At 37.9% G+C, this 56,527-nt stretch overlaps 2 protein-coding genes across 4 annotated transcripts; one reads left to right on the top strand and one right to left on the bottom strand.

Moving 5' to 3' along the window:
- Window positions 1-36,909: 36,909 nt before the first annotated feature.
- Window positions 36,910-45,866, top strand: LOC135605250 (nucleolin 2-like). 3 transcript variants are annotated; one of them, XM_065095120.1, is made up of 22 exons: window positions 36,910-37,065; window positions 37,592-37,646; window positions 37,726-37,774; window positions 37,868-38,058; window positions 38,290-38,409; window positions 38,649-38,723; window positions 38,815-38,934; window positions 39,131-39,268; window positions 39,411-39,536; window positions 39,982-40,050; window positions 40,967-41,041; window positions 41,121-41,252; window positions 42,372-42,485; window positions 42,598-42,687; window positions 43,754-43,810; window positions 43,898-43,989; window positions 44,280-44,397; window positions 44,638-44,726; window positions 44,843-44,933; window positions 45,020-45,111; window positions 45,241-45,542; window positions 45,634-45,866. In XM_065095120.1, the coding sequence occupies exons 2-22, from the start codon at window positions 37,617-37,619 to the stop codon at window positions 45,660-45,662; spliced, it is 2,199 nt and encodes a 732-aa protein (XP_064951192.1). In that variant the 5' UTR covers window positions 36,910-37,065; window positions 37,592-37,616; the 3' UTR covers window positions 45,663-45,866. The 3 variants fall into 3 exon arrangements, with proteins under 3 accessions (XP_064951192.1, XP_064951193.1, XP_064951191.1); XM_065095121.1 differs by having other exon boundaries at window positions 40,964-41,041; window positions 45,241-45,527; XM_065095119.1 differs by having other exon boundaries at window positions 36,911-37,065; window positions 40,964-41,041.
- Window positions 45,867-46,753: 887 nt separating this feature from the next.
- On the bottom strand, window positions 46,754-55,951 carry LOC135605249 (heat shock 70 kDa protein 16-like). The gene is made up of 9 exons (XM_065095118.1): window positions 54,481-55,951; window positions 52,551-52,763; window positions 51,770-51,865; window positions 51,528-51,683; window positions 50,057-50,257; window positions 49,809-49,955; window positions 47,690-47,818; window positions 47,472-47,602; window positions 46,754-47,303 (listed from the first exon to the last, which is right to left on the bottom strand). The coding sequence occupies exons 1-9, from the start codon at window positions 55,651-55,653 to the stop codon at window positions 47,204-47,206; spliced, it is 2,346 nt and encodes a 781-aa protein (XP_064951190.1). The 5' UTR covers window positions 55,654-55,951; the 3' UTR covers window positions 46,754-47,203.
- Window positions 55,952-56,527: the final 576 nt, after the last annotated feature.

Here is a 56,527-nt window from a genome sequence, read left to right as displayed (position 1 = left end):
TTATACCAAATTTAACATAACATACATGATACTAAAGCATTTTTTAACCACTTCATGCATGATACCATATTCAACATCATTTTGGCATAATACTATTGGGAAATCTAGGGGCGATATCACATAAGCAGTGGAAGATCATAAAACAAAAACCCTAAATTTTCCAATACATTTTCGTCGTCGTGCATAGATTGGTGCATAAAAACCTGTGATACAGAAAACCACGTGTGTGAGATAGATATTTGTGTTACCTATGGAGGTCGTATATTCCTAAATCCCTACAGATCTGTAAGAGTGGATGAAGGAGGTCAAACGTCCTCCTCTCTAGTGGTGATCCACATAGCAGGGCTGCAACGACTCTCTTCAAATCTCTTGGCCTACTATCTGAGGATGAGAAGTGGAGAGGAGAATAGGAGATGGCTACTAAGAAGCCTCAACCTATTGGCCTTTAGTTCCTTCCTATTTATAGAGGCCCATAGTTAGCCTTAATAGATCCTACCATATTGGGTACTGGATCTCCATCCAATTACTCAAGCCTCTTAGATTAGTGGGTCTCTATCCAATAATCTCTTATTAGCTCTTATTGGATCTCATTCATGGGATTCAATAATTCAAGGGCTTATTGGATATCTAATAAGATAGGGGCTCTAATGGATATCTCATATTCGAACCTCTTCTCATCACAACACCTACCATATATGTGTGACCCTCTAGGCCCAATATCGAGCTGGTCGTGAGTCATACCTGTCAGAACTTCTTCTGACTTAGTGAATTATTATCTCTATAATAATTCACTTGACTCATCGAGTACGGATATATATGCTACTACACTGCAATCCCCAGACGATATAGGGGAATCTAATCCTTTAGATCTATCTGTCCTCAATTACCGTTTACCTATAGTCTCTCATCTATATAATATCCCAGAGACCATATATCAGGCATGGTGCTATCAGGCCTATACAATATCTCCTCGAGTCTTACTCTAATCGGATTCTCCCGGAGAACTCTTTCTCTCTCAATCCGAATGACCTTGGCTAAGGATTTGTTTGAATAAGAACACAGGGGATATTCCTCTCATGATATAGAGAGCGGATGATCCTCTATCAACACTCAATAGACCTTGTAAGGTTGGCTGCCACTTCCAATAACCGGTTGTACTAGATTTGGAACTTCTAAACCTATAAGTCCAGTATCAAAGAGTAAAGTACTCATACAGGACATCCGTGGTGTCTCAAGTCTAAGGACCAGAGGACATGGTATGCTTGGTCGAGTCCCTCGAGGGCATATCATCGAATCAAACAATCTTGTAACGATGGCAATGACTTAACTGAGTACCATGGTTGGTCGAGTCCCTCAAGACCATGGTGGTTCGAAGGCTGAACAGGATAAGAATCACAAAGAGTTATGATTAACAAGAATTTTCTACCTTTATAGGCTTAGCGTGATTGGTTAAGTCCCTTGAGGTTACGTTAAGATGTTGATTGGATTCTGATCCCCACTAAAGATCTACCGAGAGTCTCCGATTCATATACCGGAGGGAATTGTGTGTTTCACGAGAAAATAATGGGAGTAGATTAAGTTAGAAGTCCTTTATCTTAATTATTTTTTTTTATGAAATCTGCATGTTATTTATTTCTGTTGCATCTTTATTTTCAGAAAAAATATTGCTTTTAAATCTCTTACATGACATACTTGATGTCAAATGCCTCATTGGTCCAAATTATATGGATTGGCTCTGCAACTTGAGAATTGTTCTCACGATGGAGAAAATTACATACGTCCTTAATACAGTGATGATGCCTACGCTCGAGGAAGGGGCAAGTGAGGATGAAATTGCTCATTACGTGAAGTATATAGATGACTCTGCTCTTATTCAGTGTTGCATGTTGGGCTCCATGACTCCTAAGTTACAGAGACAGCATGAAAAGATGGATGCTTGATCCATTCTCTAACATGTCCGTAAATTATTTGAGGAATAAGGAAGGACTTAACGATATGAGATATTTAAGAGTCTCTTCCATGCCAGGATGATTGGGGGGACACCGATTTAGAACCATGTCCTTAAGATTATTGAGTGGATCGAGAAACTCACAGGTCTAGGAATGGTCCCCAATAGCTTCAAGCCCTCAATGAAGGTCCTCAATAGCTATTTTTTAGACCAATCACGAGTTTGATTAGATAACCTTTCAAACCTGGTTTGGTACTCCTGAATAATGGAGATTTATCACTTTGCTAATTGTCCGTCAATGTTCTCATAATCGGTTGGTCCGAAGCGGATCAGTAGTCCTTTGAATTATTGCCATGAGAGGACTCCATGAGTGTATTCAAACTAATCAAACTAGTGTATGACATCCCCTTCAAGATGTATAGTCGTAATTTTCACCATAGATGCGTCCACGATTTTGTGGTACCAAAAATATCGTTCCGCATGCGAGATCCAACCAATCGGGTCTCCTTCCCATCTAGGGAAGTCCACCCTTATGTATGAATAGTAGGGATCGGTTACAGAGCCCTCCTCTCTCCTGGAAGTCATCTCTTCAGTCAGAGTTCTCTCCTTGTTGTGATTTCTTCGGGCTCAGTGGTCAGCCCAAACTGAGTTCGGTAAAAAGAGTCTGAATTTTATACTTCATTCGCCTCTCGAAGGCTTCGAATTTAGCATTGATTGCCTCCTCAGATGCCATAGTATATGTCTCCAAATCTTAAATGTTAAGATCTATCTTTTTGTTATCAAGTTAAAGGCATATATTAGTTTAGAAAAGTAGTTGCGGTTCAGGCTTGTTTTGTGGTTGTTTTGTAAGAGCAGAATTGTCGTCGAAGAAATAACGGTTTCACGACAAAATTTCTAGCACAAATTGAGAGATTTGAGGTGGTATTTTGATAAAAAAAAATCTTGATTTAGATAATAGCAATGATGACAAATTTGATCAAGAAGATTTCGGTAGAATAATAGTAAGAAAATCAGTGTAAGTTGCGATAGCAGAATTCTCATCGAAAAATTCAGTTTCACGACGAAATTTCTAACAAAAATCGAGATATTTGAGGAGAAAATTTGATAGAAAAATCTCGATTTAGATAATAACAATAATGACAAATTTGATCAAGAAGATTTCGATAGTATAACAGCAAGAAAATCAATGCAAGTTGCGATAGCAGAATTCTCGTCGAAAAATTCCAATGGTTTACAACAATAATTTGCAATAACATAAGAAAGTTTTAAAGATGAATTCCTCAATAGATCAATCTCAAATGGAAGCCAATATGATCTATAAAGTGTATAAGAAATTTCGTTCAAAAAGGATAGCAAATAGATCGGTTTAAAGACAATAATATGCAGTTGAAATTTTCTACAGCAAACCCTCGTTCACAAAGATAATAAATTTTTCGACGAAAGGAATTCGTAGTATGAGATGTATAAAAAGACTTCTTGATATTTTGAATGGAAAATTACAGCAGCAAAAGATATTGGTGATAGGAGAATACCATATCTCTGATGTAATTGGAGGTGACGGTAGTAGATTGATTTGATCTATGATAGAGGATGACGGTGTAGATAATGACGTTAAGAGCAATTGTGGGAATTGCTTGGTTAGTGGTGGGCGGCAAGGGTGGCAGCAAAAGCAGCAAGATCATTGCTCTGATACCAGATGATAGAACCCCAGAGGAATTCTATATAGATTGATCTTTGAGGGGGATCTACCCTTAGAATACTATAAGGGTTTCTCCCTCCTAGAAGTAGGTCAAATGGTTACAATTGTAGATAGATCTTATTCTCAAAGAGATGGAGGCTACATGCTTATATAGGGCTCCAAATCCTAGTCTTATGGGCTGCTTCCTAAGTTAGTTACCCCTTTTGCCCTCAACCCTAACCAACCAGCCCAATAAAAGAGGGCGATGGCTAGGAAGCCCAAAGGCCCAAATATAAACCCTAGTTACTCTTTTTTATAGGATAGAGACGGCTAGGTGGGGTTTATTATAATATCATAGGGTTTTATTAGCTGCTTCTTGGTTGAGTAGGATCCAACCCTGCTAGGATCCTATCACTTGCCCACATTAAGAGATACAACCCCAACAAATTGGAATTCGGGATGAAGTGATGTAAGTTTGTGGGATACCCCAAGGAAACTTGTGGGTATTATTTTTATCACTACGAGGACCAAAAGGATTTTGTAACAAAGATAATAGTATTCCTTGAGAAGAAACACATTATTAGTGGAGACATTGAGAGCGTGATAGAGTTAAGTGAAGTTGGAGAACCTAACTCAAGTACCACTCTACAGTCTGAGTCTATTCAGGTATCTAGCACATAAGTTCCGACTTTACATAGGTCCGGTAGAGTGCCCCATCCTCTTGAGAGATATGTGGGACATATCAAAGGAGAGAATCGAGGATATTGATCTTCAGACCTACGAGGAGGCTATTACGAGTATAGACTCTAGGAAATGGCAAGAAGTCATGAATTTTGAGATGGATTTCATGTACTTCAACAAAGTTTGGAACCTAGTTGATGTACCCGAGAGTATTGTACCCATTGGTTATAAATGGATCTTCAAGAAGAAGAACGGAGTAGATGGAAAGGTAGAGACCTATAAAGCAAGACTAGTAGCTAAGGGGTATCGTCAAAGGTAAGGTGTTGACTATGATGTAACCTTCTCACCCGTAGCCATGCTAAAATCCATCCAAATTATATTGGCTATTACAGCACACTAATCTAGCAGATGGACGTGAAAATCGTGTTCCTCAATTGTAACCTCGATGAGGAGGTGAATATGATACAACTAAGGGATTCATATCCAAGGATAGTCCAGATAAGGTGTGTAGGTTGCTTAGGTTCATCTATGGACTGAAGTAAGCTTTTCAAAGTTGGAACATAAGATTTGATAAGGCGATTAGATCTTATAATTTCGTTAAGAATGAAGATGAGTTATATCTATAGGAAGGTAAGTGAGAGCACTATCACCTTCTTGGTGTTATATGTAGATGACATCCTAATCATTGGAAATGATGTAGGAACGCTCTACATGGTAAAGACTTGGTTATCGAGACATTTCTCCATGAAGGACTTAGGGGAAGTATGTAGGGAAATCTATGGGTGATATCACATACGTAGTGAAAGAACAAAAAATAAAAAATCCCTAAATTTTTCAAAAATGTGTTTGTCATCATACGGAGATTGGTGCGCAAAACCCACGAAACTTAAAAATGTAGGAAAATCTAGATGTGACATCACGTACGCAGCGAAAGAATAAAAAATAAAAAACATCAAATTTCCCAAAAAGGTGTGCGTTGTCGTGCGAAGATTAGTATACAAAAATCATGAAGCTAAAAATCACATGTGAAATAGTTATATTACTTAGGGAGATCGTATATCCCTGAAGCCCTACAAATCTATAGGAGAGGATGAAGGAGGTCAAGCGTCCTCTCTAATGGTGATCCACATAGTAGGGCTACAATAATGCTTCTCAAATCACTACCTAAATCTCCACACCTGCTATCTGATGAGGAGAATGGGAGAAGAGAAAAGGAGGTGGCAACTAAGAAAACTCAAGCCCATGGGTGTTTGGTTCCCTCCTATTTATAGAGGCCTCATATCAACTTAACCCTAATGGATCCTATCGTATTGGGTATTGGATCTCCATCCAACTACCCAAGCATCTTAGATTAGTGGTTCTTTATCCAATAATCTCTTATTAGCTCTTATTGGATCTCATCTATAGGATCCAATAATTTAGTGCTTATTGGATATTCAATAAGATAGAGGCTCTAACGGATATCTCATATCTAAACCTCTACTCGTCGCAATGCCTACCATATGTGTGTGACTCTCTAGACCCAATATCAAGCCAGTCGTGAGTCATATATATCAGAACTCTTTCTGGCTCAGTGAATTATTATCTTCATAATAAATCACTCGACTCATCGACTGCGGATGTACTAGGCCACTACGCTAGAGTCCCCAGACGATACAGGGGAATCAAATCCTTTGGATATATTTATCCTTAGTTACCATGTATATATAGTCTCTCATCCATCTAATACCCCAAAAATTATATACCTGATATGGTACTATCAAGCTCATACAATTTCTACTCGAGTCTCGCTCTAATCGGATTCTCCCGGAGAACTCTTTCTATATCAATCCGAATGACCCTAGCTAGGGATTTATCTGAATAAGAATAAATGAGATATTTTTCTTATGACACTAAGAGCGGATGATCCCTCTATCGACACTCAATAGCCCTCGTAAGGTTGGCTACCACTCTCGATGATTGGTTGCGCTAGATTTGGAACCTTCAGACATATAAGTTTAGTATCAAAGAGTGAAGTACTTATACAAGACATCCTTGGTATCTCAAGTCTAAGGACTAGATACACCACTAGGATGACAGAATTGCTATTAAACAATAATGCATCATCAACCATCCAGTATTCTATGAGCGGATCAATCGATGAACTCATTCTCCAATGAGCACTTGCACTGTATCCCTAGTGTCCCAACGCGAGTAGCTATGAGACCAACTACATCTATCATATGGATGGGTATACAGCACATTACTCTGTCTAGTTATCTCTATGTCCCTCTCGAGTAACATATGACCGAAATTATTTATGATATGTGTTTAAAGGCGAATCAGTTTTATTATTATGATCTCATCACGATCCCATTCCCAATGCACAAATCCATTGACATCATAATATATCATGCAAAAAAGCAATATAAAGTGATAAAATATCAAATAATAATAATAAGAAAAAAAGACAATGTGTCAAGTCACACGTGCCATCACTCACGTGATTAGTTTGTAGGGCTCCTATGACTAGTAGAACATATGAGATATTCCTCTCATAACACCAAGAGTGGATAATCCTCTATCGACACTTAATAGTCCTCGAAAGGTTGACAGCCACTCCCGATGATCAGTTGTGCTAGATCTAGAACCTCCAAGCCTATAAGTCTGGTATCAAAGAATAGAGTACTCAAACAGGATATCCTTAGTGTCTCAAGTCTAAGGACCAGGTACATCATTAGGACAACGAAATCTTAATTTGACAACGAGGTATCATTAACCATCCAACATTCCATGAGAAGATCATCAATGAACTCATTCTCTAATGAGCACGTATACAGTAGCCCTAATGTCCCCACACGAGCAGCTATGAGACCAGCTACCTCCATTATATGGATGGATATACAGCATAATAGTCAGTCTGGTTATCTCGATGTTCCTCTCGAGTAACCTATGACTACGATTATTTAGGGTTTGTGTTTAAAGGTAAATTGATCATATTATCATGATCTCTTGAATGATCTCAACTCTTAGAAAGGGAGGAAGAGGACTCTTGCACTTTTACAACACTTTAACACCCCAAGAATTCAAGATTATGTTAACACTTTCGTGTCTTTTCATGTAGAAAAGGGTGGGGTATTTATAGGCCCCAATGGCTTCTGAATTGGAGCCAAAAAGTGTAATATCCCCGGATTTCGGGGTATTGGTGGTACCACTGTCATTATTGGGCGGTTCTACCATTTGTAGACTGACACTAGGTGGTACCACCGCTCAGTCTGGGCGGTACGACTACCTAACAAAGCTCGGAGACTGAGCTCTAGCGTTACCATCGCTTGACAGCATTAACTATCAGTGGTACCACCGCTAGAGCACTTGGGAGACTAAGTCCCAAGTAGTGCCACTGTCAGCCGTGACTTCAGGTGTTGAATGGGTTGTTCAACCGGCCCAATTCAGCCTAATTAAGGGCCCAGTTAGTCCTTAACTGAGTTTGTGAGATCACCTCCCAATCCTAACTCAACTTAAGGTCTAACTACGATTAAGGCAAGCAATCTCTGGTTGGTATGTAGATTTTTCTCTTGACGAACCTCCAGCGAGTCTTCCAGCGAACTCCCGACGAACCCTTAACGAACTCCCGACGAACTCTCGGTGATCTTCCGACGAACTCTTGATGATCTTCCAATGAATTTTCGATGAGCTCCCGACACACTTCCAGTACATCGTCATAATCTTTAACTTCGGCTCATCATCTGTTTTATGCCTTACCAGTATCATAGTTAATTCTTTACACTTATCTCAACACATAAATTAAATCAAACAATTTTATCAATTGACTTCATCATTAAAATATGAGATTCAACAATCTCTCCCTTTTTGACGATGATAACCAAATGGTAATAGAGTTAACCTTAACTCCCCCTATCTATATGTCATACTTAAGAGAATACAAACTTGAATTCACAACCTTGAATTCAAGCTTTAATCGATTTTAATTAGAAATCATATGCATTGTACATCATCATAGTTTTAAGTCATCAAGACATTAAATACACAATTTCATCACTTCATTCATGATAAAATGCTTCGGGCATAGCCTTACATGAAATGTCATCATGATATAATTTGTATGATAGTATTCAAAAGTTTACAATATTAAGAATTCTGATATTGTATAATTGTATGATAACATTAAAAATTCTCAGCATTAAAGAGATCATAACATCAAAGTAAACACAACATCAAAAGTTCACAACATTAAAGGTTTTCGAAGAGATCACAATATCAAAGTGAATACAATATCAAAAGTTCACAACATTAAAGTGTGAGATTCCATCAACTTCTCTCCCTTTGTCATCAGCAAAAAGACATACATAGTTATTCAGGTGGTGGCAAGTCAAAATAGCAAAACAAAGTATTAAGTTGTCGATGAATCTACTACAACTCGGTTAAAATTTGATCTTGACGTTGTTTAAATCGATCCATTCGAATCCCTATGTCATCGGCAGATGAGGAGGGTGCTTGCTTTATTGGAGGTGTTGTCTTAAAGGGGCCAGTAGGAGGAGACTAATGTTCCCTAAATATTGATGTTTCAGGCTCTGTATCAGGTGAGAGGGATCAGTCCTTCTAGGTAATATGGTCTAAGTCCCATTTCTGACTATACATCTTAACCTTCTTAGCATATTTCTATTTATGATATTAAATCTATCTAGTTTTAAGATTTCTTCGTCAGGTGGAATGACTATGTCATATGCATGGATTAGTCTAGTGATCAAGCCACCATATGGAAGTATCATATACTTTTTTCATAGTTCGATCATGTTTTGTTGTATTAGGTAACCAAAACAATTGTCATGTCTCTTTATAATCCAATACATCGTACCTAATTCCATTTGGCTAACTTCATCATGATGATATTATTTTGGGAGTATAATACTAATCAAGATTTGATGAAACAATTTGGTGTTGAAGGGTGATAATTGTTCACAACTTTTTGGAAGAATAGACAAGTTTCGATTACCAAAAATTATACCTAAGGCATCGGAATAAGTGGTCCCAACTGATTTTTCGTCTCATTGTCCTCTAAAGTAACAACCTCTCATTTTCTTAGCAATTCCTATGAAGTTGCAAATTAAACTATCCGTAATGGGTATATGATATCCTAAGAGATAAGTGGAGACCCTATCATGTTCATCCATATGCAAGTTGTTGTAAAACAACCTAAGAAGTCTAGGAAAGATAGGTTCACTTATTGGAAGGATTGAGAGGATATCTAGGTTAGCAAACCATTGAATTTGTTCCAAATTGCTCAATTCCTCTAAATCTACGTATTTCCCCTTATGAATATTTCTAGTCTCTATGATTGGAAATTTAAGGACTTATTGAGGAGAATCAAAAAATAGGGAGTCATAGGTTTCATCTAATCTCCTCTTCCCTTTATCCCTTGAGGATCTTCTAGAAGTCATGGAAACTACATTTATTAAGAACAAATGAGAGGCAAGAACAAGTAATGCAAAGAAGGAAACGATTTGATTTAGGGATTACCTTAGTAGTTTAACCTTCTTGAGATTGATCCTTGATTTAGTAGAGGATGAGGATTCTTTTGAGTTACTAGAGGGAGAATAAGAGGAATTAGGGATTTGGAGCTCTTTGGAGAGGAGTAGAGTGAGTTGGGGTCGGTTCTACCGTCGGCTCTAACTTTAGTTTTTATAGTGCTGAGTTACGAGCGGTGCCACCACCTACAACCAGTGAGCACTAGCGGTGCTACCGCCAGCTGGACGGTGCCACCGCCTACAGCAGGCAGTGAGTGCTTGCTGCATTGTGGTGTGGTGCAAATTTGTGTGGTGCCGATATTGTGTGGTTCCAGCGCTCAAGATCTTTATCATTATGTGATGCACACACTTATTTACACAAACATCATATAAGATTTTTGAAGTTCTACTTTTGTAAGAGGAGAAAATTTGTATAGAAAAATTCATATGACTCATATCATAAATTCATACTTCAAATCTTAAAATCTTATCTCAAGTGAAGAAATAATAGTGAATGATCTCGAAAAATATAACTCAATTAAGAAAGTCTGGAGAAAAATTTAAAGAGGAACTCATGTATCAGAGAAATTTAGCATACCTAATTCTCTTCTTATAAAATCAAATTGTTCCTCAATCAAGGGTTTTGTAAAAATGTCAGCTAATTGATGTTTTGTATCAATAAATTCTAGAGATATGTCATGGTTATTAACATGATCTCATATAAAGTGATGGAGAATATTCTTAAGATAAATTTCATAATCTTCTAATGTATTTTTTATCCATACGACTTGTGTACAACATGCACTAGCCGCTATGTATTTAGCTTCGGTCGTAGATAGTGCAACCGAGTTTTGTTTCTTGGAAGACCAAGAGACAAGTGCATGACCTAAAAATTAACATGTTCCGGATATGTTTTTTCTATCTAATCTACATCCAGCAAATTCCGTATCAGCATAAACAATCAATTCAAAGTTTTCAAATTTTGGATACCTAATCCTAGATTAATGGTTCCTTTAAGATATCTAAGAATTTTTTTAACTACTTTAAGATGAGATAGCTTAGGATTAGATTGAAACCTAGCACAAAGTTCTATGCTAAACATAATGTCCGATCTAGTTATAGTGAGGTATAGTAAACTACCTATCATACCCATATAAGCATTTTGATCAAAACTTTCTCTATTTTCGTCAATGTCAAATTTAGTGGAGGTGCTTATAGGAGTATTGATAGTCTTTGAACCATCTATATCAAACCATTTTAGCAAGTCTAATGCATATTTTGTTTGACTAAGAAAAATATCATTACTAGATTATTTGATTTGTAAGCCTAAAACGAATGTTAGTTCACCCATTAAGCTCATTTTAAACTCTTGGTTCATACTCTTGGCAAACGATTCACATAGAGATTCATTTGTAGAACCAAAAATAATATCATCAATGTAAATTTGAACAACAAAAAAATTATTTTTAAAATTTTTAATAAACAATGTAGTATCGACTTTGCCTTTAGAGAAATTATTTTGGATAAGAAATGGGTTAAGTCTCTCATACCAAGCCCTTGGGGCTTGTTTCAATCCATAGAGATCTTTAGTCAATTTAAACACATGATTAGGAAAATTATCATTCTCAAAACCGAGAGATTGTTTAACATAAACTTCTTTGGAAATAAAGCTATTAAGAAAAGTACTTTTAACATCCATTTGAAATAACTTAAAATTATTACTACTAGCATAGGCAAGGAGCATTCTTATAGCTTCTAATCATGCCACAAGAGTGAAAGTTTCTTCATAATCGATACATTCTTCTTGGTTGAAACCCTTGGCCACTAATCTAGTCTTATTTCTAATCATGATACCAAATTCATCTTGCTTGTTTCTAAAAACCCATTTAGTACCAATAACTAAATAGTCATTTGGCCTCGAAACAAGCTTCCACATCTCATTTCTCTCAAATTGGTTCAATTCTTCTTACATTGCGATAACCCATGAATCATCTTTCAAGACCTCATCAATGCATTTAGGTTCAATTTTATAAAGAAAATCGGCATTAGCACAAAAATTCTTAATATTAGCTCTTTAGGATGAGCATCTACGTACTTTCATTCCTTGGGTAAGGATGTTTCGGAAGAAGATGCATCCAAGTTGCTAGTTGAAGAAGAAGGTTCATTTAAATTCAAAGCATCAAAATTAAGATCATCATCAATCTCATTTTTCTTAAATTCGAAAACTTCATTAAATAGAACATGAATAGACTTTTCTATAACCAAAGTTCTTTTGTTAAAGATATAAAAGGCTTTAGAAATAGAAGAATAGTCAAGAAAAATCCTTTCATCGGATTTTGCATCAAACTTTCTTAAGGCATCTTTTTCATTCAAAATAAAATATTTACAACCGAAAACTTTAAAATATAAAACGTTGGGTTTTTTATTGTTCCATAATTCATAAGAAGTTTTAGAAAGTAATGATCTTACTAGAACCTTATTCATGACATAGCATGTCATATTAATGGCTTCGGCCCAAAAATATTTGGGTAGGCTATGTTCGTTCAATATGGTTCTTATCATTTCTTGTAAGTTTCTATTTTTTTCTTTCTACTATTTCATTTTGTTGAGGATTTCTCGGAATAGAGAAATTATGGTTGTATCCATTAGATTCATAAAAAATTTGAAAATCACGATTTTAAAATTCACCACCATGACCACTCTAAATTGATGAAATTATAAAGCCTTTTTCATTTTAAACAAGTTTACAAAACTTTGAAAAATACCTAAAACAATCACTTTTGTGTGTCAAGAAGTATGTCCATGTGTATCTACTATAATCGTCTACAATTACAAAGGCGTATTTTCTACCTCCTAGGCTTGATGTATTAATTGGTCCAAACAAATCCATATGGATCAATTGTAATGGTTTCGAGGTGCTTATTTGATTCTTTGGTTTAAAACTATCTTTTATTTGTTTTTCTAGTTGACATGCATCACACACATTGTCTTTAACGAACTTAATGTGAGGAATACCTCTTACAAGTTCTTTCGATGAGATTTGAGATATTAGTTTCATGCTAGCATGACCTAATCTCCTATGTCAAAGCTAAGCATTGTCATTCACAACCGAAAAACATATTTCATTGCAAAGATCATTAATATCAATAGTGTACACATTATTTTATTTTAGGGCAATCATAGAAGAGTTTTTGTGTGGTTGTTCAATAATTCAAGCATTGGATTCAAATTTAATGGCATATCCTTTATCACATAATTGACTAATGCTCAAGAGATTGTGCTTTAAGCCATCGACCAACAATACATCTTTAATCAACAAGTTAGATTTGTTACCTATGGTTCCTTTGCCAATGATTTTACCATTGTTGTTGTCTTCGAAGGTAACATACCCTTCGTTTAGGCTAGTGAACTTAGAGAATTGAGATGGATCTCCGGTCATGTGCCTTGAGTATCTACTATCAAGGTACTATCTCTTGCTCCTAACTTAGAGAATTGAGATGGATCTCCGGTGATAGTGAACGTTTCTAAAAAAAGGATGATTTTTATGTACCTATTTAACCTTGGGTACCTCAAAAATTGATCAACTTAACTTATCATTTTGCATGGAGTTCTTTACGATTCCTGTAGGAAACCAAATCAATTTGTGTGGGCTACATCTCTTAAACGGGCATTGATAAGCAACATGCCCAAATTTGCAACAAAAGTTGCCCAAATTTGTAACAAAAGTTGTATTTGTTTTGGGGTGAAACATGTAAAGTTGGGGCTTTAACAAAGATGGTTGGATTTTTATAAGTGTTACTCACAAAGCTGATTCCATCTCTTCTATGAACATGATTCTTACTTGCAAGAATCATATTTAAGGATTTGCTACCTATTTTAAATTTTTCTAAGGTTTCATGTAGTTACAAATTTTCCTTTTTAAGTGTTTCTAATTCATCACATTTTGTGCAAGGAGCTAAACTATCATCATGCTCAATTTTTAGTCTATCAAAATTACTAACAAGAGAAGCATGCTCCTTTTTCAATAATTTATATATTTTACTAACTAATTTACGTTCATCAAATAAATCATGAAAAGCACTTAGTAGTTTATCAAAAGATAAATTTGCATCCAATGAACTGCTTACCTTATCTTCGATAGCCATTAGTGCATAGTGAGCAACTTGCTCGGTGTTAGTTGGCTCCTCTTCTTCGGATGCACTTGAATCGTCTCAAGTTGCTTTAAGAGTCTTCTTCTTTGGTTGCTTCTTCTTTGCTTGGGGACATTCCCTTTTAATGTCCCGGCTTCTTGCATTCGTAGCATATAACTTGTTCTTTTTTTAGTTTAATTTTATTTTTAGTATTATTTTTAAATTTATTCTTTTTTATGAATTTTTTTTAACTTTCTTATCAAGAGTGTCAAGTCATCATCATAGTCCTCATCACTTGAATTTTCTTTCAAGTGGTCTTTATGAGTTCTTAGTGTCATATCCTTCTTGTTCTTTGGAAGGTTGTTCTCAAGCTCTTCATGAACGTTACAAGTCATCTCATAGGTCATTAATGACCCGATTAGTTCTTCGAGATAAAAGTTATTTTAAATCCTTGACCTCTTGAATGGTCGTTACTTTAGGGTCTCAATTCTTTGGAAGGGATCTCAAGATTTTATTAACAAGTTCAAAATTTAAAAATTATTTGCCAAGAGCTTTTAAACTATTGACGATATCCGTAAAATAGGTGTACATGTCGATAATAATTTTGCTTGGCTTCATCCGAAACAATTCATAAATGTGAACTAAAAGATTTATCTTTGACTCCTTTACTCTACTAGTACCTTCGTGAGTGACTTTGAGTGTGTGCCAAATATCAAAAGTCATTTCACAAATAGACACTCAATTGAACTCATTTTTATCTAATGCACAAAACAAGGCATTAATAGCCTTGGCATTTAAGGCGAAAGACTTCTTCTCCAACTCAATCTAATCATTCATTGGAAGAGAAGACTTTTGAAAGTTATTTTCCACAAGGTTTCATAACTCAAAATCCATTAAAATTAGAAAGATCCTCGTTCTAGTCTTCCAATATGTGTAATCCGCCCAATTGAACATAGGAGGACGTGTAATTGAATGACCCTCTTGATTGTCAGGATAAGCCATCTCTCTTGGATTTTAAATCAAATCGAGAGTAACTGAGCTCTGATACCAATTGTTAGGATCGAGTCGGCACTAAGAGGAGAGAGGTGAATTAGTGCAGCAGATTAAAACAATGGTTTAAAATTCTTTGTACATTAAAAATGATCTCAGAAGATAACTCGAAAGAGTGTTTGATCGTAAGGGTAGTGAAAGCCAAGTAAGAAGGAAGTTAAGCTATTGCAACGTAAGTAAATAGCGATAATAGAAGTGCAAACTAGAATTTATAGTGGTTCGATCGGTGTGACCTACATCCACTTCCGACACCTCCTCCATTGATGTCACCGGCATCCACTAATGGTCTTCCTTCAATAGGCGAAGACCAACCACCTATTTACAATGCTTTCTCCTTTTCACGGGTTTAGGAGATAACCCTTACAAGCCTCACACCTCTCTTGAATGATCTCAAAAAGGGATGAGGAGGACTCTTGCACTATTACAATACTTTAATATCCCAAAAATTCAAGATTATGTTAACACTTTAATGCATTTTCATGCAAAAATGGGTGGGGTATTTATAAGCCCCAATGGCTTCTAAATTGGAGCTAAAAAGTGTCACATCCCTAGATTTCGGGATACTAGCGATACCACCCCTATTATTGGGCGGTACTATCACCTACAGACTAACACTAAGCAGTACTATTGGGAAATTCTTGGGGGCGACATCACATACGCAGCGGAAGAACAAGAAAACAAAAATCCCCGATTCCCAAAGAGATGTTCGTCGTCGTGCGAAGATTGGTGTGCAAAATCCGTGAAACTTAAAACTGCGTATAGAGTAGATTGTGTTACCTAGGGAGATCGTATATCCCTGTTTCCTCGCAGATCTTTAGGAGAGGGTGAAGGAGGTCAAGCGTCCTCCTCTCTAGCGGTGATCCACACAACAGGGCTGTGACGATGCTCCTCAAAACTCTAGGCCTACTCTGAGGTGGAGAGGGGGAGGAGAATAGGAGAGGCAAGCAAAGACTCTAGCCTATGAGGCTCTGAATCCCTCCTATTTATAGAGGTCCCCTGTCAAACCCTAATGGGTCCTCCCCTAGTGGGTATTGGATCTGCATCCAATAAGACAAGGGCTCCGTCGGATATCTCATATCAGAACCTTTACTCATCGCAATACCTACCATATATGTGTGACCCTCTATGCCCAATATCGAGCTGGTCGTGAGTCATACCTATCAGAACTCCTTCTAACTCAGTGAATTATTATCTCTGTAATAATTCACTTAACTCATCGACTACAGATGTACTATGCCACTACACCGTAGTCCCCAGACAATACAGGGGAATCCAATCCATTGGACCTGTCTGTCCTCAGTTACCGTGTACCTATAGTCCCTCATCCATCTAATATCCCAGAGACCATATATCGAGCATGGTGTTGTCAAACTCATATGGTTTCTACTCAAGTCTCGCTCTAATGGATTCTCTCGGAGAACTCTTTCTCTCTCAACCCGAATGACCCTGACCAAGGATTTTTCTGAGCAAGAACACATGGGATATTCCTTTCATGACGCCGAGAGTGGATGATCCTCTATCGACACTCAATAGCCCTCGTAAGATTGACTACCACTCCCAATGACCAGCTGTACTAGATCTAGGACAGCCAAACCTATAAGTCTGGTATCAAAGAGTGGAGCACTCATACAGGACATCCTTGGTGTCTCAAGTCTAAGGACTAGATATACCACTAGGACTACGGAATCGCTGTCTGACAATAATGCATCATCAACCATCCAACATTCCGTAAGCGGATCAATCAGTGAACTCATTCTTCAATGAGCACCTGTACTATATCCCTAGTGTCCCTACACGAGCAGCTATGAGACCAACTGCATCCATCATATGGACGGGTATACAATACACCAGTTTGTCCGGTTATTACGATGTCCCTCTCGAGTAACTTATGACCGGGATTATTTAGGATATGTGTTTAAAGATGAATCGATCTCATTATCGTGATCTCATCACGATCCGATTCCCATTGCACAAATCCAAGGATATCACAATATATATATGCATATATGCAATATTTATAAAGTGATATACGCCAAAATATAATAAGCAAAAAGAGATTCTGTATCAAGTCACACATATCATTACTCACGTGATTGGCTTGTTGGGCACCTATGACTAGCAATCTCCTACTTGACCTAAAGCCAATCACCTATGTGTCTGATCCCCATCAGACCCCTATGACTTTCAAAGATAATCTGAGACAACGGCTTTGTCAATGGATCTGCAATGTTATCTTCGGATGGAACTCTTTCCACTACTACATCTCCTCGGGTTACGATCTCTTTGATAAGCTAGAACCTCCTTAAAACACTTCTGATGAGACCCAAGTTCCCTTATTTGATTAATCGCCCCATAGTTGTCGCAATATAAGGAAGTCGGCTTCTCGCTATCCGGCACGACTCCCAAATTTGTGATGAACTTCTTCACCCAAACTCACTCCTTTGCTGCATCTGATGCAGCAATGTACTCCGCCTCTATGGTCGAGTCAAAAGTAGTATCTTGTTTGGAACTCTTTCAGCACACTGCTCCTCCATTCAAGGTGTACACATACCCTGAATTCGACTTGCTATCATCGACATTAGATTGAAAACTTGAGTTTATGTAGCCTTCAACCTTAAGGCTATTACCTCCATATACTAGTAAAAGATCCTTAGTCCTTCTCAAGTACTTAAGGATACACTTTACTGCTTTCCAGTGCTCCAAGCCTGGATCCGCCTGATACCTGCTCGTGACACTCAGAGCATGTGCTATATCAGGCCTAGTACATAGCATGACATACATGATAGACCCTATTACTGAGGCATAAGGTATCATATCCATGTTCGCCCTTTCTTCTAAAGTCTTTGGGGACATACTCGTAGAAAGCGATATCCCATGTCTCATCGGTATAAGACATCTCTTGGAATTTTTCATTCCAAACCTTTTGACAATGGTTTCTATGTACCTGGACTAGGACAAGCCAAGCATCCTCTTGGATCTATCTCTATATATTCTAATCCCCAAGATATAGGATGCCTCCCCTAAGTCCTTCATGGAGAAGTGTCTAGATAACCAAGCCTTTACTGTGGATAGCATTCCTATGTCATTCCCAATGATCAGGATGTCATCCACGTATAACACCAAAAAGGTGATAGCGCTCCCACTTACCTTCCTATACACACAAGGCTCATCTTCGTTCTTAACGAAGTCATAAGATCTGATTGCCTCATCAAATCTTATGTTCCAACTTCGGGAAGCTTGCTTTAGTCCATAAATGGATCTAAGCAACCTACACACCTTATCTGGGCAGTTCTTGGATACGAATCCCTCAGGTTGCATCATATACACCTCCTCCTCGAGGTTCCCATTGAGGAATGCAGTTTTCACATCCATCTGTCAGATTTCATAATCATAGTGTGCTGCAATAGCCAATAGAATTCTGATAGAATTTAGCATTGCTACGGGTGAGAAGGTTTCGTCGTAGTCAACACCTTGCCTTTGACGATACCCCTTAGCCACTAGCCTTGCTTTATAGGTCTCTACCTTTCCATCTACTCCGATCTTTTTCTTAAAGATCCACTTACAACCGATGGGTACAATACCTTTGGGTGTATCAACTAAGTTCCAAACCTTGTTGGAGTACATAGAATCCATCTCAGAATTCATGGCTTCTTGCCACTTCCCGGAGTCTATACTCATAATAGTCTCCTCGTAGGTCTGAGGATCAATATCCTCAACATCCTCTCCTCTAATATGTTCCACATATCTCTCAGGAGGATGGGATACTCTATCAGACCTACGTAAAGTTGAAACTTATGTATTAGGTACCTAAACAGACTCAGGCTGTAGAGTGGTGCTTGAGCTTGGTTCTCCAACCTCGCTCAACTCTATCATGCTCCCACTATCTCCGCCAAGAATGTGTTTCTTCTCAAGGAACACTGCTCTCTTAGCTACAAAGACCTTTTGGTCCTCGAGATGATAGAAATAATGCCCACAAGTTTCCTTGGGGTATCCCATAAATTTGCATCGCTCTGTCCTCGATTCTAACTTATCGGGGTTGTGTCTTTTAACGTGGGTAGGACAGCCCCAAATCTTAATGACCTTAAGATCAGGCTTCTTCCTTTTCCATATCTCATATGGTGTAGACACTACCGACTTAGTTGAAACTCTATTCAGAAGGTAAGCTGCGATCTCTAGGGCATATCCCTAGAATAAGATGGGTAGGTCAGCGAAACTCATCATGGACCGTACCATATCTAATAGCGTATGATTCCTCCTTCCAGAGACACCATTGAGCTGAGGTGTATAAGGAGGTGTCCATTGGGATAATATCTCATGGTCCTTGAGGAACTAAGTAAACTCTGTACTTAAGTACTCATCTCCTCGATTTGATCGAAGAGTTTTTGATACTCTTTCCAGTCTAGTTCTCCACCTCATTCTTATACTCTTTGAATTTCTCAAAAGCCTCAGACTTGTACTTCGTTAAGTACACATATCCATACCTTGAGAAATCATCGGTAAAGGTAATGAAGTAGGAGTAACCACCAATGACATGAGTTGACATGGGTCCACATACATCACTATGTATGAGTTCCAACAGCTTAGTGGCTCTCTCTCTAGTTCCACTAAATGGAGAGTTGGTCAGTTCTCCACTAAGGCAAGGCTCGCAAGTTGCATATGACACATAGTCGAATGGATCTAGATATCCATCATTTAGCAACTTTTGAATCCTTCTTTCATGGATGTGACTTAGTCTACAATGCCACAAGTATGCACTGTTCATCTCATCTCGTTTCCTCTTGGACACATTTACATTCATGATATGTGGAGTAGTGTCTAGCATAAACAAACCTTTATACAATATTCCTCTCGCCAATCTCCCCTCGGCTTTGCTAGAATTTACAATAAATTGTAGATGTGATAAGCAATACTGGTATCCAATACCAATGCACTATCACAAAAATATAACAATTGGAGATTGATCATGAATGTATCTGAAGCTTCTCCAAGCTTCTATTTCGCCCTCTCTACAAGGTACTCTTTGTAGTTCCTCTTCTAGTGCCCATCTTTGCCATAATGGAAGCACTAGCCTTTGTCCTTTGCTGGGTCTTTCTTAGCAACCTTTGCTTTACCTGGTCTACCCTTGCCCTTTCCCTTCTTAAGGGACCTTTCTGCTTTCCTTTTCTTTTTTGTCTCACCAGTGTAGAGAACTGGCTTCTCTTTCTTAATAGTACTCTCTGCCTCCTTCAACATATTTGAGGAGCTTTGCGAGAGTCACCTCAAGCTTGTTCATATTAAAATTCATTATGAATTGTGAAAAGGAATCTGGTAGGGACCGAAGCACAATGTCCACACACAAGTTATCCTCTAGGACCATTCCTAGACCTGTGAGTTTCTCTATCCACTCAATCATCTTTAGGACATGATTCTGAACCGATGTCCCCTCAGTCATCCTAGCGCGGAAGAGACAGCTCAATGACTCTCTCTCCAGTTCCACTAAATGGAGAGTTGGTCAGTTTTCCACGAATGCAAGGCTCACAAGTTGCATATGACACATAGTCGAATGGATCTAGATATCCATCATTTAGTAATTTTTGAATCCTTCTTTCATGGATGTGACCTAGCCTACAATGCCACAGGTATGCATTATTCAACTCATCTCGTTTCCTTTTGGACACATTTACATTCATGATATGTGGAGTAGTGTCTAACATAAATAAACCATTATGCAATGTTCCTTTCGTGATGATCTTATCATCTAATAATATCGAACAACCATTGTTCTCAAAAACAAATTTATATCCACTGACTGTTAAACATGAAATGGAGATAATGTTTTTGATAATAGAAGGAACAAAATAATATGCATCTAATGCAATAAAAGCTCCACTAGGCAGATGTAGGGCGACCTCGCCAACAACTACTACAGCAACTTTTGCTTTATTACCCATCTTGAGGTCCATCTCGCCTCTCTCTAGTCTCCGAGGCCTTGCGAGAACCTGAAACGAATTGCATATATGATAAGCACTACCAGTATCCAATACCCATGTGTTATCATAAGAGTCTGACAAATGGAGACTGATCATGAATGTACCTGAAGCTTCATCAAGCTTTTGTTTCGCCCTTTCTACAAGGTACTCTTTGCAGTTTCTTTTCCAGTGCCAATCTTTACCACAGTAGAAGCACTGGCCTTTGTCCTTTGTTGGGTCTTTCTTAGCAACATTTGCTTTACCTGGTTTACCCTTGCCCTTTCCCTTCTTAAGGGACCTTTCTACTTTCCTTTTCTTTCTGATCTCACCAGTGTAGAGAACTGGCTTCTCTTTCTTAATAGTACTCTCTGCCTCCTTCAACATATTTGAGGAGCTTTGCGAGAGTCACCTCAAGCTTGTTCATATTAAAATTCATTATGAACTGTGAAAAGGAATCTGGTAGGGACCGAAGCACAATGTCCACACACAAGTTATCCTCTAGGACCATTCCTAGACCTGTGAGTTTCTCTATCCACTCAATCATCTTTAGGACATGATTCTGAACCGATGTCCCCTCAGTCATCCTAGCGCGGAAGAGACAGCTCAATGACTCTCTCTCCAGTTCCACTAAATGGAGAGTTGGTCAGTTTTCCACGAATGCAAGGCTCACAAGTTGCATATGACACATAGTCGAATGGATCTAGATATCCATCATTTAGTAATTTTTGAATCCTTCTTTCATGGATGTGACCTAGCCTACAATGCCACAGGTATGCATTATTCAACTCATCTCGTTTCCTTTTGGACACATTTACATTCATGATATGTGGAGTAGTGTCTAACATAAATAAACCATTATGCAATGTTCCTTTCGTGATGATCTTATCATCTAATAATATCGAACAACCATTGTTCTCAAAAACAAATTTATATCCACTGACTGTTAAACATGAAATGGAGATAATGTTTTTGATAATAGAAGGAACAAAATAATATGCATCTAATGCAATAAAAGCTCCACTAGGCAGATGTAGGGCGACCTCGCCAACAACTACTACAGCAACTTTTGCTTTATTACCCATCTTGAGGTCCATCTCGCCTCTCTCTAGTCTCCGAGGCCTTGCGAGAACCTGAAACGAATTGCATATATGATAAGCACTACCAGTATCCAATACCCATGTGTTATCATAAGAGTCTGACAAATGGAGACTGATCATGAATGTACCTGAAGCTTCATCAAGCTTTTGTTTCGCCCTTTCTACAAGGTACTCTTTGCAGTTTCTTTTCCAGTGCCAATCTTTACCACAGTAGAAGCACTGGCCTTTGTCCTTTGTTGGGTCTTTCTTAGCAACATTTGCTTTACCTGGTTTACCCTTGCCCTTTCCCTTCTTAAGAGACCTTTCTACTTTCCTTTTCTTTCTGATCTCACCAGTGTAGAGAACTGGCTTCTCTTTCTTAATAGTACTCTCTGCCTCCCTCAACATATTGAGGAGCTCTGGGAGAGTCACCTCAAGCTTGTTCATATTAAAATTCATTATGAATTGTGAAAAGGAATTTGGTAGGGACTGAAGCACAATGTCCACACACAAGTTATCCTCTAGGACCATTCTTAGACCTGTGAGTTTCTCTATCCACTCAATCATCTTTAGGACATGGTTCTGAACCGGTGTCCCCTCAGTCATCCTAGCGCGGAAGAGGCTCTTGGATATCTCATATCGCTGAGTCCTTCCCTGTTCCTCAAACAATTTGCGGACATGTAGGAGAATGGATCTGGCATCCATCTTTTCATGTTGTCTCTGTAACTCAGGAGTCATAGAGCCCAACATATAGCACTGAGCAAGAGTGGAGTCATCAATGTACTTCACGTAGCGAGCGATCTCATCCTCTCTTGCCCCTTCTTCGGGCGTAGGCATCATTGTATCAAGGACGTACACGATTTTCTTCGCTGTGAGAACAATTCTCAAGTTATGGAGCCAATCCGTATAATTTGGACCAGTGAGGCGGTTGACATCAAGTATGTCACGTAAGGGATTTGGACCAGTGAGCCAATCCCACTATTTTACTAACGAGTCACGCGACACCCTCAGCACGTGAAACGGAAGTCTCCGGCAGACTTCTAGTGGGGATCAGGATCCAATCAGCGTCTTAATGTAACCTCGAGGGACTCGACCAATCACACTAAGCCTAAAAGGTAGGCAACTCTTGCCGATCACAACTCCTTGTGATTCCCATCCTGTTCGGCCTCCGAATCACCATAGCCTCGAGGGACTCGACCAACCATGATGCTCGGTTAAGTCAACACCTTCATTACAAGATGAGTCTGATTTGATGATATACCCTCGAGGGACTCGACCAAGCATACCATGCCCTCAGGTCACCGGTGACATCTCTATGTCGTAAGCAAGATAACGAATCGCGATATAGGTGAGTCTCGAGGGACTCGACCAACTCAACCTACACCGGGAATCAGTTCCTACTTATAACGATGGAAGGCCACGTGGGTCAATCTAATTGTCTCACGTTTACCGACTTAATATTATCGAGAGATGTTTCTATGATTTGGTCTCCTAATATGACATGTCACACATATACATATTTAATATATATCTACATCGTATGCAAATATATATATATATATCTAGTATGTGTATAAGCAATCACACCAGATGATCATGGACCACAACCTAATATGATTAGGCCCGAGCCAGTAGGCCTAATCACTCACATCAAGATCTATGTGTGCAACGGTGTATCTCCATGCCCTGTGATCGTCCATCTCATCCTCGTTGGTTCCGTCGACATTTTGATGCATCGCGATCGTCCGTCTCGTGGATCCCGCTATCGCATCCACACTCCCGCTGCACCTCCTCATGTGATTACAACTTAATCATAGGCACGCAGGCCCGACAATAAATGAGAAATATAATGGAGGCTCGCATACCTCAATAATAATAATCACAAGTACACACATCACACGGTCCATGATCATCCGTCCACGCATCATACATCACATGTATAAATAATTATCATAATGTAGGACTACTAGATAATAATAAAAATAATAATTAACTAAACCTTTTAATTAATTAATTTTTTTTGAAATCGGGGACATGTAGGAAATTTCTCAATTCCTAAGGGTATTTTCGTAATTTGGATAAAAAACAGAAACTGGAATTTCTCAAATTCACAGGGGCAAAACTATCTTTTTGCCCAAAACCCTAATTCCCTCTTACTGCTGCCACCGCCGCCACCCTAATGGCGGCGGCCTGTGCGGCGGGGCGAGGGCGTTGCCCTCGCCTGCAGGCGGCACGCCCGCTGGCGGTGCTGCCGCTGCAGGTGGGCGCCCCCACGGGAGAAGCGGCCGCAGGCGCCTCTGCCCGCGGGCTGCCAGCCCCGTCAGACGCAAGCCTGCTGCAAGCAGGCCGCCGGTCGGCTACTGCAGACGCAGCCCCTATGATGCCCGCCTTCGGCTGCGTTGCACGCATGTAGATCGAGGGCAGCAACTGTTGCTGCCCTTCCTTGTTTTTGCGTCAATGATTTTGACGTCAAAATTCTTCCTAAACACAACACACGCAGTTCAAAACCAATCATTCGCACGAACAACCTGGCTCTGATACCACTGTTGGGAAATCTTGGGGGCGACATCACATGCGCAGCGGAAGAACAAGAAAACAAAATCCCCGATTCCCAAAGATATGTTTGTCGTCGTGCGAAGATTGGTGCGCAAAATCCGCGAAACTTAAAACTGCGTATAGAGTAGATTGTGTTACCTAGGGAGATCGTATATCCCTGTTTCCTTGTAGGATCCTTAGGAGAGGGTGAAGGAGGTCAAGCGTCCTCCTCTCTAGCGGTGATCCACATAGCAGGGTTGGGACGACGCTCCTCAAAACTCCAAGCCTGCTCTGAGGTGGAGAGGGAGAGGAGAATAGGAAAGGCAAGCAAAGGCTCTAGCCTATGAGGCTCTGAATCCCTCCTATTTATAGAGGTCCCTTGTCAAACCCTAATGGGTCCTCCCCTAGTGGGTATTGGATCTGCATCCAATAAGACAAGGGCTCCGTCGGATATCTCATATCCGAACCTCTACTCATCGCAATGCCTACCATATTTGTGTGACCCTCTAGGCCCAATATCGAGCTGGCCGTGAGTCATACCTGTCAGAACTCCTTCTAACTCAGTGAATTATTATCTCTGTAATAATTCACTCGACTCATCGACTACGGACGTACTAGGCCACTACGCCGTAATCCCCAGACGATACAGGGGAATCCAATCCATTGGACTTGTCTGTCCTCAGTTACCGTGTACCTATAGTCCCTCATCCATCTAATATCCCAAAGACCATATATCGAGCATGGTGCTGTCAGACCCATACGGTTTCTACTCGAGTCTCGCTCTAATCGGATTCTCCCGGAGAACTCTTTCTCTCTCAACCCGAATGACCCTGGCCAGGGATTTGTCTGAGCAAGAACACATGGGATATTCCTCTCATGACGCCGAGAGTGGATGATCCTCTATCGACACTCAATAGCCCTCGTAAGGTTGACTACCACTCCCAATGACCAGTTGTACTAGATCTGGGACAGCCAAACCTATAAGTCTGGTATCAAAGAGTGGAGCACTCATACAGGACATCCTTGGTGTCTCAAGTCTAAGGACCAGATACACCACTAGGACTACAGAATCGCTGTCTAACAATAAGGTATCATCAACCATCCAGCATTCCGTAAGCGGATCAATCAGTGAACTCATTCTCCAATTAGCAGTTGTACTGTATCCCTAGTGTCCCTACACGAGCAGCTATGAGACCAGCTGCATCCATCATATGGATGGGTATACAGCACACCAGTCTGTCCGGTTATCACGATGTCCCTCTCGAGTAACCTATGACTGGGATTATTTAGGATATGTGTTTAAAGGTGAATCGATCTCATTATCGTGATCTCATCACGATCCGATTCCCATTGCACAAATCCAAGGACATCACAATATATGTATGCATTTATGCAATAGTTATAAAGTGATATACGCCAAAATATAATAAGCAAAAAGATTCTGTATCAAGTCACACGTGCCATCACTCACGTGATTGGCTTGCTGGGCACCTATGACTAGCACTCCTAACAAACTCTCGGCGATCTTCCGACGAACTTTTGGTGAGCTCCCGACACACTTCCGGTACATCGTCTAAATCTTTGACTCCGGCTCATTGTCTGCTTTATGTCTTACCGCTATCGTAGTTAATCATGCATACTTATCTCAACACATAGATTAAATCAAATAATTTTACCAATTGATTTTATCGTTAAAATCCGAGATTCAACAATAGGTATCCTGCAAGCCAATCACGTGAGTGATCACACATGTGGCATGACATGCAGTCTTTTTTCTTATTATTATTATGGAATTTTCTTATTTTATATTGCTTGATGCATAAATATATTGTGATGTCCATGAATTTGCGCAACAGAAATCCGATCGTGATGAGATCATAATAATGAGACCGATTCACCTCTAAACAAAGACCCTAAATAATCCTAGTCATATGTTACTCGAGAGGGACATTAAGATAACCGGACATACTGGTATGTTGTATACCCATCCATAAGATGGAGGTGACTGGTCTCATAGCTGCTCGTGTTGGGACACTAGGGATACCGCATATGTGCTCATTGGAGAATGAGTTCACCAATTGATCCACTCACGTAATGCTGGATGGTTGATGATACCTCAATGTCATACAGTGATTCTGTCGTCCCAGTAATGTATTTGGTCCTTAGACTTGAGATACCAAGGATATCATGTATAAGTACTCCACTCTTTGATACTGAACTTATAGACTTAGAAGTTCCGGATCTAGCATAGTCGATCATTAGGAGTGGTAGCCAACCTTACGAGGGCTATTGAGTGTCGATAGAGGATTATCCACTCTCAGTATCATGATAGAAATATCTCATATGTTCTTGCTCAGATAAATCCTTGGCCAATGTCATTCGGATTGAGAGAGAAAGAGTTCTCTAGGTGAATCTGATTAGAGCGAGATTCGAGGAGAAACCATATGGGTCTGATAACACCATACTCGATACACAGTCTCTAGGATATTAGATAGATAAAGGATTCTAGGTATACGGTAACTAAGAACATATAGGTCCAAAGGATTGGATTTCCCTCTATCGTTTGAGGACTGTGGCATAGTGGCCTTGTACATTTGTAGTCGATGAGTTGAGTGAATTATTATGTAGATAATAATTCACTGAGCTAAAAGGAGTTCTAACAGGTATGACTCATGGTCAGCTTAATATTGGGCCTAGAGAGTCACACATATATGGTAAGTGTTACAACAAGTAGAGGTTCAAATATGAGAAATCTGTCGAAGCCCCTATCTTATTGGATATCCATTAAGCCCCTAAATTATTAGTTCCTATAGATAAGATCCAATAAAAACTAATAAGAGATTATTGGATAGAGATCCACTAATCTAAGATGCTTGGGTAGTTGGATGGAGATCCAATATCCAAGAAGGCAAGATCCATTAGAGTTAAATTGATAGGGGGCCTTTATAAATAGGAGAGAACCAAAGGGTCATAAGCTAGGCTTCTTGGTTACCACCTCCTATTCTCCTCTCCCCTTCTCCTCCTCAGATATCAGGTGTGGAGATTTGGGTAGCAATTTAAGGAGCACTTTTATAGCTCCTACCATATAGATCATCGCTAAAGAGGAGAACAATTGACCTCATTCATCCTCTCTCATAGATATATAAGAATTTAGGGATCTATGATCTCTTTAGGTAACATAACTATCTCACACGTGATTTTTAATTTCGTAGGTTTTTGCACACCAATCTTCGCACGACGACAAATACCTTTTGGAAAATTTGGGATTTTTATTTTATGTTTTGCACATGTGACGTTGCTCCTAGATTTTCCTACACTTTCATCTCACTTAATTACTTAAAAAAAGATAAAGCAAGAGAACTAGATGGTTATCGATATCCTATATTACTAAAAGACATCAAAGAAAATTTTTACCGGTTACTATAGTTTACTAGACCTCAATATATTTTACACATCAAACATATCAAATATCTTAGTGATCCTCAAATCATGCTCTGATACCACCTCTGTCACGCCTCTTGAATTATCTCATTCAGGAGGTGTGACATTGTCTTACATCGATAATATTAAAATTCAACAATAATCCAATCTAGGATCTAAACTAACATTTGAGGACACTAAGAAACATTCAGTATCATTCACATCCATAAAACCTATGCAATTTAAAATCATATACTACATCACACGATGATTCATAATATCCAAAGTCAACTCAACAAAACAATAACTACATCATAAATTCATAAGTGTGAGAATCTATACAATCAAACATAACTACATCATATCATTGTAAACTAAATATAATATTTCAAAATTCCAAACGTGAGAGGTCTTTTAAAAGCATTTACACAATACATATATTCAAGTATGTCGATAACCCTTCATTACATACAAAATATATTTATCCATAATAACATAACAACCAACAAGACTTGCCCATAATTCTGAATAACTTTTCACTGTCTTAGCCTGATTCTAGTATTTCAGTGAGTGACAAGGTATCCTGAAAAATTTATATAGCAATGGAGCAAGCTACAAAGCTTAACAAGTGACAAATATATCAATGGCAAGATGAAAAGTTTCAAGTAAGCTTGGTATCAAAATGCAATGTAGGATACAAGAATTCATGGATATCATCTCATTAGATACAGAATCATAAATGTCATTTTATTCAAAACATATTTGGTTCATAAGAAATTGAATAAAGAGTAATTGGAGCATATCAATGACATATGAAACATTTCGGAGCATATCAATAGCGTATGAAATATTTTGGAGTATATCAATGGCATATAAAATATTTTAGAGCATATTAATGGTATATAAAATGTTTCAAAATATATCAATGGCATATGAAATATTTCATAGTATATCAATGGCATATGAAATATTTCGGAGCATATTAATAACAAATGAAACATTTCAGAACATATCAATGACATATGAAATATTTTAGAGCATATCATTGACATATATAATATTTCAAAGTATATTGATAGCGTATGAATATTTCAGAGGCATAAGAATCATTTCAAAATATATCAAAGAACAAATACGAACAGATGCTCAAACATTATATTTGACATTGCATTCATTTCATTCTTATCCAATGCACACATAGAGGCATATAACTAAAGCTTTGAATATCATATCAAATACATAGAAGGTGAAGTAGGATTATAATAGAATATGATCTATCCATTTCTGAATAACCACTAGACAAAAGTCTCCCACGTCTAGGAGCTTCATTCACCCATATCTGGGTGAAGTCAGAGGGGGCCGATAGAGCATCACGGGCTCTATGTATAACTCTCTTTACTATTTTTAGCAAAAGTTTATATTATCTCACAAATACCAAAGTACAAAAGGATATTATGAATAATAAAATTGACACATCAGAAGCACATGCTGAATAACAGAATGCAAACAAATATAAAATTGAATATCATATCATATACCTATACGAAACATTATGAAACAAATATAAACACTATATAATAGATTTAGGTATACAAATAATTGAAGGATAAGAATATATAAAAATTCAACATAATAATGTAAAGCTTAATTGAAATAAGGATTTTAGCAGAAATCAATTTTCAAATAAGATGAAATAAGAATAGGCAAAATCAATAAAAGCTCAATTTTGGCAAAATTTAAGAGGCATATTTCATAAACTATTTGAATCACCAATTATGCTCCAATTTATGCAAACTATATATCATTTGAAAGATGTATCAATCTAATTTTAGATAAATTAAGTTTTGTATAAATAGGAGTTTCTAACAAGGAGTTATAAATAGTTTAGTAACTAAAGGCCAGAGAATATTATCTCTGTTTTGTAGAATTCATAGAATTGATTAGAACAGATGCTTCAATATGTATTTATACTTCAAATCTTTCATATTAGGTAAAAGAAAGATCTATAAATCTAGTTTCTTATGAAGTAGGTTTGGCCATAATTAGGTTCTTTAACAAAGAGTTACAAGCAAAAGGGTATTAAAAGGTTAGAACCGACGGTCTCTATTTTACATATTTCATAGGGTCAGTTGAAATAATAGTTTAAATAGATAATTAGACTCCAAATTTATTAGTCTTAGTATCAAAAGAAAAATCTATGAGTCTATTTTTAGATAAATTTAGTTTTTGCTAAATCAAATATTGGTACAGAAAGTTACGATTAGAATAATGCAAAAAGGTCAAATATTAAAAAATTTTAGATTTATAATTTTATTCCTAAACAATAGAGATATCATGTATGAAGGCAAAATCATCCAAAATTTTTAGAATTAAGATGAAATCAAATATCAAAACACTTGTCTTAGAAAAAAAATGATTCCTAAATGTGAGGAATTGATATAAAATCTCAAGCCAAAGCAAAACTTCCTCTTCTACTTCAATTCATCTTCCATTCTCTTCTCAAGTCTATGCTGGTTATAGTAAGTTTCCCTCCTTTGTTAAGTTTTCCATTAGTTTCTTCTCTAATTATTTAGGCTTGGCCAATACAAGGTTAGTAAGATAGCAAACATGCGTGATAAAAGCTTATGTGTCATCCATAGAATAAGAATAAGTGGCATCATCTTTAGGTTAGCAAGTGACACATGTCCTCTATTTTTTTTTATTTAATATAAATCTTTGACAAATTATATTAATTTACTAAGATTCACATTTAGGTCCCTAGCAATAATCTTTTAATATAAAATCACTTAATACTAAAAAAATATTAAATAATTCTTATATTTACAAACATGTCTTTACAATACAAACAAGCCCTTACAAAATTTTTAAAAATGAGGGATATTATAAGGATATTAGAGCAGTTACAAGTTGTCCTCTCCAAGGCCAAGTATAAAAGGTAATCCCTAGCACTATGTTAGGGGGTGCTTCTTCCGAGAAAAACTTATACTTATAAGACCTCGATGATTAACTTGAACATTGGAGGAACCGAATCAAAAAAAATTTCCTGACATCGGTCTTCATTCATATGGTGTTTCGGGAGTTCGACACTTTCATTTTGGAGCTAGTTCGAAGTTACTCTTTGACATTCCTATATCTTTGGGTTTGAACCACATCAGGTACATCAATGATGATTTCCTCTAACAAGATGTATATTGTACTCTAAATTTGTTTGAAAATTATAGAATCACTCATGTATTTAGAGAAAGGAATTAATGTTTTAATTGGTTAGCAAATTTTGTTTGGATGCTTATGATTGATAAGGTATGTAAAGGAGATTAGGTCACCAAACCTAAGTATCTTGATTTGCTCTCGTTATTTGGTTGATAAATCTCTTCTTTTACCCAAAAAGAAAGGCATATTTACACCATCTATCATATGGTTTAAACTCATTAATAATCAATAATTTTAATGAATTAGAACGACATAATTGGCGTCCAAAGAAATATCAAGTAAAGAGTTTAGAGAATGTTTTTTCACGTATATATTTTGTTCGTTAGGTTTGTCTATTAAATAGAATTATCCAAAATCTCGATTAATACTCCAATCAACTTGAAAATATTGACAATACAAGTGGACATGTCAGTATGGTGTTTAAAAACAAAATCCATCTATCGATATATTTAATATATTATAATCGACGATGGTTACATTATGAATATTTAGCATCTTCATATATATGATCTTTATAGTTCTGAAGTCTCTTGATTCATTTTAAGCTTTTAAAACTTTCATTCCGATATGTCTCTTTCATCAATCATGATAATGTTTTAAAAAATAAATAATAAAAATAGAATTCTAGAACCTTACGGTATACTATTGATGTTGTATGTGTGTTAGAGACCTGATCAATGATTACCTTGTAGCATAACTATTATTGGATATTGAAGTATTCACCTTCAACCAAGTCATCTCGTATATTCGAAGTCAAAACTCTACGAGTGAATATCTTCTTGGTTTAAGGTCTATTTAACCCTTGTGGTTTTGATCATGAACCACTTAAGCCCTTATGGTTTGCTCATGTCTAAAATTGCTTAGGAGTGAGTCCTTTTTAACTCTTACTCATCTGAGATGCAGGCCTCGAGTCTTTAAACCAAGTGCATGGCTAGGAAGCATGTAAGCTCGGCCTAGGTGCATCTCTCGGTGTTTCACGCTGAGGTGGATGACTCGGAAGCGAGTCATTTTTAACTCTTACTTATTCGATGTGCAAGCCTTAGGTCTTCAAACTGAATGCACAGCTAGGCACCGTATGAGCTCGGCCTAGGTGCATCCCTCGGGTCTTCATGTCAAGACACGCGGCTCGGGAGCTGGACCCGCTAAAGGGTTTGACTGCTTCGGAGTGGTGGATTGGACCTGTCAAGGGGTTTGACCATGTTGGAGTGATGGATTGGACCCTTCAAGGGGTTTGAACATGTTGGAGCGGTGGATTGGACCCACCAAGGGATTGGGCTCGACCGCGTTGAAGCGAGAGAGTGGACCCATCTAGGAGTTTGACTGGACCACATTAAGGCGAGAGATTGGACCCATCCGGGGGTTTGGCTCAACCGCATTGAAGCGAGAGAGTGGACTTGCCATGATACTTGACTAGTGGTGGTGAATGATGCTACGGCAGGTGGCTAAGGCGCTTTGCCCACGACATGATGAATCATCTTGCCCTTAGAATTTGTATTACCTGTGGTGCTTTTTTATGGAGGGGGCTTTCTATTGCCCTAAGGTTTGATGCGCTTAGGGGGTTATGCTCCTCTTCAGGTTTTACTAACGTGTGGTGATTGGAGGCACGACTTCCTATTGGAAAATCACGGATCGGCATCTCATGTGTAGCAAAAAATAAAAACAAAACTAGATTTCCTAAAGTCAAGTACTTGGTCATTGTGCGATGATTATGCACAAGAAAATCGTAAAACCAAAAACCACATATATCATTTAAGAAGTGTTACATAGGGAGATCATATACCTTGAAATTTTCAGATCCGATGGAGAGGATGAAGGAGAATTCGCGTACTCCTCTCTAGTAGTGATCCACATAATAGACACAATGATGACACTCCTTATATCGCTACAGGATCTCCCTCTCCACATGCACCACAAGGCTATCGGAGCCAAGGAGGAGGAGAGGAGGCTAAGGAGAATAGGAGGGGTGACTATCAAAAGTTCTAACCTATGAACCGTGAGGTTCCTCCTATTTATAGAGGTGCAAGCCGCTTAACCCTTAATGGATCCTATCCTTATTGGATATTGGATCTCTATCCAATTATCTAATTGGATCTTATCCATAGGATACAAACTAGAGGCTCCGCGAATATCTCATATCTGCACCTCTACTTATCGCAACATCCATCATATATGTGTGACTCTCTAGGCCCGATACTGAGCTGGTCGTGAGTCGATCATATCAGAACTCCTTCTGATATAGTGAATTATTATCTTCATAATAATTCACTCGACTTATCAACTATGGGCATACTAGGCCACTATATCATAGTCCTCAGATGGTATAATGGATCTAATCCATCGGACTTATTTATCCTCAATTATTATGTATCTATAGTCTCTCATTTATCTAATATCCTAGAAGTTGTATATTAGGCATGGTAATGTCAGGCCCTTATGAAATCCTGTCTGAGTTTCGCTCTAGTTGGATTCTCCTAGAGAACTTCTCTCTCAATCTAAATGATCATGGCTAGGGATTTTGTTTGAGCGAGTATATACGGGATATTCCTCTCATAATACCAAGAGTATATGATCTTTTGTTGATACTCAATTATCTTTGTAGGGTTGGTTGTCATTCTCGAAAACCGGTTGTACTAAATCTGAAACTTCCAAACCTATAGGTTCAACGTTAAAGAATGAGGTGCTAATATAAGGTATCTTTGGTGTCTTAAGTCTAATGACCAAACACATAATTGGAACTACGAAATCGCTGTTTGACATCAAGTATCATTAACCATCTAGTATTCCATAAGCAGATCAATTAATGAACTCATTCTTCAATGAGCACTTGTACTGTACCTCTAGTGTCCCCACACAAGCGATAATAAGACTAGCAACCTCCATCACATATATGAGTATACATCGTATTGGTCTATTTGGTTATCTCGATGTTCTTCTCGAGTAATCTATGACCGAGATGATTTAGGATCTATGTTTAAATGCAAATCGGTCTCATTATCATGATCTCATCACAATTCGATTCACATTGCACAGATCCAAAGATATCACAATATACATGTAGATAATATGTGATAAAATACTAGTAATAATAAGTAAAGAGATTGTCGCAGCATGTCACATATGTCATCACTCACGTGATTGGCTTGTATGGCACTTATAACTAACACTTCCATATTGGGTCTAAACTTAGCTACTATGGGTTAGGGAATGGATCTGTCTTAGCGACTTTTGCTGTGGAATTTTGCTAATAGTGGATGCCTGGGTGCAACACAGTAAAAGGTTCAAGCTGCTGAGCTGGTCATGGAGCTACGAATAAAGAAAGTTGAGCAAAAGCTTGAGGAGGCCCGAAGGAAGTTGCTGAGGATGAGGTGAAGGTGTAGAGCTATTAAGGCCTAGCAAAGGAGGCTAAGCAGAGGCTCGAGGAGGCTCGATGGGTGCTGCCAAAGACGAGGCAAAGGCATAGGGTTATTGAAGCCTGGTTCCCTATGCTATCCTTAGTGTTGCCAAGGATAAGGTGGAGGCACTGGGCTACTAAGGTTTGGTTCCTTGGGCTATCCTTAGCACTGCTAAGGATGAGGCAAAGGCGCTAGGCTACTATGGCCTAGTTCCTGGGTTATCTCTAGCACTACCAAGGATGAGGCAAAGGCACTAGGCTATTGAAACCTAGTTCCTAGGCTGTCCTTGGCATTGCCGAGGATGAGGCGGAGGAACTGTTGAGCTTGCACTGAGGGTTCCCAGGAGTTGTTAGGCTAGGCCTCAAACTTTGACAGGGCTATGACGTGTCTTGGCAGTATGCTGCACTCGGCCATCGGAAGGTGTAGCGTGGGGCCACTTATCTCTCTTGGCGTGAAGAGATCCTTGGAAGATGAGGTGTGATCTCTCTAGTTGGACTTTGGGAAGAAGAGGTGCAGTTGGTGATCCGAGGGCAAGCTATTGTGCCGATGTTACTGGCTGAGTCAACTGAGGGAGAAGTGGGGTGATAGTTTGCATTATGCTAGTAAAAGTCTGGACTCATTGAGTGAGGCTCAGGAATGCTTTTAATAGGATAAGCAAGGGGCTTATCTCTAGCCCTTGAGGATGGAGAGCATTGGATTATTGAATAGGTGCTAGTAGGGCTCCGGTGCCTAGGTTGAGGCAAAGGCATCGTTTTATTAAAATGGGGTACGTGCCTTCTCTTTTCGAGGGGGCTTGAGACTAAAGGTAACGTTTTTTTGTCGAATGTTCGTTATGAGTGATAGGAGAATGTGCCTGCGATGTTCGACCCTTTTTCTATGACCAAAATGATGGTGTCATGAGTACCGTTGACTGGTGAGTCGGTATGATTAGTTCATTGTTGAAGGTGCAGGTTCATCCTCTCATCTCCTTTGTGCTCAAGTGGGAGTGCTGACATGGCAAACCGACGTAGGAGGTCCACAAGAGAGATGGTTCGCTAGGGTCAATCTGGCCTTAAAGTCGTGAGGCTATGTAGAGGAACCGAGATCTACTCAACTGCAATGTCCTCTCTTAGGACAGATAGGTTATCCTCCGATCGAAATGTTGCCTCATGGTTGCGAGGGTCCATCCTACCAGTGGGGTCGGGTCGTCTCCTGACCGTTGGTGGTCCTGCATTACAGGCCATGTTGAGCAAGCCCCTTTGATGCTTAAGTTAACGAATGGGAGAAGATAGAATTATAAATTGTATGACAGAATTAGTGTGTAGAGAGAGAGAGAGAGAGCCCTAAAACTTAAGTCGATTTTTTTATAGTCCACCCTCATCTTAGCTTTTGCTATGTGGTAGTTTTTATACATTTTCGGGGATGGATCATCTATAAGTTGTTAGCGTCGTCGATATTTTAGGAAAGTCATTTATTTGTTATGGGGTGACTATTTTGATCCCATGCTATGCGAGATTATCTCCTCATTTTTTGGCACCGCTTCGTGTAATTCTGAGCGGCATGGATTCTGCTTTGCATCCCTTTTGAGTCAGATTGTATCACTTCAGAATACAATCAATTTCTAAATCGATACGTGTGTTGTTTCGTACTACTTTGAGATATATGCGTTATTTTGATCGGAGTGGAACCATGTGTGATATAAGGTGGTTATCAATTGGGTGATACCAGAATATTCTCTATCAATAACCATTTAAATGTTTCGGAATGACAAAATACTTCAAAACTAAATAGAAATATCATATATCAATAATCAAAGAATAAATCAAAATTTTGATTAAAAAATTATATAAATTTTTACTACATGAGACTAATTACAAGTACGATTGTAATTCAAGCACAAATCCTCTTTATACCCTCTCACAAGATATCCGAAAAATTTCTCTCATTTTCTCTTAGCCAGTGAAATCCATATTTTCTCAAAACTTGATCCGCAACCATGGTAAAGATACATAAGCTATTAAGAAAATAACCAAACCTAAATTATTTTCATATGATTAATTATGCTCGAGAATAACCATTCTCTAATTTACACCCAAAAAAAATATTTCTGTATTAGAATTTATTATGCTCCACGAACAGTAGCTCAAGGAATAAAAAAAAATACTTATCGATACGAAAAGATCAAATATAATTTGATCATATATCACACCTTAACATCCATCGATTTCCGGGTTGGCGGTCTACATACAACCCACCACCCAATAGCTACGGACGACCGGTCCGATTCGGTCCGGTTGAACCAAGCCCGACGTGTCTCCCTTCCTCGTTAATCTCGGCGGGCTCAAGCGAAACCCTAAATCTAAACCCACCGCTCGCGCCTCCTCCTATATGAGGCTTCGACCACCCCGCACCCTTCGCTATAAAACCCTAACTCTCCCAGGTTGGAGATCTTGTTGGCCGCCTGCACTCTCCCGGATTCCCTTCCTCTCCTCTTCTCTTCTCTCCTCAGTCGAGGTAAGCGAGCGCTCCTCGCTAGGTTAACCCTTGTGTCCTCCTCCCCTTCGTGTTCTTTGATCCGCTTCCGTTTTCTTCGTTTTGGTCCTCGTCCGGACGCGATTTTACCGTGTCTACTTGTTCTCCGTGGCGATTTTTCTTCTCGATTGACGTTGTTTAGGGTAGTGCTCTTGGATGTGTTTTTATGTATATTCCCACTCTTTCGTCGTTTTGATGGTGGATCGACGATACAGATTGTATCTTCATGGCTTGTGGATGAGATTCTGTTGCTGCTTCGTTTTCAGTTCTTCTAGAAGAAGTTTATTTGCCCTGAATGCAAATTGGATTATAGCCCGTTGCTCTTATTCTAAAATACTGATTCTAGCATGTTATGGATCTCTTTTATGTTTGTACATGAATTTAAGTTCGACTCAACTATGTAAGTATGCTATCTAACTTATTATCCCAGGGTGCAAATTATCATCTTTGTGCCATTTTCTATTTTGATCATGTCACTTGGCTGACTTGGGTTGTTTTGTTGTATTAGACTCAGCTGCCATCTACCTCAGTAAATGGGCAAGTCAAACAAGAAGAGTGTTGAGGTAAATATTGGACTTTCAAGGTGCTCTTTTGGATGATATTTTTTGTTTGAGGTGTTAATCGATCACTGATATCATGCAGTCGGCAGCAGCTGCCGCACCGGTGGTGTCTGAAAAATCTGGTAAAAGAGGTCAGCACAATTTAGTTGTCTGGCATACTAGGTCCTGCTAATTTTGATTACTTGGCTTGAGCATTGATGAAGTATGATTGTTTGATTGTTCAGGCAAGAGGGATGCTGAAGAAGCAATAGAGAAAGCAGTGAGTGCCAAGAAGCAGAAGAGAGAAGTCAAGGAGATTGTCTCCGAAAAGGTGGAGAGTAAGAAGCCTAAGAAGGTGTTGGCAGAGATCCCACCAAAAAAGAAAGCTGAAACAAGCAGTTCAGAGGATGGGACTTCATCTGAATCTGAAGAGGAGGTGTGTAATTACTTTACTTTGAGCCGGTCATGCAAAAGGTTGCAAGTAACTTAGCAAACATTGTTCATGCAATAAGAAATCGTTGGGTAGTGTCGGGTGGTTTTCCTTTAGTTAGGAATTTGCTAGTTTTGACTGTGTTTTTCTATCAACATGTTGTAACTTATTTGTAACTTGATTTTGCTGGATGCAATAATTTCTGGATTTCGTTACATGAGATAACTGATGTTATAGGTTAAAGTTCCTACAAAGAAGCAAAGTAAACCAGCAAAGGCACCTGCAAAGGCTCAATTGAAAAAGAAACCTGAAACAAGCAGTTCAGACGATGAGTCTTCGTCCGAATCTGAAGAGGAGGTGTGTAATGACTGTACCATGAGCGTTTCATGCAATAGGTTTGAAGTAACTTAGCAAATTATGTTAATGCGATAGGAAATGGTTGTGTAGTTTCTGGTGGTTTTCCTTTAATTGTTAGAAAATTTACTAGTTTTTACTATGTTCTTTCTAAATCAACATGTTATAACTTTTTTTGTAATTTGATTTTGCTGGAAGCAATAATATCTGAAATTTCTTACATGAGATGGCTGACATTGTAGGTTAAAGTTCCTCCAAAGAAGCAAAGCAAACCTGCAAAGGAGTCGAGCAGTAGTGAGGAATCATCATCTGATGATGTAAATAGCCTAAACAGTCATGGCAGTTATGCTCTCTTGCTCTTTCTCACAGTTTATGACCATACATATGTGATGGTTCCATTTGGTTCAGGAACCGGCTGCTCCAGCTAAGAAGGTAATGGTTGCTACCTCCAAGAATGGTTCTGCTGGTGCTGTGACCAAAAAAGGAAAATCAGAAAGTAGTTCAGAAAGCGATTCAGATGAGGATGAAGTGAGTTTATAGTTCCTTGTAGCAAAAAATATGCTGCAACAGTGTAAAATGTATTATTTATTCATGTACTTGGAACATAGAGTAATCAACTACTCAAAGACTTTTGATATGAAGAAATCCTAAACATCTTATCATCTTTGTTTTGCTGAAATTGTCATCTGTGTGTGCTTAATGGTTAGTGTGGATTAAATGACAGAAACCTGCTAAAGCTGCACTTGAGCCCAAGAAGTTGCCAGCATCTAGTCTGAAGAATGGTACACCTACAGTGTCTAAAAAGCAGCAGGAATCAAGTGATGGTTCTGATTCTGACAGTAGTTCGGATGATTTGGATGAAGTAGGCAATTTAATGTTTTATTTTGCTTTTTCTTTCTCTTTGGCATTAGTATATACTATAATTAGATCTTTTCTATAAGCTAATGCAAGTAATTATGATGAACCTGCCTATTTTACTTGAATTAATCTTGATAATTTTGTAGGAAGATGCTCCTGCAGAAGCCAAAGTCATTCCAGCGGCCAAGAAGCAAGCAGCTCCAGTTGGTTTGAAAAAGAAAGAAAAATCAAGTGATACTTCAGAAAGTGATTCTGATTCTGATGAGGATAATGTAAGTCTGAGAACTTTTGTGGAATACTTTCCTGATATTTTGTGTCATGGTCTCGTTTGATGGGAAAAAATGTCTAGATTATTATGTGCAATATGGCTATTAATGTTTTATAAAAATTCAGGTTATTATAATTTTTGTTCATTCATGCAAACTGTTCTGAAATAGCATGTTTTAGTTTTCTAATGTGATATAGCATGTTTTAGTTTTATAATGTGATTTAGTGCCTCCACCAGGTTCCTTTGCCTCCTACGATGAGCATGTTTCCGTGGTATGGGAACAATGGTGAAGAGAAATTGGACTAATTAGTTCTCTGGTTTTAAGCTCTTTATACTTGACAGAAAGATTAGTATCTTAAAGATATATTTGATCAGTGCAGATAACTAACTAGATTGGTAAAGAAAAGTTTGGTGCAGGATAATATAGCTTGTTCTTTTTTATTGTGCAGGCACCTGCAGCAAAGGCTGGTCAACCTGCAAAATTGCAGGCTGCTGCAGAGAAGAAAGATACTCAACAGGTATTTTGACATTCTTTTGTTTATGTTCTACAGGAATGCTTTGCAGTTTCATTACATTACCATGTAGATTTTATTATTATGATTCATTGAAAAATGCAACAATTAAGTTATGTTGGTTGATTGATGCATGTACAATTAGTTCATTCCCATCTTCATGCATTCACATCTTAGACTATTTTTCCAGTTCACTTCCCCTGTAGACCTCTCAATGTACCTTGTTATTTTCATTCTCAGATAATTGTTGCTAAATTTGTATATTTCTCACTTCTACCGCCAAGGTATTAGACTTGAGGTACACCCCCTGGTATATACTAGGTATGTGCTAGAACTGAATTGCTGACTGACCCCATTCCAGGCTGCTAGACAGCAAACAGGTACAATTCTCCCAAATTGGCTTGTTGATGTTTAGAGCTTGTTTGGTCTTAAAGCAGTTGCAGAACTTTGGTTTTTAGGATATGAACCTGTTTCCAAGAAAGAACCATTCGAAAACATTAATAAAATCTTTCATCGTTTTATGGCTAACCCTATGGAAGGGAGGAATGAGGAGAGGAGGAATGTCTCTCTGCACCTCTTTTCTCCTATTTCTCCCTCTTTGTCTCTTCCCACGACCTGGTTGGTTTGTCCCTTTTCTATTAATTCTGTATTAGCCAGAATACCATAGCTATGCCAGTACCATCTTGGTTTCGTTAGGAAATGGTATGGGTATGTATTAAAATTTAAGTGTTTTTCGATGTATATTTTCATTGTTCTTTTTGTCAAGACTTGTAAAATTGCATTTCTTTTATAATCATTCTGAGATTATATGAATCCTGATTTTCTGGTATTCTGAGTGTAATTTGTAGTATTTTATGAATAATTATAATAATTTGGATTTTAAGAGGTCTTGACACTATTGTTGGGACTATGTTCTTAGAAGCGTGCTAAAGTAGTTGAAAGTTCTGATGATTCTTCTGATGAGAGTGATGAAGAGCCACAACAAAAGAAGTTAAAGGTTGTAGTTCTTGGTCATATTTTTCATATTTTTTCTTATTCATCTTTGTTTTACTGATGATCATGGTATTATCATATAGAGTTCTCTTCCCTCAAGTGCGGGCAAGGTTACTGCCAAGGTTGTCAAAAAGGAAAGCAGCAGTGAAGAAGATGATGACAGCTCTGAAGAAAGTTCTGATGATGAACCTTCCAAAAATCAAAATATTAACAAGGTGACATGTTTTCTACCGTTTAGTTTTTATAGGTCTTTTTCCTTCTAGCATGCCAGGCGTATGCAATGTTTAGTGCAAAGTTGTAATCAATATCCTCACTTTAGGAGTTGAGCATGTCTCTGTCGTCAGACATTTTTTGTGAATTTTTTTCTTTCTCTTAAGGTGCCATCATATTTTTAAGGATATATATTTGGCCAAGGCCAGTCCTAAGATTGTCAGTCTCTTGGTAATGTTTTTAATTGAACATGAAATGCTAGCTTAACTTATTTTCTTTCTTACCTTTATCTAGTTCATTTTTTTTGTTATATTGACTTATTCATTAACTTTGGTTAGTTCTATTAGAACCTTCATACATAGGATGCCAGTCATTCTCCTTTATGTGTGAATGGTGCAAATGGCAGTCTGCTGTTGAGAAGAGAATACTCATTTTGTCTTTTAAGATTTGGTTTTTGTCTGTTTTCTTAGTTTTGGTATGATTTTGGCATATGTACTAAGGAGTCCTGTAGATGTTCTATAGATGCTGTAAATAGAATTTGTGAAACAATCGCTATTAGTGGTATGCAATGGAGATGTAGAGGAAGACCTAAAATGGCTTTACTATAAATTATAAATGAAGATTAAAATACTCTTGATTTAATGAATATATGGGTTTTTTTGCAGAGCTTAATGAGTGTAGAAGTTTCATGTAGCCTTAGCCAACCCCACGTATTTGTTAACTCTAAGCCCTTTTTCATTGCATTATGAAACAGAGTTTAAATGGACTGCTGGCTTTTTTGTATTTGTCAGATCTCTATATTATTAATACAGAGACCTTTATATGGTGTCTTTATTAAAATGAAACATCCATTATAATTTTTTTCTGGTATGATTCTAATCCTCTTGATTTACTTAGTTTAGCCATTAAATCCATTATTCATGAGTGTCATAGATTCTGACAACAAAATTCTTGATTTGGAATTTGATTCTGTTTTGATTTTGTCATTTTATTAATCAAGACATGATTTAGAGGACGCATTTAGTTTAGAGTACATAATGTTGGGCATGTTGCAAGTTGTCTTAATATTGTGATCTGTTGATATTTAGAAATTTTGACTATTCTTGTGAGTTCTGCATGTTCAGATGCCTGTTGCAAAGGCTGTTAAAAAGGAGAGCAGCAGCAGTGATGAAGACGAGGATGACAGCTCTGAAGAAAGTTCTGATGATGAACCTTCACAAGTGCAACAAGCCAAGAAGGTACATCTTGTTCTATTTATTCATTTTTTTAATCTGTTTTTGACTTGGCATCATCTTGTCCCTAATATCTAAATGGATGTCAATACTTCGTCTGTATGTTTTATGCTTCTAGGCAACGCAACCATCAAAAGACAGTAGTAGTTCTGAGGAGTCTTCCGACGAGGAAAGTGAGGATGAGCAACCACTGAAGACTCCAAAGAAGGTACTTTGTTCTCAACATTGATAAGTGATATTACATATAAAGTAAGCATAGTCTTCCATGTTTAAGGTGTGAAGATGTACTTTTTTTCTATATATTCTTTTGAGATAATAATGCCAAGTGTGTTACCCATGGTATCTATTGTGGCAATCTGTGGTTACCATGGTATGTATATCCATATGCAAGAAAGATAATGTGCGTGTAATTGTGGTACTCTTCTATCGTATGCCATGATGATGTGCCAAGATCGTGGGGGTATTACCTTAAAGGCCATCACATGCACTACTATCTATTAGAGAAAACTCTAGATTGGTTGCTTAAAGATTAGGTACCATTGGAAATAGTGTACTGAAATCAGTCTTTGTAGCATAAAAATATTTTGCCTAGAAAAATAAATCAAATTAAAAAAATTGAATAAAAAGAAACATCAAGAAAAATTGTGAAATGAAAGTGGTTCCTTCAAAGTTTGTAGCATAATTAGTGTATTTTCTATTAGGCTTTTTTCATCTTTTTGCACAACCTTGGTAACTAATGTAGTACTAAGGACTGAACATTTCTGTCATTTGGGATTTCCAAATAACAACTGATTTTGTTTTGGCCAAAACAAGTCAAAACAACATTCGAATGTCTATCCAGATTAGGATGCTTTTCTGGATTGTTGGGTCAATGATGCTGGCCGAATCAATTAATCGGGATTCATGTATGCAAAGTACCTATGCTTTGGATGGTAGATAGAGAATAAGCCAACAGATCCAATGGTTGTATGTAGCAAATGACACATGTTTTAAACAAGATCCATATAATTGAATCTTCACCAGTTTATTCTATGGGCGAATACAGGCACTAGGTTGCCATCAAATCTGGGTTCGTCACAAAGGAGCAACATCAACTGTTCTGTGATTATTCTATAATTTTTGAAAATACAAAGTGCCCCATAAAAATATTAATTTTTGAACTTTTACAATGGAAAGAATCTTATGGTTAGTTCTTAGTCTGGCTGCTTTTTCCCTATATTGATTTCTTATTTGCTAGTTGTATGATTTTCTAATTTGAAAGCTCTGTTATGCAGGATAAAGATGTAGAGATGGTGGATGCAACTCCAAAGACGACAACTGAAAAGAAAGGGGTACTCTTTGCTAGTACAATTGTTTTACGGTCTCTGTTATTGTAAATGGAATTGGCTGATGTTTTTTCTTTTGCTTTTGGATGTAAGCCAAAAAATCCTGCTACATATCAAAATCAGACACTTGGATCCCGAACAATATTTGTTGGAAACTTGTCCTTTGATGCTGGACAGGATGATGTGTATGTGTCATCTTTATTGTACTGTTTACATAAGTTTATTGATTTTGTATCGATTTATGTGTGCATGTGTATATGTATGCATATTTGAGTATACATCTAACAAGAGGCCAATGTGGGGTTTGGGATGGTCAATATATACATGAATGTGTATATATTCACACGTGCATGTGTATCTGTATATTCATTTATATGAATATACATTTATAATCTGCATCAAACTCTCCTGATGTGCCTGTGTGAGTTTATTTGCTGACTTTCAAAGCTTATTTACATTGCCTTTTCTCTGGCAGAGTGGAATTTTTTAAAGAAGCAGGGGAAGTTGTTGATGTGCGGCTGGCTACAGCAGATGATGGACGTTTCAAGGGATTTGGTCATGTGGAATTTGCTACAGAGGAAGCAGTTCAAAAGGTTCATTGCGTTATTTTGTTATCATCTTGCTTTTTTTCAGTCATATATTTTTAGTTCCTCCAGAACATCACATGTCCAAATCTTCGTGGATTTAATGCTATCATTCTTTGGAAATTTAGTTTGTGGGTTTATGCTAAAAGTTTCCCTTTAGCATTATAGAAAAGTTAACTATGGTTGCTTTGTGTTCATTATTTTAGGAACGACTAATGACATAGTTTGGTTGCTTTTTTTTTAATGCAGGCACTAGAAATGAATGGTCAAGAATTATTTGGTCGTGCAGTTAGACTTGATGTGGCCCGAGAAAGGGGTGCATATACTCCTCAAAGTGGGTATGATTCTCAACTAACACATTGTCTAATACGACTGTAAATGCTAGTTTAGATGTTCAAAGAAGCAAGAGAATCATCATGTTCTGTGATCATGATGGTTTTTGTACATGTTACAGGAGGGAAAATAATTCTTACCAAAAGGGTAGTAAGGGTCATAGTCAAACTATATTTGTAAGAGGCTTCGATAAATCACTTGAAGAGGATCAGGTATTCTTCTATTATATTACTTCATTATTTGTTATCATGATTTGTTATCTTTTTGCATTGTCTCTTAAGAGTGAGGCTCATTACAGATTAGAAGCTCTTTAGAAGAGCATTTTGGGTCATGTGGAGATGTTACACGAGTTTCCATTCCGAGGGATTATGAAAGTGGTGCTTCCAAAGGGTCAGTAGTTATCTAGCATTTGTTAACGATCATTTTTTATGTATGTCTAGATATCATTATTGTTGATATCCTGTATCATTTGCACAAGTAAATATTATCAATGGCATCATATTTTAACTTTGGTTGTAGGATTGCATACATGGATTTCAAGGACCAAGATGCTTTCTCCCAGGCCCTTGAGCTCAATGGTTCTGAACTTGGAGGATACACTTTGACAGTGGAAGAAGCCAAGCCAAGAAGCGACAATCGGGATGGCGGCTGGAGCGGTGGCCGAGGTGGCGGCAGAGATAGTGGAGGTAGAGGTGGGGGGAGGTTTGGAGGTAGAGGTGGTGGACGTGGTGGCAGAGGCGGTGGTGGCAGAGGACGTGGTGGAGGTGGCAGGGGTCGTGGTGGCACACCAAACAAGCAAAGTGCAGGTACGGCTAGTACAGGTAAACACTGGCATCTTTTATCACCAACTCTTTTTGGTCCTTATAACCAATGTTTACTGGAGGTTTTTTTATGGGGCTTTACATTTTGCAGGGAAGAAGACGACTTTCAGTGATGATTAGAAATGATTGAAAGCTTTTGCTGGGTATACTGTGCGAGACGGCAATCTGTTCCCCAAATTCGCAAGATATAGTTACGTTTATCTTCAATTTTGATGCCTAGTTATTTCATTTTGGTTTGTCAGAGATACTGATGATAGATTGAATTTGTGGTTCCGTTTTCGAATGCTAAGACCAGTTATTTACTACTATAAGCTTCTTTTGTCATCCTATTCTTTCAACGTCTGCTTTAGCTGTTTTTGATAATGATTATGCATGCTTATCATCTATCTTCACCAGTTTTCTTTTCCTCAAAAAAACCCTCTATCAATATAAGTCTCAATTTAATTTGGGTCAGTTAGTTCTTTTTGTCTAAATTAATACGTAATCAAATTGTTAATCGATAAGGATGAAAAACTATATATATAATGTATATATAACCTGATTGTTAATATTATATTAAAGGAACAACCCAGACATATGACGTCATTATTGTAGCAATAGGATTAGCATTTGTTCCTCTTCGCCCTTCTACCTCATTATACGTGTATATATATAGGGTTGCTAATGATGCTGATTGAAGGGTTGCTAGGGGTAGAAATATTCAAATTGACGGAGAAAAAAACAGCTCCCAACTTAAAAAAATCAATTAGGAGGGCATCTTAATTCATTTTTACCCTCAGTGTTTAGTTTTTACCAAATCATACCCTCATTGATTTTATATATATATATTTTTGTGTGTGTGTGTGTGTATATATATAGACATAGTGTGTATATATATGCAAACATATGTATATATATATTCATACATATTTGAACTGATTTGATCTAGTTCGGCTGAGTCGGATTTGGCCAGATTAGCCCAAAAAACTAGGACAAGATCCGATCGTCGATGCTGGAATCAGAATGGCGATTGCCATGTCTATTTACAATTTCGTTGCAGAACTTTATTAAGATAATGATACGTTTTAATGGAGACTAATAATAGACTTTACATTGTACTTATAATAAAAGTATCAAATCAGCAGTATATCCTCAGAAATCAATCGAATGATAAACTGCAACCAAAAGGAAAAAGAAATTTTGCAAACGTTATCATCCAAAGACAAGCCATGTTGTTGTAAAATCAAAATAGGAGAAAATGACCTGTTTCATTCGTCTTACAAGCGGCAGGGCGTGACATGCAACACTCCTTGATGAACTCGACATTGAAGATAAGCACAAGACCAAGATTAGTGTTTTTGACTAATTATAAGCAATATTCGCTTGCATAGGATCCTTCTTTTTTTTCTTTTTTTTTTTCCTATATGCATAAAGGCACACTGGTGATTACGCTCAGTAACAACAAGCAGAGAGTTTCTGATACGTGTGAGAAACAAAAAACTGCCTCTTGGGAAAGAAGCAGAAGAACCAGAGCTGCCGCACCTCTCATGAAGCTTCATCCCGAAGATTTCTATGGTATTTCCTGTGACTGGTTGTGGACTCCCAACTTTGACAGCAGACAAGGCTACACGACAACGATGAGAAGAATGAATCGTGCTTAACTTTAGATTATAAGGAACTAATCAATCAGTTCTAGAATTCTCATAGTTTGAGTGGTCTGAGCCTCTGGAATCCTCTGATCTCGATTGAGAACCCTTGTGTCTCAAATGATTTCTACACGACCTACAAAATATGAAAGAACACCATTAACTTGCGGACCAAATCAAGAAAGGACTATTGTTCTGAAATTGGTTAGATCCGAAAAATTGATAAAAAAAATCAATTAATGCAAGAGGATAAGGAGCATCTTAGATATAAAATAGTGAAGAAGATGAAAAGATAGAACAGTACATGTCCAAGGCTTCTGTCCTTTTCTTGATTTCATGAGACCATAAAACTGGATCTGTGTTCTTTGGTAATGAATCCTGTTGTTGAGACCTCTCCCGCAGCCACTGCTCAGCTTTATTGCATTCATCAATGACCTGAAAACAAATGATATCTGGATGATGTTCCGAATTGCAATGTGTCAAACTACCATCGTATAATATATTAGAACAGTTGGAACTCACAACATCTCGCTCGTAAGTTGTCAATGAAGACACAGCCATTCTATATTCAACTATGCACTTCAAAAGCTCCCTTGTAGCCTGAGCTCTAGCTTCTTCATCCTTGTATCTATTCTCGATAGGATCCACCAGCTGTTGTGATGCAGTAAGCAACATAATGAGGAAATATGCCATCATGGGAGCTTTAGTTTAGGAAAATTTTAATGTCAATAGAGGCATATTGATTTTACTAATACGCCAAAAATAGGGAATGCTACGACACAAAAGAAGCCACACAATCATATGAAAGATACATGGTCAACTTTAAACTAGACAACTGGGATTAAAAAAGTGAACAATACAGGAAAAAACATATTGAAAAGGTTAAACTCAAAGATTAGTGATGCGCAAACTGCAAAATTAGAATGTATACTTGATCTAGGGGCCTGCTCAAAATGTCAACAATAAGGTCCAATAGGCAGACATCACAACAGCACACTTTATGAAATACCTTAATCAGAATTGAATTCCAATGAACAGAATTCTAGCACATTAAGCCCTCAGATTTCTAATGATAGTCATAAGGCTTTTTATAAAGGGAAGTCTGGACATTTTGCTATTCTTGATTATTTTGTAACACTTAAAATTTTAATAGTTAGTTAAGCCTGATATTGTGTATATCATGGGTGGTATATGTAAAAGATACATACAGGATGCAGGAGCATAGTAAATAAAATTTCAGATTGTCCATCAGCCTTTATATGATGATCTGAAGCTCTCCTTAGATCACAATTTATAACATTAAAAAGAGTCAAATACATGGCATAAACATGAACGTGCATGCACACATGACTGTCACACCCACACGTGAGAGAGAGAGAGATTATATACAATCAGCCAATGAATTACTGAGACCATCTGCTCTCTCATCATCTGTCCCTTGGATTTGTCTCTATCATCCTTCCCATCATATTTAGGTGGACCACCAGGTTTTTGTCTAGCTTTCTAGGATGGTTTTTATAACAAACCTGGCATCATCTTGGAAGAAGACACCAGCTACTGTATTTTCGTTCATCTGAAACTCAGTACTTATTTATTATATCAACAAATTTGGAAGACAAATAGGCTTGTTTTGCCATAACAAAGAGGCACAATGAGATCCAACATAACTGTTTGAGAACCTTCCACCAGTATCAAGATTTTTACATATCAAGATCAAGGAAATCCGAAGTTACCCAAAAAATGCAACTAATTACTGATTGTGGTTGTGAAGCAAACAAGAAATTCTACTGAACAAGGTTTATCCATAGATGGAATTTTGGTTGGAGATTAAATTTTAGGCTCTAAATCCTGGTTTAGATGAGATGAATTCCATCTAGGAGTTATCTCTGAAATTAAATGATGGGACTTCTTTGTACATTTTTCATACACCAACTTATACAAGATTTTTTAATGTGAAAAAAAAATCAAACACAATAAAAGTGTCTTCAAGTGCCAGCCAAAAACAAATCTGGACATCTAACAAGTCAAGGAATTTTTTTTCACTTTTCTAGCAACAAATAAAACAAATATGCCAGGCGCCATAAGGATGATTCAATCTATAGTCTTCAGCAGTGTCCCACTATTAACAACATTGCCAAATTAAATCATTACAGGAAACCCAACTCTAACCGTGTCCAAAATACCCTAGATAATCTCCACCTCTGCATTTATCTGCTGTCTGAAAATTCTACAAATCCTTTTGACTCAACTGGTAAACAAATATAGCAATTATACATCCTGCCATTACCGACAACAGATTTCCCATGCAATGCGCATAATACCACTTAAAATTCATGCTTCAAAGGCAATGGCTTATACACAATTTTACAAACTTAAAACTCCTGTCCCAAAGAAGGAATAATGAGTTTTCAGCTAGTCAAAAGAAATCCTGTTTCTAATGGACTTTCAAAGTTTATCTAAGAGTCATATGATAGCTTTTATAGGACTTCTACAAACATATGGCTGGACCTATTAATTTCTACATATGAAAGATCAGAGACAGCATCAACGAGAGTCAGTTCATAATATTTGCAAAACTAGTTTGAAATAACCAGTGCAACAAAATTTTGGATGTGTCATGACTGAACAAGTAATGGCTTACCTTCTTTAATTCATCGAGTTTGCCGGTGTAAACCTTTTCAGTTTCATCATCTCCATCTTCATAAAGCCATTCTTCAGTCTGTTGTAGGCTAACAGAAATTCCTTCCCTCTCGGAATCATTTGCAAAACTTCGATATCTCTCAAAAAGCTGTTCATAAGCAATATCAAACCAAAGAAGAAGAATATTAAAACTATTAGCTTGATCACAAGAAACACATAACTGGAGATAACTACTAAGTTTGATGTCACCTTATTGCGAATCTCATATACATAAGCTTCAAGTGCATTCTTTTTGTCCTTTGTTTGCTCCATTTGTTTGTCCTGATATGCAAGCCACTTTTCTTGCTCTTGGGCTTCTAATAACCATTCTTTTGTTGTTCCACCATATATAGTCTCAGTAATTAGCAATTCGTGCCTTCTAGGCAATCTTTCTGCTTTTGATGTATCAGACTGCAAATGGTGATTGTATGCAGGGTGAAAACAATTTGACAATGAAACAATAACAACAGAATAATCCACAAGACTAAATGTAAAAAGATGATAACATAAATTCTCTTTAAGTATTCATTGTATCTAGGACTATGCAAATATACCAATAAATATGCATTTGTCCAACCATTATAAAGACTAGCTGCAAACGAAAATGTCAAGAATCATCCATTTGTTTGAACCACACAAGGTTGTTCACAATGAACTAAAGCAGAAAATTACAATATTATCTTTCTTTTTACTCTTGGTCTTCTCACTTCATTTCTTAATACTTATTCTTGATTCATTGTTTTAAAAAATCAGTCTTGCAGGAGAACCAATTCTATTTTGAAGTGGTCTTCATGTTCCATGTACCAAACAGATGCCATTACTACACCATTATGGACACCATATGGCCAACACATCATTATCGACAAAAAAATGAGCAAGCTAGGTGTCCCTAAATTAGATTTATATCATGTTTGGTATGTGCAAAGTTTCAGTCTGTTTTCAGTTATTTTTACAGTAATTTTTTGTAGAATTTGGGTAGTTAACTTCTGTTTTATTTCATTTGCAGCCAACTTAAAGTAGTCTGAGTCTAGTTTAAGACCCCTATTGAGACTTACCATTCATTGGTTTAGATTGGTCTCATGTTCAGATTGTTTTTCTTTAATTGATCAAAAAGTCCTGTTATGAGACTGCACTTCAAATGATGCTGTTTGTTCCATTAGCTTTTGAATGAAAACATCATTAAGAGAAGTCTGGAAAAAAATCAAAATTTATTTTATAAGCAGGTACCATAACCAGACAGCTGTAAGGAGTTCATATAAGGAAACTTCATATTTGAATGACATTAAGATAATCAACTCAGGCTCAGGGCCGATCAGAAAAAGATGATATATGTTTTCCTTTCAGAAAAATTTCTGTAAATACATCTCTGTGAAACCTTCAAATGGGAGTCTAATTAGCATATGATTAGATAATATGTTAGACAAAAGCTGAATTTTTTGTTTGACCTGATGACCTAGTATCCTTATACCAGTTATTTTGATCTTCCTTCTCTCACATTATGAACTGTGTATGATTGTTACATATATAAGGTAGTTTGGTTCTTTATGCCATATTATTTATTTAACAAGACACCCAAACTATGTTTGAACCATGCTAATTCATATGCAAGATTAACATAAAACAGTCGGTAATACGAGAGAAGTATAGCATCACTAGTTCATCACATCAAAGTGATACTCACGGAGGGTATGGATCCATGTTCAACTTGTTCATATATTCCATTTTCAGCAGTGTGGACAGTGCTATCAGAGTTTGCATTAGAAGCAGGCTCAGTTTCCATATTATCTACTCGACTTGCATCCCTTGAAACTGTACTATTATCATCATCCTCAATCAACTGAAGCAGTTAAATTATAACAGATTAAAGTTAAGAAGATGATAACTGGTTCTTATCATATTGGTAAAACACACATTCATACTCACTGATACAGATTCTACAGAAACCATGCCATGAAGATTTAACCGAACTTTTACTTTGACTTTGTACCTTTCACCTTCATGAACTGGAAAAGGGCCGACCTGCAGGAACCATAATTTGAACATTTTCATAATTATTCAATGTAAAATTACCAAACAATGTGAAACTCAAATTCAGACCATCTGTCTAGAAAATTACAAAAGAAAGGGACAAAAAAAGAGCTATTATCTATCAGAAAAGAGATACAGAAATACAAGCAAATACAATCTAAGCACTAGGTGCATTATTCTCTAGCATGGCAGAGGCATTACACAGGTAAAGTTATTTGGTTGTCGTGCATGGAGGATATAACTTGTTCTACAACAACATATAGTTCATAGCAATAGCTGACAAATTGAGTAATGTTCATCAACCATGACCACACTCTTGAGAAATGTTCGACATGCCAAAATCCAATCATACACTATCAGAGCTCGAGGAAGTGATGGAACATTTGTTAATATTCTAGCACTGTGGTCACACTATTGAGAAATGTTGGACATGTCATCAGTTCAATCATATACTATTAATAAGGGAAAACTCTACTAATCTAAGAGAAAACAAATCCAATTAACTCTACTCAATGAACAATGCCAGAAATTGTCAACCTATGGATGCTAGAATTATGTGAAAAGTCCTGTTAAAACACACCACATCTCTAAACTTTAGCATGCTGTATTTGCATGCACAGAGCAACTACCACCAACAATATAACAAGAATGTTGTTTAATTTCCTTGAATGCTTACCTGGAAGCAGCTGATCTTTTGTGAAGCACCAGGTGGGAGTTCACTTTGGTTAGCATAAAATGCTTCCATCTTAAATGCATCAGTTCGATAGAAAGAAAGCATTTTAACACTTGGTATTAGTTGGCCCTTAGGAAATAGCACATTTCTTGACACAGTTGTAATAGGACCTTCATCTGTTGCAAAAGTAACTGAGAAAGGAAATGAGTCCTGCACCTGCAGTCGACCACAAGTATATCTAAGTACATAAATTAAAAGACAAGTAAAGTAGACTGATAAAATAGAAAGAGTAATAGATCGTATTCACATTTTAAATTTAAAAAAGTTGCTAGAAATAAGGAAATATCAAAAGATCACTTACAATAATTCTCTGAAGTTAAAGTGGGACCATCAGTTTCTATATAGTTCCTTTTATGTTATGGCTGGAAAAGACAATTGAAAAAGAACAATACTGCATTAAAGAAAAATCCAAAATCTAAATCGCTCAAATTTACCTTGAAACCATCATCACCTACATAATTTCATTTCTATCACCAAAAACCTTCTGGGTTTTAAGCTTAGTGGCGACATGTACATGTACATAGTCATTGTTTGGTAATTAAAAAACTTATAGTGGATGATCATTCATATGCATATGTTCTTGCATCCCCATTTACGAGTGTACCTGTCTATTTCTTGTATCCCCATTTATAAATCAATCGAGGCATTAAAGTAATATATATATATATATATATATATATATATATATATATATATGTATGTATCTGTATATATATGTCTGTATATATGTATATATATATATATATGTATATCTGTATATGTATATATATGTATGTATGTATGTATGTATATATATATATATATATATAATAGCAAGCCGATTGTCAATATAGGTAGATATATGCTACAGTAAAATCTATAACTTACGATAATAATACAAAATTACGAAGCTATTTAACTGATAAGTTCTAGGAAACAAACAAAGATGTACATGATTAGTATGGATAATTTTTTTAATATTCAAATAATGAAATTGTAAAAGTAATAGTAATATTTTCCTGCAAATGTGGACTGCATATGCAGTTGCATAGCTGTATGTGACTATATATGAGACCATATGTTCAAATTAACATAGGTCAAATAAGTGGCCGAACATATTCTACATACAGGAATAGTGCCATAGACAGAGGCTGGATTAGCCTTATGCTAGCATATACATTTAAAACTGGCAAATAATTCCTCAACCAACAATAACCACAAAATTAGCATTCATGGAGACTTTCTAGCCCATTCAACCATTGCTTTAAAGCCCCTGGATGAGGTACATGCAGAGCACCGTTCCCAGGTCATGATTTAACCCCAATTCTGGTATAATCAAGTCATGTTCATGTTTGTTGCAGTCCCAAGAGAACCTAATGCAATCATATATTAAAGCAGCCCTGCTTTCTCCAAGCTTGAGATTGGAGATAAAACAAATTTATTTACTAAGATCTACAGTGAATAGAACCTATAGTATGGATTATAAAATCAAGGCACCACACAGACCAACCATTTCTTCAACATTCAAAATTTGCAACAAATCATTGTAGTGTTGTGTGTTATCTTATCAACAGCTAACCATATACCTTATGCATGAACTTTCTATCTTCTTTCCCATACTCATTATAAAATATTTACCAAGATAACATTTTTTCCTTCCTTTCTCTTCCACCATGTATTTGCAATTTCACTTTTGTCTCTTCTTTTCCCTCTGGAAACATGTTTTGTAAGTGATGCATAACTAGTATAGGTGGTAGCACCTACAAGGTTGTCCAGAAAGCTACCACACGTGTCAAGAAACAACATTTGACAAAACAGGATGACATGTATCGTGCACAAGTTAAAGTATTAGATGCCAGTGATGGTAGAACATCACCATGGTAGAAAATCTTACCTCATAATCCCTAACCCTGAATATGGGACTCAGCATAGCACAATGAAGGGCACACCCACGGGCAACACACTCGCTAGCATTGAGGGTCCGACTCGGTTCTCTCCTGAAAAACTCTGTCAAAATCCTTGTTATTGCTGGAATCCGTGACCCTGAACCAACAAGCTCAACAGCATTGATTCTATCTTGATTCAGTTCAGCATTCTCTAAAGCCTGTTTGCATGGTTCCAAAAGCCTGTCCAATAAACCCAAGCAGAGTCTCTCAAATTCCTCCCTCTTAATGAATCCCTTCACATCTTTCTCATCCATCAAGCACTCAATATTCAATGGTGCTTCCGCATTTGCACTCAGAACCCTCTTCAGTTTCTCACAAGCAACCCTCAACCTGATGCTGGCACGAACATTAGAATGAACATCGATCTGGTACTCCTCCTTGAATTTCTCCGTGAAATGGTTGAACAGAATTTCATCAAAGTCCCTCCCACCCAAATTCGCATCGAAAGCGTGTGAAAGAACATTCATTCTTTCAGATCCGAAGCTCACAACCGAGACCTGAGTGTTGCAGTGACCAATGTCGATGAAGACGACACAGAATGATGATCCACGAGCGGATGAATCCGTCTTGTAGATGCCGTACCCCAATGCGGTGGCAGTGCAGTCGTGCATCAACCGCAGCGGCTTCAGCCCTGCGATTGTGGCGGCATCGAGGTATGCCCTCCGTTGGAGATCGGTCAAGTAGGAAGGGATCCCGATGACGCAATCACTGACCAGGGTCTCGAGGCTCTTCTCGGCTATCAGCTTGAGGTGGGCGAGGAGCATGGCGAGGATCTGGACCGGGGTGAAGACGCGCTCCTCGTTCAGGAAGCGGATGCGGATCAAGATCCCGCCGTCGGGGGCCTCCGAGGTGGGGAAGGGGAGACGGCGGAGGTCATCCTGGACGGCGGGGTCGCGGAAGGGACGGCCGAGGAGGCGCTTGACCTGGGAGACGGTGGAGCGGGGGAAGCGGGCGGCGGAGGCGGCGCCAGCGGCCCCGAGGAAGCGCTGCTTCTCGCCGAAGGAGACCACGGCAGGGTTCTCGCGCTGGGACTCGTCGTTGAGGAGGACGTCGATGCCGCGCTGCCGAACGGCCGCGACGACGCAGCTGTCGTTGCCGACGTCGAAGCCCACCACGCTCATCTCGGATCAACGCTAGTGAAAGAGGCACTCTCTCTCTCTCTCTCTCTCTCTCTCTCTCTTGGGGGAAGAAGAAACCCTGGGATTTGGATCGGAAAGAGGAAGAGGAAGCCCTAGAGATCCGGGCTTTTGAAACGGGGAGAGGAGGGGCGATGGGGAGGAAGAGACTCCGCCGGGGAATGGAAATGGAGGGGAGGGGAGGAATTGGTGGGAGAGGAAAGTGCGGTCCGGTTCGCCACGGCGACTCCTTCCACCACCGTAGCGGAAACGCACCCCCACCGCAAAGGGGGGTGGAGAATGAGAAACGTGGGAAACGACTTTTCCCCCGATAAAATTCATCTTCTCCACACCACTCGTCTCCCGGCTGCCCCAGCCCTGAATTCCTTCACCGGGTGATGCCACCTCATGCATACCGGTCCACACTCGCGGGTTCCACGCAACACATCTGTTCCTAGAGACCAAATCACCCCGATGGCTTTTCATGGGTTAATTCGTTTTCCCTTCAAACCTACGTTAGACCTATAAAGGGGGTAATTATATATTAATTCTGTAGTTAATTATGATCAATTTTCTGATCTTTATACTTTAAATTTAAATAGTATTGGGATCTCTTAACATTTAACGTTAATTTTTCTCATCTCGTTAATTTTATCCATGAAAAAAATTATATGTGACAACAAAAATACAAATAAAAAGAATAAAAAATAATTTTATTATTTTTTAAATTATTAATTTTATATAAACTTTTATAGAAACTGTTTTCCTCTCCTCCCGTTCCCTCCCGTCCGATTGCGCTGTGAATGGCAGACCAACAACGATGTTGGTGACACATAAGGTCGGTGGCATTCCAAAAAAGATCTAGGCGGTGCCTCCGATT

This window comes from Musa acuminata, chromosome BXJ2-2, assembly GCF_036884655.1.
Source record: "Musa acuminata AAA Group cultivar baxijiao chromosome BXJ2-2, Cavendish_Baxijiao_AAA, whole genome shotgun sequence".
Taxonomy (NCBI): domain Eukaryota; kingdom Viridiplantae; phylum Streptophyta; class Magnoliopsida; order Zingiberales; family Musaceae; genus Musa; species Musa acuminata.
Note: the sequence above shows the minus strand (reverse complement) of the source record. Positions and strands in the feature narration are given on the sequence as shown.

Coding starts and splice junctions, on each gene's coding strand:
- LOC135605250 (XM_065095119.1), top strand. CDS start 37,617: ATGGGCAAGTCAAACAAGAAGAGTGTTGAG. Junction 39,537..39,981: donor CTGATTCTGATGAGGATAAT/GTAAGTCTGAGA, acceptor TTTATTGTGCAG/GCACCTGCAGCAAAGGCTGG. Junction 44,398..44,637: donor CAGAGGAAGCAGTTCAAAAG/GTTCATTGCGTT, acceptor TTTTTAATGCAG/GCACTAGAAATGAATGGTCA.
- LOC135605249 (XM_065095118.1), bottom strand. CDS start 55,653: ATGAGCGTGGTGGGCTTCGACGTCGGCAACGACAGCTGCGTCGTCGCG. Junction 52,764..54,480: donor TCAGGGTTAGGGATTATGAG/GTAAGATTTTCT, acceptor GGTCGACTGCAG/GTGCAGGACTCATTTCCTTT. Junction 47,603..47,689: donor CAACTTACGAGCGAGATGTT/GTGAGTTCCAAC, acceptor ATTTGTTTTCAG/GTCATTGATGAATGCAATAA.